General features: G+C 40.4%; 3 protein-coding genes across 4 annotated transcripts; 2 read left to right on the top strand and 1 right to left on the bottom strand.

Moving 5' to 3' along the window:
* Positions 1–14,496: 14,496 nt before the first annotated feature.
* C4H2orf78 (chromosome 4 C2orf78 homolog) lies at positions 14,497–28,370 on the bottom strand. Its single transcript, XM_053589348.1, has 4 exons — positions 28,274–28,370; positions 22,742–22,861; positions 17,878–18,636; positions 14,497–16,433 (listed from the first exon to the last, which is right to left on the bottom strand). The coding sequence occupies exons 1-4, from the start codon at positions 28,368–28,370 to the stop codon at positions 14,497–14,499; spliced, it is 2,913 nt and encodes a 970-aa protein (XP_053445323.1).
* On the top strand, positions 28,331–54,184 carry DUSP11 (dual specificity phosphatase 11). Of its 2 annotated transcripts, none has more exons than XM_053588301.1 (9): positions 28,331–28,608; positions 30,314–30,389; positions 35,390–35,521; positions 38,137–38,260; positions 43,102–43,162; positions 44,860–44,906; positions 45,175–45,250; positions 48,263–48,448; positions 51,866–54,181. In XM_053588301.1, exons 1-9 carry the CDS (start codon positions 28,508–28,510, stop codon positions 52,059–52,061), a joined length of 999 nt encoding a protein of 332 aa, XP_053444276.1. In that variant the 5' UTR covers positions 28,331–28,507; the 3' UTR covers positions 52,062–54,181. The 2 variants fall into 2 exon arrangements, with proteins under 2 accessions (XP_053444276.1, XP_053444277.1); XM_053588302.1 differs by having other exon boundaries at positions 28,375–28,608; positions 48,278–48,448; positions 51,866–54,184.
* LOC128583768 (ret finger protein-like 4A) lies at positions 32,853–33,988 on the top strand. The gene has a single exon (XM_053588303.1). The coding sequence runs from the start codon at positions 33,031–33,033 to the stop codon at positions 33,913–33,915; it is 885 nt and encodes a 294-aa protein (XP_053444278.1). The 5' UTR covers positions 32,853–33,030; the 3' UTR covers positions 33,916–33,988.
* Positions 54,185–57,071: the final 2,887 nt, after the last annotated feature.

The following is a 57,071-nucleotide window of genomic DNA, read 5'->3' as shown; positions in this document are numbered from 1 at the left end:
TCTGGCATATGGGGCCAAGCGCCCTACTCCTTTGAGCCACAGAAGCTGCCCATATATGTGCACATTCTTTCCAAAAGATCTTGTAAGCCTTCTAGTCATTCTGTCTCATTCTGTCTCAGGAGACTGTGTATCACCACTCTGAAACTTTATTTTTGGTTAAAAGTTTAACTCTCTGTGGACACTTTCCCAAAATTTATTTGGGAGCCCCCCTGTGAATTTGTTACTGTTATGACATGACCTGTACTTCAAGAGTTAGCTTAAAGCCCCAATTCAAATGTTAACGTCCTCCACCAAGCCAGTCTCCAGATTTCTAATTTACACCAAACCCCTGTTGTGTATGTTTTTCTTGGAGTTCTCAGAGGTGATTCCCTGTGGTCATCAGCTTCTCAGACTTATGCTTGAAAGCACTTACTGAATCATTCCCTCCCCTTTTTCCCAGCAACCACTAATGTGCATGCCAGTGCTAAGGTCTACTACTGAAGCTCACAGATCCACTGCACATAAACATGAGAAGACAGTTGTATAGAGCACTGTACTGTATCTTCAAAACTCTAATTCTTTACTGACTCCTGCCTCTTTCCCTTCAGAATGTAAACATAGTGGGTTGGACCTAAAGAAATTGATGCCCTGGAGATTCAGGTCATAGGGCAGGCATATAATGCAGGTGGGGTTCTGAGGGGAGCCAACATAGTGCAAAACCCAATACATTCAACCTCTCACTCAGTAAATATTTATTGAGCATGTACTGTGTGCTGGGCTCTTTTCTAGCTGTTAGGAATACAGCAGCAAACACATCCAGCACATAGATACTGATATGGTGGAAATACAGGTAGAAATAGAGTCAATGAGGTAAGGAGAAGATGATCACTGTCTCTAAAGTAGCTCTTTTTGTCATAGTTCTTTCAAGTAAACATAATTTACAAACATCCTGGATATTAAGATTATGATGAGAAGACTTTAAGAAGCTATGACTCAGGCTCGGCGCCCGTAGCACAGTAGTTACAGCACTGGCCACATGCACAGAGGCTGGTAGGTTCAAACCCCGCCTGGGCCAGCTAAATAACAATGACAACAGCAACAAAAAAAATAGCCGGGCATTGTGGTGGACACCTATGGTCCCAGCTACTTGGAAGGCTGAGGCAAGAGAATTGCTTAAGTCCAAGAGTTTGAGATTGCTGTGAGCTGTGATGCCACAGCACTCTACCAAGGGTGACATAGTGAGACCCTGTCTCAAAAAAAAAAAAAGAAAAGAAAAGAAAGAAAGAAAGAAGCTATGACTCAGACACACATATAAGAGGAGAGTGCTTATAATCATAAGCACAGCAATCTCCACACTGAGGCTACTTCTGATATGAAAATAAATATGCCCAGTTACTAGCAATTCTTTTTTTGTTTGTTTGTTTGTTTGTTTGTTTTTTGAGATAAGAGAGCCTTACTCTGTCACCCTGGATAGAGTGTTGTGGCATCATCACAGCTCACAGCAACCTCAAACTCTTGGGCTTAAGTGATCCTCTTGCCTCAGCCTCCCGAGTACCTGGGACTACAGGCACCTGTCGTGACACCTGGCTAGGTTTTCTTTTTAGTAGAGACTGGGTCTCACTCTTGCTCAGGCTGCTCTCAAACTCCTGAATGCAAGGGATTCACCCACCTGGGCCTTCCAGAGTGCTAGGATTACAGAAATTGTGAGCCATCATACCATGCCTTGCTAGCAGTTCTTAAGTTAACAGCTAAGAGGATATAGAAAGAAGGATCTAGTCCTTCTAGGGGGAGAATTTGTAAATATTGACCAGAGTTTTTGGTATCTGGGGCAAGGGTCAGAACTCTTACCTTTCCAGGAATCAACTCTTACAACAAGAAAACTCTGGTCAAGTTGAAAATTTGACATTCCTCATTTCTTGCTTAACTGGAAAAGTTGAAAACCAAACAATTTTGTAACACAACAAAAGTTTCTTAGCATAACTGAGGAGACTGTCCTACCTACCTCTGCCCCAAAGGTTGGAGACTAAGCATTGAAGGTGTTCTGTCAGCAAATGAGCTTCAGCAGCTCACCTGGTAGAAGTTGAGTCTATCCTGAACATTGCTAAAATGGGTGCTCTGAAGGCAGAAATGCAAGGTGTACTAAAGACAAATTGTTTACATTGTTAGGATTTTTGCTATGAACCAATTGAGAATATAAAATGATAAATAAAATTTGAAAAGTAAATACTTGGGAAGAAAAAGATGTGGGATCAGCTGGTTCAAATATAGGGAAATATAGCAAATGCACTGGCGTCATTTAAGTTTGTGGATTATGAATGCACACAAATTATGTTTCTTTTCAGTTGGATTTGGAATTATCTGTTGAAGCTGTCCCTTGAGAAGGCTACTGTAAACCAGCATCATTAAGATGAGCACAAATATCTTAACACAGTGATTAAGTAAATGAGGTGAAAGCTATGTTAATTAGTTGGATGTAAGCACTCTAATTTGTACAAAAAAATCAACACATTGAATCCCACAAAGGCATAAATGTATTCATGATCTATGTATATATGACTTAATAAAAGGAAAAAACAAAGATGAGTCTGTGGTTTGGAGCTCCACCTATAGTTTGAAGACTGTTAATGACTAGTTTGAAAAATGAATTCTTATGCATGCTTGGAACAATCTTCAATATGTGTCTGTTGTTAAAATGTATGCTCACATGTGCACATGAGGAATTTGTTTTATGTTAGATGTATTTTCAACTTTTGTTACCTGCTAATTAGCTTTGAGTTGTAGAATTTATTTCCTAATAATTCAAAGCCTTTATTTTAGGGAAGAGTGCCATTCTCAGGGTTACAAATTTCAATATGAATATTTAATTTCACTAAATAATATAAGAAACTTTAGGGCTATTTGAATTAGACACTTTAGGTGAGGGATTTTTATCATTTTACATCTGGAAACGTATTTCTTTTAAAAACTGAAAAGATATGTGTTGGCCAGTCACAGTGGCTCACGCCTGTAATCCTAGCACTCTGGGAGGCCAAGGCAGGTGGATTGCCTGAGCTCATAGGTTCAAAGCCAGCCTGAGCAAGAGCGAGACCCTGCTTCTACAAATAGCCGGGTGTTGTGGTGGATGCCTGTAGTCCCAGCTACTAGAGAGGCTGAGGCAAGAGAATCACTTGAGCCCAAGAGTTTGAGGTTGCTGTGAGTTATGGTGCTACGGCACTCTACTAAAGGTGACAAAGTGAGACTCTGTCTCAAAAAAAAAAAAAAAAATAAATAAATAAAAATATTGGCTTATGACTAGGCACTATAATTTTATTTATTTATTTATTGAAATAGAGTCTCACTCCTTTGCCCCAGGGTAGAGTGCTGAACATAGCTCACAGCAACCTCAAACTGCTGGGTTTAAGTGATCTTCCTGCCTCAGTCTCCAAAGTAGCTGGGACTACAGGAATTCCCAAAAACGGTTGGATAATTTTTCTATTTTTAGTGAATACATGGTCTTGCTCTTGCCCAAGCTGGTTTTGAACTCCTGAGCTCAAGTGATGATGCTGCCACCTTGGCCTCCTAAGTGCTAGGATTACAAGTGTGAGCTACTGTGTCCAAGCTGTGGCCAGTCAAGGCAGAAATGCAAGGAGCCTAGCCAAGCACTATAACTTTAAATGAGGGATAAAGAATTATATACCACACTATATTGACACTTTGAGAAACTTTCATTTAGTCTACTATTCAATAAATATTTATTGTTACCTACTATATGCCAGGCACTATTTAAGGCATTGGGAACTTAATGAACAAAGCAGACAAAAATTTTCTCAATCTTAAGGTTTTACAGTTTAGTGATAGGCAAGGGAATGATGGATTATGAGCAATTATTATGATAAAGAAGTAACATACTTAGTATATTAAAGTTTCAAAGTACTATGGGAGAAATGGCCCCTGGCAAAGGGAATCAGATTGAGGGAAGGAAGAAGCATAGTAGGTAATTAAAATTTCAAATAATGTGGTCAGGGAAACCCTCTATGAAAAAGATACGGTTTGAGGGCGGTGCCTGTAGCTCAGTGGGTAGGGTGCTGGCCACATACTCCAAGGCTGGCGAGTTCGAACCCAGCCTGGGCCAGCTGAAACAACGAGAAAAGATATGGTTTGAGAAAAAACTTGAAGGAAGCAAGAACATTCCAGGCAGGAAGTAATAAATAGTAAGTGCAAAAGATCTGAGTCAGAAGTTTGCTGTATTCAAGGAATAGGAAGAGGCCTCAGGATGATGGGAGTGGAGTGAGTAAAAGAGAGTATAGCAGTGGATCACATAGGGCAAGAGTCAGCAAACCAGGGCAGCTCTTTTTTTGTAAATAAAACTTTATTGGAACATGGCCATGCATCTGCTTTCATGCTACAACTGTGGAGTGGAGTAGGTGAGAGAGATGATGTGGCCCACAAAGACTAATATATTTGCTGTCTGGTTCTTTACAGAAAGTGTTTGCTGACCCCTGATGTAGGTTTTTTCTTTCTTTTTTTTTTGAGACAGAGTCTCACTTTGTCGCCCTTGGTAGAGTACTGTGAGCATCATAGCTCACAGCAACCTCAAACTCTTGGGCTCAAGTGATTCCCTTGTCTCAGCCTCCCATGTAGCTAGGACTACAGGCACTCACCACAACTCCCTGATATTTTTTAGAGACAGGGTCTTGCCCTTGCTCAGGCTGACCTCAAACCTGTGAGCTCAGGCAATCCACCTGCTTTGGCCTCTCAGAGTGCTAGGACTACAGGCGTAATGGCTTTGTAGGCCAACTTAAAGACATTGGCTTTGACTCTGAGAGAAATGAGAAGCCATGGGAAGGTTTGAGCAGATGTGACAGACATGATTTATATTTTTAAAGGATCATTATGGTTCATGCCTGTAATCCCAGCACTCTTGGAGGACAATGTGACAGGATCACTTGAGCTCAGTAGTTTGAGACTATCCTGAGCAAGAGCAAGATCCCTTCTCTACTAAAAATAGAAAAACTAGGTAGGCATTATGGCTAGTTTCTGTAGTCCCAGCTATTCAGGAGGCTGAGGCAAGAGGATCACATAAACTCAGGAGTTCGAGGTTGCTGTGAGCTAGGCTGATGCCATGGCACTCTAGCCTGGGCAAAAAAAAGACAAAAAAATAATAATGAGATCATTATGGCTGCCATATTGATGAATTTTAGGGGCAAGGAAAATCAGTTGGGACTGTGGTTCAAAACATGCACTAAAGTGCCCCAGGAAATAGGAGCAGATTAATCTGGTTATACCAGGATATTTTAAATTTGTGAAGAATTCATAGCAATACTTGACATTTGTCAGATTCTGTGGGAGCTTCTAGCTAGTAGTTAGTTCACAGTTTCAGCATCAGAAATATATTTCTTTCAATCATGCCATATCTTGGTTAAGCCAGGCTTTTGCAGTAGCTATTTTAAAAAGCAAGTATCCTCTGAAAATCAATGTACAACAGGAAACATCTGGCAGTGTCCAATTTGATTCCAAAGTATTTTAATTTGTATGTATTATTTTACAAATGGCTGCTTGAGAAGCATTGCATTGGTTTCCTGTCTGGTATAAAAAAATCAACCTGATGGCTTAAAAAAATAAAAGTTTAATCTCACAGTTCTTTTTTTTTTTAAACAGAGCCTCAAGCTGTCACCCTGGGTAGAGTGCCTGTGGCATCACAGCTCACAGTAACCTCCAACTCCTGGGCTCAAGCGATTCTCCTGACTCAGCCTCCCAAGTAGCTGGGACTACAGGCACCCGCCATAATGCCCAGCTATCTTTTTGGCTGCAGCCGTCATTATTGTTTGGCGGGCTGGGGCTGGATTTGAACCCGCCAGCTCAGGTGTATGTGGCTGGCGCCTTAGCCGCTTGAGCTACAGGCACCGAGTCAATCTCACAGTTCTAATGGCTAGAAATGTGAAGTCAGTATCACTGAGATAAAATTGTGTTGACAGAGCTGTACCCCTTTGGAAGCTCCTGGGGGAGATTACATACCTTGTCTTTTCCAGCTTCTAGGGCTGCCAATCTTTTATCTGCCTCTGTTTTATAAGGAAAGATGTGATTGCTTTTAGGACTCACCCTGATAATGCAGGATAATCTCCCCATCTCAAGATCTTTAGTTTAAACACATCCAAAGACCCTTTTTCCAAATAAAGTAACATTTACAGGCTCCAGGGATTAGAACTTGATTTCTTTTGTTGGCCATTATTTATGCCTGCTATAGGCATAAATACTTATTAAATTGTTGGTACCTAACTACTTAATAAATGTGACTATTAAGTATTTATTTGTACCTAGGAGTGAGACAACAAAAGCTTGGTGAATCTAGAAAGTTTTGGAATCTCTGGGTTTGAAGAATATTGCAACAATTTAGGAAGGAGAAGAAGCCTTGGACCAGAGTGAAATGGTCCAATGAGGTTAGAAGTAGATGAGTTCTAGAAGTAATTTGAAGATCCAGCAGATAGGACTTGCTGAAGTTTTGGGTATGCAGTTGGGAGGGAAAGAAAGGGGTCAAATGACTTCGAAGGTTTTTGGCCCAAACAACTGGAAAAAAAGTGATATTACCATTAATAGAGATGAAGAAAACTGTGCATGGTCCAGGTTGTGCCTGGAGAGGAGCACAGATTGTAGATACAATTTTGTGCATTTTTAGAAAAAATAAATGCAGAGAGAAGGAAAAGGCTGCGTGCAGTGGTTCATGCCTGTAATCCCAACCCTTTGGGAAGGTGAGAATGGAGGACTACTTAAGGCCAGGAGCCTGGGCAATATAGCGAGATGCCATCTCTGCAAAAAATGAAAAAAGAAAAAAATTAGCCAGGCATGGCAGTATGTTTCTGTAGTCTCGACTTCTTGGGAGGCTGAGATAGGAGGATCACTTGAGCCCAAGAGTTCAAAGCTGCAGGGAGCTATGGTTGTACTACTGTATACTCCATTGTGGACAACAGAGTAAGAGCCTGTTTCTAAAATTAAAAAGAGAGAGGGAGAGAGAGAGAGGAGAGAGAAGAGAGAAGAAAAAGAAAGGATACACAATTCGGACCAGGTCTTGTCTCCAGACTCTCCACCTGCCCAGCTTATTCATTCCACCTCTCATAGTCACCAGATGTCTCTCCATTCACTATCTTTGGGCTGTTGTGTTTTGACTTCTTATCTAAAACATGGACTGAGCAAGTACAGACATGAGGCCAGACACAGCATTATCTGACTCAGGCTTAACTAATTTGGGGCTAATGGAGCCCTGCTTCAGGGAACTGAAAACTATAGGACCCCCCCCCCAATTTAAAATAATTATGTCAAAAGATTGAGCAGGATTTCAGAAAGATGGAAGCAGCAGTGTTGTTTTTGGACCTCCCCAAATCGTCTCATGGAAATAGATCAAGTAAAACCAATAACTCAGGAGTAGCATTTTCCATAAAACTAAAGGACAAAGATTTCCCTATGAAGCCCCAAACAAGAGAGTGGGCCAAGCCACCAATAATGGGCACTAGACCTGCCTGGTATATTAGCAGCTGCACAGGAAGGAGTAGCAGACAGGAGACCTTCAAAGTGCCAGGAGGTGTTCACTGGAAATCACTCTGGGCCAGTTTGAGAACAGGGACTGAAACTGCGAGAAGTTTTGTCCAATCCCCAAATGTGCCAGGCCTGTGATAGAATCTGTAGGCTGAAAGAGTTTAGCCCCTCTACACAGTCTAGTATGTAGCAGGCAAGTCTCCCTTGCAGGAAGTGGGTGCACAAGAGGAGAAACTGCTGGGAGGAACAATAGACACAAAGAATAAAAGTCAGGTGGAGAACAGACCCAGGACATCTCAGACAGCAAGACGCATATTTTTAAATACTATATTAAAAAAAAAAATACAAGTTATATGAACTTAGAAAAGTTACCCGAAACCACAACTCCTTTTCAAAGTGCAGAAAAACTAATTTCACCTAGATAAAAACAGAAAATGATCGAGATCAAATCCCATGCAAAGGAATTATAAGAAAAAAAGAGAACAGAATAGCATCCTCTTAGACAGCAAGGGTGAGTCAGAAAAGACAAGCCCACAAAATCTATCAAAATAGTAACCTGTTATTTCAAACCTATTTACACTAGGAAAAACAAAGAAAACGATGAAAGAACATGGAGGAGGGACGAGGAGTTATTTGATGAATATTGCACAGAATTTCTGTTTGGGATGATGGAAAATTTCTGGAGATGGAAAGTGGTAATTTCTGAACAACATCATGGAGTGTACTTAATGCCACTCACTGAATTGCACACTTAGAATGGTTGCAATGGTAGATTTTATGATATGCATATTTTACCGCGATAAAAATAATATAAATCAGAATTAGGTGAGATGATAGAACGCAGAGCAGAATTAAAAATGAAAAATTTCATAAATGAAGACCAAAAAGAACACAGGAGGAGGAGCTTCAAAGTGGTTAACAAGAAGCTTTTCATGTCCACTTCCTCCACTTAGGAGAACCAAAATAGTCCATAGACAGTTGCACTTCAACAACATTATCCAAGAGTGAACACAGAATCCCACAGAGAAATGACAGGAGACACCAGCAGTGGGGAAGGAGAAGGAAGAGAGGAAGCCTGGTTGTCCAGGATCGGCCCAGAGCTGGGAGTGAATCCCCAGTACAGGGAAAGGGTGAATGAGAAACTTCCAGTGGCCTATATCACTGTGGAATCATGCAACCCCGGCCACAGGAGACCTCCACCATTCCAAGCCCTGAAACTAATATGGAAGCAGCCAAGAGACTGTGGGGTGTAACTGCTTTAGAGAGGGAGGTCACACTAGGTATCACACCCTTTTTGAGACCTAAGAAGCTACAGCAAGGCACTATTTTCTTTTCTTTTGTATTTTTTGAGACCATCTCACTCTATTGCCCAGGCTAGAGTGCCATAGCATCAGCCTAGCTTACAGTAACCTCAAACTCCTGAGTTCAAGCAATCCTCCTACCTGAGCTTCCCGAGTAGCTGGGACTACAGGTGCCCACCACATTGCCCACCACAATGCCCACCTAATTTTTCTATTTTTGATAGGGACAGGGTCTTGCTGTTGCCCAGGTTAGTTTTGGACTACTGAACTCAAGGGATCCTCTTGCCTCATTCTCCCAGAGTGGTAGGATTACAGGCATGGCCATGGCACCATTTTCAAACCTAGCTTTTGACAAGCTGCACACTGTCCTGGACCCCAGTGGGGCAGGGGACTGAAGAGTTATGGAAACTCAGGCTGTTGCTACTGGGACTGGAGCACAAGCTAGGAGTGCACCCACAGCTGGAGCTAAGTGAGTGAGGTGTGGGTTGCAGTTGCCAGTGTCAAGAAGTGAGTGCAAGTAGGGTGCAACTTGCTGGTGGGACTTGGTCATGTACCTGGAGATGGCTGAGGGTGAGCCCCACCAGGACTGGGGCGTAAGAGAAACACATTTTCCCTACCTATCAGGCCAGGCTGTGGCCACCAAGCCTGGCCCCATCCTCTCCAGTGGCAGAGCCTCAGTGTGGCTACGGCTCCTCACCCAATCAGTTTTTCAGGGGTTGAGGACTGCCCCTGTTACCATATGAAGTGAAGCTGGGTAAAGGGTACAGACATACAATAAGAAATAAATTCATTGTTTGATAGCAGAGTAGGGTGACTATACTTAACAAAAATGCACCATACTTCTGTGATGGACTTGGTCACTATGCTTTATGTACATGTAACAAAATTTCACGTGTACTCCATAAAAAAAAAAAAAAGAACACAAGAATGAATGAATAGAATGAATGGTATCTTAAAAGAAAACAAGGAAGAAATTTTTTAAAGTAAAAAAATGATAAAAAGAATCTCAAAGAAATGAAAAATATAAAAGATAGGCAAAAAAGCCAGGAGAATTCTGAAAAACGTAATGCAAATGCATATAGGAATTTAGTATACCACAAAAGGGACATTTCAACTCAGTGGGACAAATTGTTCAATACATTGTGATTCATATATGTTGGAGTATAATAAATAAATAATGTCTGTGAAAGAATCCTCAAAGTGGCAAAAATAGATGTCTCTTAAGGGTGGGTGGAGGCGGGTGGCTGAGAAACTAAAAGAAGATGGTGAATTTCCATTGAATACCCTTTTCTGTCTTTGTCTTTCTATGTTCTATCCTGTGAATCTACGTGTATTACCTCTGGAGTCTAAGTGCCTGAGTTCAAATCCCAGCTCCCCCACTTGCTCTTTATCTTCAGCAAATTCTTGACAATCTGTCTCTCATTATCTGTGAAATGGGGTTAATAATTTACTCCAGGTGCTGCCTGGCACAGAATAAACTCTCAATAGCTGGGTGCCTATAGTCCTAGCACTTTGGGAGGCTGAGGCAAAAGGATTACTTGAGATTAGAGTCTGAGACCAGTCTGAACAAGAGTGAGACCCCTTCTCCATGAAAGGAAGAAAGGAAGGAAGGAAGGAAGGAAGGAGAGGAGGGCGGAGGAGGAGGAGAAGGAAGAAAAGCTATCTCATCATACAGTAGCTTGCCTGTAGTCCCAGCTACTCAGGAGACTGAGGCAAGAGGACTGCTTGAGCCTGGGAGTTGGAGGGTTGCAGTGAGCTATGATGATGCCACTGCTTTCTAGCTCAGGAAACAGAGCAAGACCCTGACTTTTTTTTTTTTTGGTAGAGACAGAGTCTCACTTTATGGCCCTCAGTAGAGTGCAGTGGTTCACACAGCTCACAGCAACCTCCAACTTCTGGGTTTAAGCGATTCTCTTGTCTCAGCCTACCGAGTAGCTGGGACTACAGGTGCCCGCCACAATGCCCGGCTATTGTTTTGTTGCAGTTTGGCCAGGGCCGGGTTTGAACCCTCTACATCTCGGTATATGGGGCCGGCGCCCTACCCACTGAGCCACAGGCGCCGCCCAAGACACTGTCTTGAAAAAATAAATTAAGTAATATAAACCCTCAATAAAGGTAAATTTCTAGTGGAAACAACTAAAATGTCCAGCAGCTGATGAGTGGATAAACAAATGTGATCTATTCATACAACAGAATACTATGTAATAATGAAGTACTGACACACGCTACGACATAAGTGAGCCCTGAAAACATCATGCTAAGTGAAAGAAGCCAGATATCAAAGGTCACATAGGATATGATTCCCTTTCATATGAAATGTCCAGAAAGGGCAAATCTATAGAGATTGGTGGCTGCCTAGGGTCAGAGGGAGGAGAGAGTGGGGAGTGACTACTAATGGATTGAGGGGTCTCTTTTGGGGATAATAAAAATGTTATGATCAGGCTCGGTGCCTGTGGCTCAAGTGGCTAAGGCGCCAGCCACATACACCTGAGCCAGTGGGTTCGAATCCAGCCCGGGCCCACCAAAACAACAATGACTGCAACCAAAAAACAGCTAGGCGTTGTGGCAGGAGCCTGTAGTCCCAGCTACCTGGGAGGCAGAGGCATGAGAATCGCTTGAGCCTAGGAGTTTGAGGTTGCTGTGAGCTGTGATGCCACAGCACTCTACCCAGGGCGACAGCTTGAGGCTCTGTGTCAAAAAAAAAAAAAAATGTTATGATCAGATAGTTGTGATGGTTGGACCACACTGTGAGTATACTAAATGCCACTGAATTATATCTTTTCATTTTATTATTATTATTTAAAATTAGAATGGGGTCGGGTGTGATGGCTCATGCCTGTAATCCTAGCACTTTGAGAGGCTGAAGTGGGTGGATTGCTTGTGCTCAGGAGTTGGACACCAGCCTGAGCAAGACAGACCCATCTCTACTAAAAATAGAAAAAATGAGCAGGCATTGTGGCAGGCACCTGTAGTCCCAGCTACTTGAGAGGCTGAAGCAAGAGGATCACTTGAGCCCAAGCGTTTGAGGTGGCTGTGAGCTATGACACCATGGCACTCAATCCCAGGAAACAGAGTGAGACTCTGTCTCTAAATAAGTAAATAAACACAACAAAATGAGAAACAGGGTCTTGCTGTTAATAGGCATGATCCCACTACTGAATTGTATTATTATTATTATTATTTTTTGAGACATAGTCTCACTCTGTTCCCCTGGGGTTGAGTGCCATGGCCTTATCACAGCTCATAGCAACCTCAAACTCTTGGGTTGCAGTGATTCTCAACTGGGACTACAGGCACCTGCCACAACACTGATTAGTTTTTCTATTTTTGGCAGAGACAGGTCTCTTTCTTGCCAGGATGGTCTGGAACTCCTGAGCTCAAGCAATCCACCTGTCTCAGCTTCTCAGAGTGCTAGGATTATGGGTGTGCCACAATACCAGGCTTCAATTGTATTATTATTATTATTATTTTGAGACAGAGTCTCACTTTGTCCCCCCTGGTAGAGTGCTGTGGCATCACAGTTCATAGCAACCTCAAACTCTTGGGCTCAAGTGATTCTCTTGCCTCAGTCTCTCAAGCAGCTGGGACTACAAGCGCCCGCGACAACGCCCGGATTTTTTTTTTTTTTTTTTTTTTTTTTTCAAGAGATGAGGTCTCGCTTTTGCTTAGGCTGGTCTCAAACTCCTTAGCTCAAGCAATCCACCTGCGTTGGCCTCATAAGTGCTGGGATTACAGACGCAAGCCACCGTACCCAGCCCTAATTGTATTATTTTTAAACCGTGAATTTTGTCATGTGAATTATATCTAAGAAAAATCAATACAGTATCTCAATAAATATCTTTAAAATGTAAGTTACGGCCGGGCGCGGTGGCTCACACCTGTAATTCTAGCACTCTGGAAGGCTGAGGCAGGCGGATTTCTTGAGCTTAGGAGTTTGAAACCAGCCTGAGTAATAGCGAGACCTGTCTGTACTAAAAGTAGAAAAATGCCTTTAGGCCCAGCTATTGAGGATTGCTTGGCCCTAGAGTTTGAAGTTGCTGTGAGCGATGACATCACACTCTATCCGGGGTGATTGAGACTCTGTCTCAAAAAAAAAAAAAATTTAACTTTCTGATTTTTCCATAGTGACGACCCGCTGTCCCATCTCCCCCTTCCCCATTCCATTCCCTTCCCGCCCTCCTTTTACTCCTCCCCATAGTCTCGCACCCTTTCTCCCACCGTGCTTTGAGAGCTCCCCAAATTCACCCTCCTCCCCTCCCCAACCAGCGCCTCCGGACCATTGGGCGCCTGGGTCCAGCGGCTTTTGGAAGGTGACCTGGCGTGCACGCGTTCCAATCGCTGCCCTCCGGTGGGAATGGACCCAACTCCTTGATTTTTCTCGTGCGCTCCAGTTGATGGCGAAGGGCCAAGAAGATATCACGCGCCGGGGTCGGTTGAGGAGGATGGCAGGCCTCTCAGCTTAATATTTAGGCCCCTCCAGAAGTTTGATCTCGTGTGGATGCTGTGCTCTGAAAGCCAGGTTGGCTGCCTATGGGCGCTGGAAATCACTGAGGACTTCGGAGGCCCATGAGCCGCGCATGCATTGTGATCCCAGCCCCTTGCTAACCACCCTAGTAAAGTGGCACAGTGATACTGGCCTTGTGTGCCCTTGCGAAGGTTAACTAAAGTAATGCATCTCGTTGGCCCAGGGCACAGATGTTGAGTAAGTGGCGTTTATATTCCAGGCCCTGTTCTGAGTGGGCCTCACACTGGTGGAGTTCACTTGCTAGGGTTGTCAGCTGTCCTAGGATACCAGGGCCCCTTGCTACTCCCCTGGTAGATTCCCTTATGTTTCGTATTCTCCTTTATCAGCTATGGATGACATATACACAAGGTAACCCAAATCTGTTGGGAATGTGCCCTGATCTTATTTTCTAAAATACTTAATTTGGTAGATCATGAGATAGAGGGCCATCCTCCATGAAAGATTTGTTTACATTTCTGTGGTTAACCCAGACTCATCTTCTGCCATCTCCAACTTAATCTGAATTTTATTCTTTTCAGCCCTAACCTTAGACTCTGTGTGTTACTTCCGCAATTTGCCGCATTACTGATTATAAACTCACAAAATTTGTCCCTTTTTGGCTTTCCTGGAACAGATTCTCTCCTCTTTCCTCAATTCTTAATTCTTTCCCCCATTCTCCCACCCGATTTTCAGTCCCTTCTTTCTTTTTCTTTTTTTTTTTTTTTTTTGTAGAGACAGAGTCTCACTGTACCGCCCTTGGTAGAGTGCCGTGGCGTCACACGGCTCACAGCAACCTCTAAGTCTTGGGCTTACGCGATTCTCTTGCCTCAGCTTCCCAAGCAGCTGGGACTACAGGCGCCCGCCACAACGCCCGGCTATTTTTTTGTTGTAGTTTGGCCGGGGCTGGGTTTGAACCCGCCACCCTCGGTATATGGGGCCGGCGCCCTACTCACTGAGCCACAGGCGCCGCCCTCAGTCCCTTCTTTCTAATGCAGCCTTTGATCCCCACATCCACCAAAGAAAAACCACAATTAACAGCATATCACAACTTAAAAGCTTCTTTATTACTCATCTATTAATTCTATTACATTTCTTTGTTCAGTTTTATTAAGTTTTAAAATATGTTAGAATAGAGAAATTTGTACCTATCTATCTATGTGGAAAACCACCTGGTACTCAAAATGGTACCAATAAGCTTAGCATTTCTTACATTACATAGCCATAGTACTGTGAAATTTCCATCTCTTTTTCTCTCTCAATGAAATACTGCAGTTTCCCCAGAGAGGTGTATTTGGCAGCATTCTCACGCTCTTCTTGAGCCTGCCTTTTCATGGCTTCACGCTCTGCCCTCTGCTCTTTTGTGATAGGCCTTGATATAACTGGCCCAGAAATATCAGGTTTCCTCCATGGAATTGGTTGGGCGCTGAAGTCTTGGAGAATATACTGGTTTCGAGGCTTGGCTGGTGAATGGGGCTTGGTCACAGCGTTAGAAATAGGCTCCTGTCGGAAAGAAGTGCAAGATGATGTTTTGTAAAGTGCAGGCTTAGAAGCAATAGACTGAGGCACATTAAGCTGGGTAGGGTTGGTTGAACCAGGTCTGGCTGAATTGGTCAAAATTGGCCGAGCTGGTCTGGCAGGACCTATTAAAGATGCATTGGCAGGAGCTGGTCTGTATGAATTAACTGCAGAAGACTGAGCTGAGTTAGTAGAACCGGGCCGGACAGGGTAAGCTGCAGCAGGTCTATGTGAGGCCACAGACTGTGGCCGTCGAGGGACAGGTCGAGCTTGAGGTTTTTCCATGGTTGGAAAGGGCAAAGGTACCAACTTGACCTTCCCTGGTGGTGGTAGCTCATAATCTGATGGAGATGAGCATTCTTTTTCAGCACTGCTGTCTGTTTTCTGGGCTTTGACTTGAGTTTTTTCAGAACCTTTACCCTCACGTCGGGTATCCAGCCATGATTTGAAAGCTGGGGAGGGCTTGGGGTCTTTGGTGTTGTTTGAATTCCCCAGGTTCCAGGAGGAAGTGAGTCCAGTTTTTTTATCATTCTTCTTCCCCAGGGCATGGAAAACCTGCACAGACTCCAGCATGTGCATGCCGAGGCAGCTTCGAGGCTTTTTAAAATTCTCTTGGCTAAGCTCAAGTTGATTTCTCTTCCGCTTCATCTTGGGAATGGTTGGCTTTTCTTCTGCCTTGACTTTGTTCCCTGACCGCTTACTTTCCTCAACTTTCTTGGCATTGTTTTCTCTAGCCTTTTTGGTCTTTTCCTGCCTATGACCCTTAGCTTTGCTGCTCTTGCTAGATGCAGCTTTCTGAGGTTTGCTGTTAGAATACTTAGCTGTGTTCACAGGAGCCCTGTCACTGGCACTGACAATAATCACTTCTTCCCCAAACAGGCTCTCTGGACTCTTTGTTTGGATTTTGGCCTTGGGAGCATCACTCAGAGGCTCAGAAGCTTTAAGCTTGTTCTTCTTGACTTGATCAGAGGGATCTTTAATGACACTTGACTTTTCCTGTACCTGATTCACCTTGATGGCTTCCGTATCTTTGGCTTTGAACCCTGTGAGATCTTTGGATTGGTCAAGATCTTTTAAGGAATCAAAGAGCTGGGGAAGGTGAATATCCTTCACTAGTGTAGTGATGTCTGAAAAACTACTGCTAGACTCCATCTCATTTTCAAGTGTCCTGTGGTCCTCAAGACTCAGGCTGTTCTTTCCTAGACTGGCAATGTTGGCTTCAGGCTGCACCTCATGGCCAAGAGGATCAATGCAGGCCAGAAGCTGGTGAATATCAGGGATTTCTAAAGGAAGTAGTGGAGGATCATGGTTTTCTATTGGGATCGGATAGGCATCCAGAGGCTTTGGAAGCTTCATTTTAATCTCATCTAAATCCTTATTCTCTGTTTTTTCCTGGCTGGAAACTGGACTTAGTGCCAAGAAATCAGAAGGACTCTGGACTGGAGCTATTATAGAAATATCCCCGAAGTCAGGAGGTGGGTTACTCTCAATTATCTGGATATTTCTGCTACTGCAGGACTTGGGGAATTCTGGAGTTTGTGGCAGAGAAAGTGTCTGGCTTGGAGGTTGCAATCCCAGGGAAGTATCCATCCCTAGGGAAGTGTCCATCCCCAGGGAAGTTTCCATCACTACAAAGGAATGAAGGAAGAAATCAGTCCCTGGTAAGTGAGATGCTCTCCCTAAACAGAAATGTAGCAGTCAGGCACCTTCTAACAGGGAGCAAGGCATTTCTACTAGCTCTTCCTGAGTACCATGGACAAGGTTCCTCATTAGGAGATAGGCAGTGACTGTCCTAGTTGTGACTGGTTAACATTAGATGTCACTGTTTCTTTTATCTATCTATCTATATCTAGATATATATTTCATAGGGTTGTATATATATTTCATAGTCAAGTAAAAAGTAAAGCGATTTTTGGGGCCAGGCGTGGTAGCTCACATCTGTAACCCTTGCACTCTGAAAGGCTGAGATGGGTGGACTGCCTGAGCTCAGGAATTGGATACCAGCCTGAACCAGAGTGAGACCCCATTTCTAAAAATATAGCTGAACGTTGTGGTGGGTGCTTGTAGTCCCAGTTACTTGGGAGGCTGAGGCAAGAGAAATCACTTGAGCCAAGGAGTGTGAGGTTACTGTGAGCTATAACGCCACAGCACTCTACTGAGGTGGCAAAGTGAGACTCTGTCTCCAAAAAAAAAAAAAAAAAGTAAAGTGATATTTATTTATTTAGACAAAGTCTCACTTTGTCACCCTTGGTAGAGTGTCATGCATCATAGCTCACAGCAACCTGAAACTCTTGGGCTCAAGCAATCCTCTTGTTCAGCCTCCCAAGTAGCTGGGACTACAGGCACCCACCACAATGCCTGGCTATTTTTAGAAATGAGGTCCCACTCTTGCTCAGGGTGGTCTCCTACTCCTGAGCTCAGGCAATCTACCTGCCTTGGCCTTCCAGAGTGGTAGAATTACAGGTATGAGCCACTGCACCCAGCTTTTAAAGTATGAAATGTCTGTGCAGCCTAGCATTCTGATGTAAGTTTCTTTCAATTATCTCCACTCTCCTGAGAGAATACAAACCTTCACTACATGGATTAGGAGAATGATTGGAGCTCTTCCTCATGAAATATATAAACAAGGACGGAATCTGACTTTGCTTGCTTTAGGCAATATCTCTGAATACAAGGTCTTAAATCCTGGTGTAAACTAAGGAACATTAAAATCTCACCACCACCTTAAGAGTTCTGAATTGCCCTCTATTGAGGGAGGGAGTTAATTAACGTGTGATGGTGCAGAGGAACCAACCGATCAGCACACTAGGGCAGCAAAAGTGTGGTAGCCCTCAGTATATTCTTAGAGTTCTCATGGGTATCACAGGTGGCTCTATTATAGTTCTCTACCTTCCCACCTACATTAGGTGTTCTTATTATAGACACGTAATGAAAATGGGGAGTCTTAGGCAAAGGTAATGGTTGAAGTCTCAGGATGTAAATTCTGCCTATCTGTGGACTCCTCCACTGCAGATTTGAACCTCTTTTTGAATGCTGAATTTATTCCTATCCCTTTTTGCTGTTTGTACTTACCTTGAAAACTTGTGTCCGTAATGGGTTGAGCAGACATAGAATAGTAGATTCTAGGCGTGGAGGCAGTTGGTAGGACATTTGTAGGTTGAATCTCCTTTAGCACCATCACCACTTCTGGTTGAGAGGCAGAGGCCATGCTCCCTGTGTATGACATAGAGCCGTAGGATTGCAGGCATGGGCTAAGTTCTCCAGACAGTAGAGGTCCTAGTGTGCTTTGATTATAGTAATAGACCTGGCTTCCTTCCTGGTAGGGAAGTGACAGGCTATGTCCTTGATTTGGAATGTGAGATGGTGTCCCCTGAACAAGGCTGGCAGAGAGTGATGGGTACAGAGGGACCAAGGTATTGGCATCTGAAGTTTTATCATATTGGTTTGTCATAGACATGGAAGAAAGAGTTGTGTCCGGGTCAATAACAGTCACAGTGAGGTCCCCAAGTGAAGATGACTTTTCAGTGCTTCCTGTGATATCCCACTCAAAAATACCTGGATAGGAGGCATTTGAAGTGGAGATCTGGTTTTGGCCAGTAACCCCAGGCAACATGGTTGTGCTAGAATGTTGGTAAAGGTAGGCACTACCCATGAGTGACTGGAAAGAGGTGCCAGAGGGTGATGGGAGTAGCCATGCTGAGCTAACGGCTGGAGCAGAAACTCTGGAGAAGTTGCAGACACTTCCTGTTAGAGGAGCTTCATTGCTTACCACAGGAAGAGAGAGCTGCAGAGAATTTGCAGTTCCTAGTAAAGATGAATTTTGGAAATTTTCTGTAGGAAACAAGAGGTGATGAAAAAACTGATAAAATGAATAAATGTTCACTATATTTGAGGAATAGCATTGTTTTAAGATTGCTTCAAATGGAAAGCCTCTAATACCAATACTCACTGAGATACCCAAAACAAAACAGTTTATGGTGGCTGTTAAGTGCTGGAGTAATTTGGTGTTCTTCTGATGAATTACCCTTTGCATCCAACTTGGGCACAGATGTGCAGAAGGCCCAAGTGGTCTGGTTCATACTTTGTTCCCTAGGCTAGAAGCAATCTTCTTCCTCCCCTGTATTTCCCCTGAGCAGCACTGGTATTGACTCCTAACAACGTCCTAGAATCAGAGCATTTTAGAATAAGGAGGGCCTTAGAGAACTTCTGATCTAACATTTTCATTTCCCAGTGAGGAAACTGAGGCTCAAAGAAGTCAAATTGACCTGTTGAAGTTCTCTCATTATGTTAGTATCATTATCAGGTTTCACAAGCTGACTTATTTGCCAGGACTCTTTGCTCTGAACAAAGTCCAGAAATTAGGAGAAATAGAACATTTAATATAAGCACTTTTTTTGTTCATTAGATAACAGTACAACTATTACCACTATAATCTTTAGTGTCTCACTTTGCTTGTGCAGATCACATGCCATTTCCTAGAGTTCAAATACAGCTCAAGCTCAGGCCAGTTGGTTAATCTAAAGCAGCGGTTCTCAACCTGTGGTTTGCAACCCCTTTGTAATGATGCAAATACATCCTGCATATCAGATATTTACATTATGATTCCTAACAGTAACAAAATTACAGTTATGAAGTAGCAGTTATGATTGGTGGTCGCCACAACATGAGGAATTGTATTAAAGGGTTGTGGCATTAGGAGGCATTCGGAAGGTTGAGAACCACTGATATAAAGGGTCATTCTTTACCCTTGTCAAGCTGGCTTCTGGTCCTAAGTTAAAACTTAAAACTACTACCTGAGAGTGAGTTTCTCAAGAATTTTTTTTTTTTTTTTTTGAGACAGAGTCTCATTCTGTTGCCCTGGGTAGAGTCCCATGGCATCATAGCTCACAGCAACCTCAAACTCTTGGGCTCAAGGATCCTCTTGCCTCAGCCTCCTGAGGAGCTGGGACTGTAGGCGCCCACTGCAACACCTGATTAGTTTTTCTATTTTTTAGTGGAGACGGGGTCTTGCTCTTGCTCAGGCTACTTTCAAACTCCTGAGCTCAGGCCATCCACCCACCTCAGGCTCCCAGAGTGCTAGGATTACAGGCATGGGCTATCACTCCTGGCAAGAAATGCTTTTGAAAGAAAAAAGTTGTTTAAACCCTCTGAGCTTCAGATTACTCATCTGTAAAGTAGTTATAAATAGGAATAATAACAGTGATACTTCATGCATGAATAAAAGTGATATACTATGTATGGTTTATGTAGAGGAAGACATAGTAAGTTTTGGAAAGACGGGAAAAAAAAACTTATAACATCACAGAACTAAAAAGAATATACAGCTTTTTTTTGAGACAGAGTCTCAAGCTGTTGCCCTGGGTAGAGTATCCTGGCATCACAGCTCACAGCAACCTCCAACTCTTGGGCTCAAGTGATCCTCTTGCCTCAGTTTTTCTATTTTTAGTAGAGACAGGATCTTGCTTTTGCTTAGGCTGGTCTCAAACTCGAGAGCTCAAGCAATCCACCCACCTTGGCCTTCCAGAGTGTTAGGATTACAGGTGTGAGCCAGCGTGCCTGGCTGAAAGCATAGTCAACTTACTAATAAATGAAGTCCTGTTATCATACATGTTACATTGTGAAAAATGAATATTATCTACCCTATTTTAGTGAATGCTATTAACCAAAAAACAGACTGCAATAGAAGGTACTTTGAATGAGTTTGTAACTAGTACATAATGACAGAGAAACTATATCAGTAAAGCATGTGTAAAAAGCAGCAAAATGGAGTAAATAAGCATGTACATGTAGACATGTAGCCATGAAACATGTGTATGTGTACAGTTTTCAATAAAACGGGCACAAAACCAAAAATTACAAGATAATAAAAAAGAAAAAGAAAAAAGGTATAAAGCAGAGAGTAAAACAGTAAGTGTAAGGGAGTTCAATTATTGCGCTCAGTCATAATTCTCTATGACCTGGAAAATTACAGATATCAATCCCAGTAAAAGTAGATATTTATTATATAGCTATATAACAATGAGAAAAGAACACTTAAAAAGTATCATGAAGGTTTTCATATTATCCTCAAAACCTAGATTATAGTTATCTTCAATATCCAGGAAAATGTCATTCATTCCCAAAGCCTAAGAAAACCATCACTGCTGAAATCTAATTTAAAAATTTAATGTAGGAATTCCCAAAGGAGCCTGGAAAATTGTTTTAGATAAATGTGGAATTAGAGATGTAGGGATTTTTCTTTTTGTTCTTAGGTAGGTCTTTCTTTTTCTTGTTAGGTTTAAAAATAGTTCATGACTGTTAATCAGTATATACTCTGTTTCAGGATGAAAAAACAAATATGAAAAGCAAACTTTACTTGAATACTACTTATACAAACGAGTCTGTCCTTCTGGTGCAAGGTAGGATACATCATTTTAAAAAACTTAGTATTATTTTTAATAGGAGAAACATCCATATAGTTTATAATGAAACACTGCAAATTCTATTTCTTCTGGTCCCCCTAGGGAACCCCTTTCATTAGTTTCTTGTTTATAGGAAGCATATAAACATACTTTTTAAATGTTTATATTCAGGCTAAGGGGTAGGAGAAGTTAAGAAGAATAAAAGTTTAAATTAAAACAATGTTTATATTCAAAACTGTCAACTGTCACCTGTGTTCGAGGAGGCAATAGAAAAAAGCCAAACTATTGTGACTTTTCAGATAAACTGATTTTTTCCAGTGACATTCTAGTCTTAGTTCCTTTCTAATCCATTAATTTGCTAAAACCAACTCATTTTGCCCTGCTATGTAGATTTCATTCTATGCTCTTCTTGCTTTAAAATCTTTGATTCACTTCAACATTTCATCTCAAACTACAAACTCCTCCGTGGTCTCCATAGATTCATTCTTATATTTTCTCCTCTCTCATATTTTTCTCTCCACGTTCTTTCCTGTTGACCTGTGTTTAACGAAAACAGTCCCAAACTTCCTTAATCTAGAATATCTGCCTCCTTACCGCCCAGTGCTCTCCATTGTCTCCCGATTTTTTCTTTTCACAATGTTTAGATAGAAAATCCAAACTTGTGATTATTAGTTTTATACAAAGTCTCCTGTATGGCCCTGGGTAAAGCGCCATGGCATCCTAGCTGACGGCAACCTCAAACTCCTGGGTTCAAACATTCCTCCTCACAACTCCCAGATAATTGAATATTACTTTTTGATCAGCACTAAATTTAAAATACTAAATTTGAAGTAATAGTGACTGGAGACAATTACAGATGAAACATCTTGCTATATAATGCTTGTTTCCTACACTGCTGAGATTTTTACCATCAGTTTCTGATGAAACAATCCTCAAAAAGTATCTGATTTCTCTGGGTATTTTAGGCTGAAGAGAAAAAAAAGTATCTGATTTCATTTTCAGTATGCATGCCCTTTAAGATTTAATATTAGGGTGGCGCCTGTAGCTCAGAGCTGGTGGGTTTGAACAACAATGCCAACTACAACAAAAAAATTGCCAGGCATTGTGGCTGGTGCCTGTAGTCCCAGCTCCTTGAGAGGCTGAAACAGGAGAATCACTTAAGCCCAAGAGTTTGAGGTTTCTGTGAGCTGTGACACCACAGCACTCTACTGAGGGTGACACATAGTGAGACTTAAAAAAAGTCTTAAAAAAAAAAAAAAAAGTCTTAAAAAAAAAAAAAGACTCAATATTAGAAGGGGACCAGAAAGGATAATCAGTCTATTATCTTAATGTAACAGAATAAGGAAACAGATTTTGAGAGATAAATGATTCATCCAAAGTCACACAGCTAATAAATGTCAAAGCCAAAAATGAAATTAGGCTTCTAGGTTTCTTGTTCAATACTGTCCCCCATTATTCCAAGCTGTTTTGACTCTGCTACTAAATGTAGAGGGCTATAAATCTGATCGAAAACTTTTAAATGTTTCTTTCCTTACCCGACATGGTCAGAGAAGAGGAAACATTAACTGAAGACAAAAGGGATGAAGAGACAATACTAGAAGATGTCTGAGTGGCTGAAGCCAGAGAGCACAGGTGTCCAGTATGGAGGTCACTGGCTACTGGTCACTGACTACTGGTCATTGGCTACTGGTTACTGGTCATTGGTCAGTTGCAATGATCCAAATTTATTTACAAATAGCTCCATGGAAACCCCAAGATGCTACCAGGTGGTGGTAGGTTTGGTGGGAGAATGATGTCACAAAGCAGGCAGTGTAAAGGTATGAGGTAGCCAATCGGGAGGTCAGATTCTCAATAAGAAGAAGGAATTGGGTGGAGGGAGTGGTAGGAGAGCGATCACAGCTGAGCTGTGGGAAGGTGAAAGACAGACATGATAGTCCCACTTTCCCCCAAGCTCTTATGCTAAGGAAGTCATCTCAAAGTTTCTTACAGATGTTCATTAATATAATTAACTAATAGTTATTTATATTTAGTATGCTATGGTCATAATGTTATAATTTTATACATTTATAATTATACACTGTGTCCATATAGTTCGTATGCGATTTAAAATAGACAACTATTTAGACAACTAAATATTAGTTGTAATATCATTGGGTAGGAAGGAAAGGGACAAGTAGGTTGAGCAATTACAGTTGTTGATTTGTTTAGTGAACTTACTACAGTTTTGAAAGACCAAACGGAGGGATTAAAGAGCTCTTTTTATAACTTGGTTGATGAGTAGGGTGAAGTTCATTGAGTGCACCTTGTGGAAAATGATGTGGTCCAAGGCTCTTCTTTTTAGTTTCTTCTTGAGTGCTATTTTCCTTGGGTTGGGCTGAGCTGGGCTGGGCCAAGTTGGACTTGCATCTTTCTTCTGGTCTCCCCCCTTGATTTTACAAATTGTTTCTGGGACAAGCCTTGATCTCGCTTTCTTATATTCGTGATGCTACTTCCTGTCAACTTCCAGAGTGGGGGGTCTTCTTTTCTGTGCCATGATGTTCAAAAAATGGACTCTGTCCATTAGAGGCAAACTCCAGGGAGGTAGAAGACAAAGCTGACTGCAGACTGTCCCTCTTTCAGTCTCAGGTTTCAATTCTTTTGCCCATAATTTACTACCTCTGGCTCCTTGACCTCTGCAGACATTCTGTCATCCTTCTCTTTTAAATGTGAGAGGCATTCAGAATATTCTCTTTTCTCACGTGTGAGACTCCATTGTGGCAGTTACTGTAGCCTCCTCCCCCTTGCAGCTACTTAGAATCCTGGGCCTCTAGGATTCTCTGTCTGCCATGCTCAGGCACAAGGCCAAGGCAAAATGAAGAGGTGAATAGTTAAGAGAAAGAAGACATTAGTGGAGAGTAGGGTACAGGCAAGGTGACGGTATTTTTTAGTTTCTGTGAGAAACAAGATGACACACTTTGATCTCATTTTCAATTAACAGAACACATAAACCAATATTTTTAAATGTAGCTACACAGTCCAGAAACTACTATGAATTCTGTACACTAAAGAGAATAATCTTAAATGTATTTTTTCATTGTGTTTTATGTCATATTACCTCATCCATGTCATTCATTAGTATATTTGTAGACTACAGATTGCTTTTAAATGTCTGCTTTTTTTTTTTTTAGTAGAGACAGAGTCTCACTTTATGGCCCTCGGTAGAGTGCCATGGCCTCACACAGCTCACAGCAACCTCCAACTCCTGGGCTTAAGCGATTCTCTTGCCTCAGCCTCCCGAGTAGCTGGGACTACAGGCGCCCGCCACAACGCCTGGCTATTTTTTGGTTGCAGTTTGGCCAGGGCTGGGCTTGAACCCACCACCCTTGGTATATGGGGCCGGCGCCCCACGGACTGAGCCACAGGCGCCGCCCTAAATGTCTGCTTTTCTACAGTTTTTTCCTTGTCATATTTTTAAGGAATCTAACATTGTAAAGCATGTTTTATGTTTTTCTCTTTTTGATTGTTTATTTTGAAGCAACATGACCTAATTTTGACCTGATGGGTTTTGTGGAGGAAATGAAATAGGAGTTTGGGAAAAGGTGTTGTGAGTTGCACGTGCCCAGGTATAAGGAACAGATGTCTGCAGTCAGCCCAATTTGGCCTGGATTGCCTTCATTTTTGTTCTCTTAGTTAATGCTTTTCTCACTAACTTCTCCTGTAACCCTGATAAAGTGAGTTAGGTCCAAGTTACTAATGATGTATATGCAGACTAAGCTGGTCTGGGGGAGAAAATCTATGGATATAATCTTTTTTTTTTTTTTTTTGGTGGTAGTAAGCTTTTAGTGATGTCCATCTCAATCTGTCTAGGGACTTTTCTAGTGCAAGTGAATTTGCGTGAATAATACAGGTGCTAAGAGCCCAAGAGAATATAAGCTCAAGATTAGACCTCTAAAGGTAAATATTGCATTTATAGATCTATTTTCCCATCTCTTCCAACAATGCTTCATATTATCAGATAGGAATTTTCAGTGATTGTGTGTGGAAAGGGTAATGCTTCTCTGAGAAGAAATTATGAAAGGTGTGGCAATGTAGAGATGGGCTTAAGCTATGTAAAGTTTTTCAAAGTTTTTTCCCCTTTGCTCTTAGCTTCATTCCTCAGAGAGCCTACTTCTGTGATGCTAGCATATAACGTGAAACTAACAACATTTACTAAGTATCTGCAAACCAGACCAGTCTCTGTTTTCTCAATGTTTTCACAGAAATCCAGGGAACTAACTACTATAGTTTAGAGTGGGTGGTATAAGATGGGGAGGAGTGTGGTAGGATTATTTCTGATAGCAATAAAATGTTTACATATTATAATATTCATTTCTAACATTCAATTCTATTTATGCAAATACTAGAGTTTTTGGTTTTACCCAGCCTCTAGAACTCTTTTCTCTTCATAGAGAAATGTGTCCAGTATGGAGGTCACTGGTCAATGGCTACTGGTCACTGACTACTGGTAACTGACTACTGGTCATTGGCTTAGCTACTTAACTTTAGCTTGCACTCTTTTAGCTTGTGTCATCTTAATCTCTAGAATAAATCTTTAAATGTACGGGGAAGAACCTAAAGAGCTTTAGTTCAAGCCAGGAACTGTGGTGCACAGCTGTAATACCAACACCTTGGGAGGTGAGGTAGGAGGATTGCTTGAATCCAGGAGTTTAAAACCAGCCCAGACAAGGTAACAAGACCCTGTCTCTATAAAAAAACTAAACATAAAAGAAAAATAAAGAGCTTTAGTCCAACACTCTGGAACTTAGCATCAAGTCCTACCATGACCTAAAGCCTCGGTTTTTATAGTGTTGTCTTGTCTCAGAGACTCATTCCCTGAATTTTGTATCTAATTAGACTTAATTTGGATAACTTAAGACTTATCTTGGTGTAGCTTACTCAGTCCTTCTACCCCTGAAGCTACCTTTTTACTCTCTCCATAGTTTCTTTTTTGTTTTATTAAGACTAGAATCCCTCAAACCCATACATGGTACCTAGGGCCCTACCAGATTATGGTAGATTTATTAGTATCAATTACTTAGCTGTTTGGTGCTCCTAATATCCCTTGCTCCTATATTTTCCATTCCAGTATACCACACACATGTGAAGACCTTCTTCTACTTCATGTATCCACTCCCAACCAAAAGCCTATGTTTTTCTAGTTCCCATACTTTCCAGAAACCCTACTCTTCCTAGGTCTGGAGTGTTTGTGTCTTTTAGCAAATTGGAAGTATAGTATCAATGTAGCTTTTCTGGCTTCTGATAGATTTATGTCACTTTTTGTATCTTGTCACGTCTATAGACAGTTGTACCATTTGCACTTTTTGGCCACTATATATCTGTTGGATTTTTCATAAATTCCTAAAGAGTATTTTATAAATTAATGGTGAATTTGAATATGCCTAATGATAGGTTTGCAAATTATCTTATACTAACTTCTCTTTTTTTTGAGACAGAGTCTCATTATGTTGCCCTCGGTAGAGTGCTGTTGTGTCATAGCTCACAGCAACCTCAAACTCTTGGGCTTAAGTGATTCTCTTGCTTCAGCCTCAGCTGGGACTACAGGCGCCTGCCACAATGCCTGGCTATTTTTTTGTTGTAGTTGTCATTGTATGTGTATGTGGTGTATATGTATATGCCTCGGTGTATGTGGCCGGTGCCAAGCCTCACTTGTCTTTTTCCAATTAACAACTCACTAATACTGAAATAATTTTAATTATGTGGAAATTTTCAGAATTGGAAATGCTTATGGATTTAAGGTTGGAATGTGACCATCTGAAAACATTAATAAAGCTTGTAGATTTTTTTTTTTTTTTTTGTAGAGACAGAGTCTCACTTTATGGCCCTCGGTAGAGTGCCATGGCTTCACACAGCTCACAGCAACCTCCAACTCCTGGGCTTAAGTGATTCTCTTGCCTCAGCCTCCCAAGTAGCTGGGACTACAGGCACCCGCCACAACGCCTGGCTATTTTTTGGTTGCAGTTTGGCCGGGGCCGGGTTTGAACCCGCCACCCTTGGCATATGGGGCCGGCGCCCTACCGACTGAGCCACAGGCACCGCCCTAAAGCTTGTAGATTTTTTACCTCTTCATTCATTTCTTCATTTATTCAATAACTGTGATTTCTGATCATCAGTTTACCAAGCTCTAAAATGGTTGTGAAAATTCCTAAAAATGTATATAAGGTACTTTTATCAATTAAAAACTAAAAAGTGAAATTTATTTTAATAATCTTCTATCATAATTACAGTTTAATCTAGAATTTAGTACTCTCTTCTGTCTTTAGACCTACTATAGGTCATGCTTTGCTATTCTATTTGTAGCAGAATTCCAAGTTTTTCTAATAGGTACAGATTTTCATAGCTGATTCTGTGTAGAAACCTTGAACTTGAGCTCCATCCTCTGTTGTTGTTTGGTATTTTCTGAAACATAAATGTATGCTGTCCACCTGTAGCATGATACCAGCAATGTAATAGGAACCCAACAAAAATATGGCCATGAATAGGTGTGTATGTTCATACAATATTTTTGGAGAGTAATTAGGCAGTCTCTTTAAAAATATGTATGTATCTTTAATTCCAGAAATTCTACTTTTAGGAATTTAGATATAGTTGTATATCTGTGTAAGGATGTTTACATTGCTGCATTGTCTGTAACAGAAGACTTAAAAAAAACCCTAAAATAATTAAAGGTCCATCAATATTGGACTGGTTAAATAAATTATGGTGCTTTTGTTTATGTTACTTATAATCAATGAAATGCTCTTCAGTCATTAAAAAATTGAATGGAGGTACATATAAATTGGGAAATCGGTATTCTAGAAATACTGTAAAGTATGTTCAGGGTGCTCCTTTTGTATAAAAATACACTATACAAAATTGTGTATTTTGGTACAATTTTGTATTTTTGTATTGTGTATATTGTGTACATATATACAAAATGTCAATGTAAGCACTTGGAAATATCTGGAAGAACACACAAGGAATGGGAGGCAGTGGGACCCCCGATTGAATTCCGAAGGGATTCGACCTCATCTATCTGTGCTACGGGCCACCAGCCAAGGAGGGCGCTGTAGCTATTAAAGTCTTGTTTACAAATCGAACGTCTCTGTAAACCGGCGTGGTGACGCTATCACGTGGGCGGTGGCGCATGCGCAATAGGAGGTGCGGGGCGCTGTGTGGGTTTCCGGCGAGGCTCTTCCCGTGGAGGGTCTTTTTCAGGCACCAAGGGCGCCGGACTGGCGCTTTTGGCCGGCTTGACTTTGAGTAGGCGGCTTCTTGGGGCCCATATGAGCCAGCTGCATCATGCCCGCAGTGGCTGGGGCCGGGGAGGCGACTTTTCTGGACGCTCCTCAGCCAAGAGGAAGGGCGGAAATCACATCCCGGAAAGGTAAAGTATACCTTGATTCCTAGGCACGGTCCCCACAGCTCGTAACTTCTGGGCCTGATCTCCATCTGTTGTGATCTCTGCCTCTCACTGTCACTGCCACGCGCTTGGCTTGTCCACCCCATTGCTTGTAGGCATTGACTTTTTGTGCGCCACCCGGAGTTGCTGATAGGGACAATGTCTGTTATGTCCTGTGATTTCTCTGTCTTCTTTTAAAAGCGAGTTCTGGCCATCGTTCTGAGCTAAAATCTGGAAGGACTACTTTAATGCGGGACTCTTACTGTTGGGGACCCTCCTTAATAACCAAAATTGAACCCCTCTTCCTTAAGTAATGCTATGTTGACAGAAAATGTGAGTAATAGTTTGAGTGAATGAACCCAGCAGTGCCGCCCTGAGATCTTACATGGAAAGTTGGTTTATGTCTACAGAAATCACAATGATCATGCTGTGTTCCTTCTGAAAAGGTCTTTGAGAGATCTTCCTTTTTACGTTGGAATGATTGATTTTTGACACTTTCCTCTTAAGCGAACTGTTTTATTCCTTGAGACTTTCTGTCCCCTAATTTTTTTTTTTGAGACAGAGTCTCAGTATATTGCCTTCGGTGTCACAGCTAACAGCATCTTCCAGCTCCTGGGCTCAAGTGATCCTCTTGTCTCAGCCTCCCGAGTATATGGGACTACAGGCCTGCCCACTATGCCTACCTATTCTATTTTTCCTAGAGACAGGGTCTCACTCTTGCTCAGACTGGTCTCAAATTCCTGATTCCTGACCTCCAGCAATCCACCCATCTGGGCCTCCCAGAGTGCTAGGATTACATACATGAACCACCACCCACTCACTCTTGCTCAGACTGGTCTCAAATTCCTGATTCTTGACCTCCAGCAATCCACCCATCTGGGCCTCCCAGAGTGCTAGGATTACATACATGAACCACCTCCCTTGGCCTTCTGTCCCCTATTTTTTACTTCATTAAGTCCCTTTCATTTTATTTCTCCAGTTATCTTTTGAATGTGTCAACTTCGTTCCAGGAGCACCTTATTATGGGTCTTGCCTGACCTATTATTGGTACCTATTGTCTATATCTTGTAGCCTTGTATATGTATGTTTTATATATGTAGCCTTAGTATTTGGAACTGGGCTAAGTTTTATCAGAGATACAGAAGTTCCAGTCATTTCTGGTTTTAGGTGTGTCTTATTTGTGGAGAACTTTGCATTATCTTGTAGCCTTGTATATTTTCAAAATGAGGAAATGGGGCTGGGTGTGGTGGCTCAGGCTAGTCTCAAACTAGGCGTTTGAAAGTGAATTTGAGACTAGTCTGGGCGAGACCCTGTCTCTATTAAATAATAGAAAAATTAACAGGGTGTGGTGGAACATGCCTCTAGTCCCAGCTACTCAGAGGGCTTAGGCAGGAGGATCACTGGAGTGAGTGCAGGAGTTTGAGATTGCAGTGAGCTACAACGATGATATTGCATTCTACCCAGGACAGTAGAGCAATATGTTACCACAAAAAAAAAAAAAAAAAAAAAAGGATGTGAAAATAGGAAAGATAGTATAAATCAAGGTTGAATGCATGGAGTGGTAAAATGTAAAGCAGAGAGAAGAGGAAACGTACTGTGTGGGCTGTGATTTCCATTTTCAGGTAGTCTCATTCTCTGCAGGGTAACAAGGTTAACATACAATTTGGCTAACAAAATATATACTCAATAGGTGGAAAGACTATCTTCCAGTTGGACAGCGGATGCCTGGGACTCGTTTCATTGCTTTCAAAGTTCCTTTGCAAAAGGTAAGCAGAAGTTAATTCAGTAATCTAAATTGATTATGTAGAACACTGCTTCTCAACCCTATCACACTCCATTTTCCCATTTAATAGCGAATACTTTGTAGCATCACCTGAAATGAAACTTGTAGGTACATATAACCTACTTCTATGAATAATTTTAAAGGGAACACCCTAAATGCAATAAATGCAATGAAATTAACTTATGATTAAGTAATATGTATTTCAAATAGTATGTAACTGGACATGACTGCACCAGAAGACAGAGAAATAGTCACTGGCATCATAAGTGCAAGAACTACAAATAATGGGTTTTATTCCCTTTGTAGTAGGAGTTTCTATCATAGTGAACAGTTCTTAGTAGATTTCCAAGCAAAGTGAAATATAGTCTTTACCTGGTTGATAAAGTGATTACTATCCGGCAGCGCCTATGGCTTAGTGAATAGCGCACCCACCCCATATACCGAGGATGGCAGATTTGAATCTAGCCTTGGCCAAATTGCAACAAAAAATAGCTGGGCATTGTGGTAGACGCCTATAGTCCCAGCTACTTGGGAGGCTGAGGCAAGGGAATCGTCTAAACCCAAGAGCTGGAGGTTGTTGTGAGCTGTGACACCGTGGCACTCTACGGAGGGTAACAAAATGAGACCCTGTCTCTAAAAAAGAAAAAGTGATTACTATCCTGGAAAATTCAATGTATGTTAAAATTGTACAAAAAAATACTTCATGAATTAGAGCTAGGTTGTTAAGACTAACATAAATTTTAACAGTATTTATCTACATTAATGTTGACTGGGATATTCAAAAGTCATTCAGGTTATGGGACACATTTATACGACTATTTTGATATTGGTAAGCTATCTAGTATCCATGACTCTCACCCACTAAATGCCAGTGGGACCCATTCCCTCCATTGTCACACCAAAAAAGGAATGCCTTGGATCATCATGGTCAGGAATTTAGCATGGAAACTCTGAAGATTGTGTTTTTGTTTGAACTAGGAATGGAATAAGCAGTGACAGGCAAAAAGGAATAAGCATTTGACAGACAAAAAAGATGAGAAGAAAAAGTGAAGAGCAAATATTGTCTTCTAGATTCATGTTTCATTAAACTTACCCAGTGTAGCATTGATCAGTATTAGAAAAAGCCCACTTTGAACATATTGGTAATTTATTTAATTGGTGACTTCATGGGTCAGGATTCCTTTTTCACCTGCCTATTTCAGCTTTTCTGTACCTCTGGACTTAAAAACTAGTTAGTTAGAAAGATAAAGACATGGTTTCTATTCACATCCACATCCACCAACACCAAGCACAGCGTTTGACATAAAAAGTACTTACAAATTTTTCTTGAATGAATGAATGGCTTCCCCACCCACATATTCTCCCATACACTTCCTCCTCTATGTTACTGTCCTAACTCCTCAAGTCTCTACTTCATGGCCTCTAAAAGTGGCTTCCTGAGCTTTCAGAGGGTCCTTGCTCTGCCCCTTGCCTAAAAGTACATCAGCAAGAGAAGAGAAACCAAAAAAACTCTTTAATTTCCTTTCTTCTACACAGCTACAAATCTTTCTTGTATGACATCATCATTAAAGGCCTCTTTTAGCTTTGCATACTTAAGTTATTTTATTCAGTGTTGGAATTGTTTAACACATTGCCTCTCATACTAGAAAAAAATTGTTTTTCCTTAGGGCCACGGTGTTTTATTAGGTCACGGTAGGTCAAGAGACGTATGAGTTATATATGTTTCATGAGGCCTCAGGCTCAAAACTAGCATAAGTTAAATACAACTCACATGGCATTTAAAGTGTCACAGTACAGACGAAGATGTCTAACTGCTCCTAGTATATATAGTCTCTGTACGTGCAGAATTAGGGAGATGAACTATCTTTGTGTGGTGGTGAAAAATGGCATTGGCTTCCTGTGTCTCTTACGGAAGTTATCCAAGGAAAAGCAGCCTCAATACTTGATGGTGACCTCTGAAGCACCTTAGAATATGAAGTGGGATATGGTAAGTGACACATGCTGTGGTAAGAAATGCTTAGGAATTCAAAGGAGGGAGAAATTACTCCAGACAATTAACCTACGGAGGTGATGGCATAAATTATTCAAGGTTATCGTGTGGCTAGATGGAGATGATAATTGATCCATCAGCTCCAAGTCTTTGCAAGAAACTAACTGGAGGCCGGGCAAGGTGGCTCATGCCTGTAATGGTAGCACTCTGGGAGGCTGAGGTGAGTGGATTGCTTGAGCTCCGGAGTTCAAGACCAGCCTGAGCAAGAGTGAGAGCCCCCATCTCTGCTAAAAATGAAAAAATTGAGGCAAGAGATCACTTGAGCCCAAGAGTTTGAGGTTGCTGTGAGCTAGGACGCCATGGCACTCTACCAAGGGTGACAAAGTGAGACTCTGTCTCAAAAAAAAAATAATAATAATAAAAAAAGGAACTCACTGCAGAGAGTTGTAATTAATTTACTCTTCAAAACTGTTACAGTGTTGTGTGGAAGGCTCAACATTGTAAATCTGTCCAGTTTTCTTAATTTATACATTTAGCATCATCATAATAGAAATTTTGAGTTACCCCAGATCTCAGCTATCCCTGGGAGCAGCTAGAAGCCAGGAGAGAACATAGTGCAAGAGAGACAGTGGCCATGGCTGAGAAGTTTAAAGACACAAGTGAATGCTCTACCTGCCTAACTTATCTCAAAAAACCCATGTACCTGAAATGTGGATTCCTCTGCTGCCTGCAGTGCATTGACTCACTGGAGAAGGAGCCCCATGGGGAGGGTTTGCTGTGCCCCATCTGCCCTGTGGTATCTCAAAAGGGTGACATCAAGCCCAATCTGCAGCTGGGGGAGCTGGTGTCCAAGGTCAATGAATTGGAGCCCCAGCTGAGAGCTATCCTACAGATGAACCCCAGGATAAGGAAGTTCCAAGTGGATATGACCTTTGATGTAGACACAGCCAACGATAGTCTCATCATTTCTGATGACCTAAGGAAGGTTCACTGTGGGTGCTTCAACCAGAATAGGAGCTGGCAAGCCGAGAGATTCAGTGCCTTGTGTGTCCTGGGGTCTCCTCGTTTCACTTCTGGCCGTCACTACTGGGAAGTGGACGTGGGGAGGAGCCAAGAATGGGATGTGGGGATCTGCAAGGAATCAGTTACCAGGCAAGGGGAGATCCCACTGTCTACAGAATGGGGCTTCTGGACTGTGGGTGTGAGAAAATCGCTGATTTTCACTGCCTGCACCTTGCCCTTGACAACTGTGTTGGTGAATCCCTGGCTTCACCGGGTGGGGATTTTCCTGGATATGGACGTGGGTACCGTCTCCTTCTACCATGTCGGCGATGGGTCTCATATCTTCACATTCAGTAACATTCCTGCTGTGGAACCACTGCGGCCATTTTTTGCTCCTTCAAATGAAACTGATGATGATCAAAGCTACCTGGGAGTCAGTCCTTCAGTGAATCCAGGTATTGAACCATCCCTCATTATGGGCAGGGCAAATGAAACCATGAACACAAAATGTCTGTAGAAATTACTGAGTGTCCAGAACCAGAGCTAGAAATGTTTCTGTTTAGTGTGACAACATAGCAAGAAAAAGTGGTGGGTCGTGTTATTACTCATGAATACAATTTCACTATATAAATTAGGAAACATTTATATTTTGGATATAGAATAATATTGTCATGTTATTTTGGGGGAGACTCTTGTTATATTTCTGTTCCAGTATGTATTTTGATCTTTTACACAGTTTGGAGTATATTCATTTTTATTTTCTGTAAGATCAACTTGGTATGTTGTGGAGCTTAAATAATAAACAATAATTTGAATATGAAAAAAAAAAGAAATTTTGAGTTAGGCTGATTCTAAAATTCATAGAAAAATAGACATAAGTATCCAGGAAAATTCAGAAAAAGAATAATAGAAGGAGAGGGGTCAGTCTGACCCTACCAGAGACTAAAGCCATGTTAAAAGTGTGTTCTTGAAGCACAGGAGATACTGTAAGGGTGGATATTTGTTGTTATATATTGATCAAAACCCATAGAAGGGTTTTACATATACATTAAATTAGTTAATCCTTACAAAATTCATGTGCTGACAAAGTAGCAGTAGTACTAATATCTCCGGTTAAGTGCTTATCTGTAATAACCTCAAAGCATAGATGATTACAATTAATAATTTTATAGATGATGAGACAGAGTCAGAAAAGAGTGAGTTAATATTTGAACTCATTTCTTTTGTGTGTGTGATAAAATATAGGTAACATATGTACATGGAATGTACAACACAAAGAAAGAAACATGCATAATGTAAAGTATGAATTTTGGTTGATGATTATGTGTCAAAGTTGGTTCATCAAATGTAACAAATGGACCACACTGATAATGGAATGTTTATGGTGGGGAGGGCTGTGTGAGGTGAGAGAGAGAAAGAACTTGTAGGAACTGCCTGTCCTTTTGGCTCAGTTTTTCATTGTGAACCTGAAAGTGTATGAAAGAACTAAAGTGTATGAAAAAACTGCTCTAACAACTGAAGTCTGTGAATAGCCAGGCAGATCAGTACAACAGAGTACAAAGTCCAGAAATAAGCCATGTACATAAAAGAAGCAATGAAAACCATCCTTTATATATATAATCCACATATATATATCCAAATATATATCTATTTGAGAAATATTTATAAGCACCTAAATAGGTACTTAGTTGGAGCTGGATAAACAATAAATAGTGGTAGACAAAATAAATGTGATCCCTGCTTTCTGGGAGTTTATAGTCTGATTAGGAGACCAACATAAAACATAAATAAATATATGGAAATGAGTTTATTTTCTTCCCTCGATCACTCTGGAAAAAAGGATTGTAATATACCTTCTATGTTCCAGTAGACTAGAAACTTTCCTTTGAATCTTATTGTAAGCATCACAGGGCTTGAATATATAATATATATTGAATATATAATATAGAATTTTAAGTACACACTTGCTCTTATTTCACTTACTCTGACAGAGTTTTGAAAAGAATCTTACTCCAGAAGAACGCTTTTCTCCTTTGGATCTTTTAAACAAAATCCAAGAACAAAATGAAGAACTTGGACTGATAATTGATTTAACATACACTCAACGCTATTATAAACCACAGGTAAATGGAACCTTTAATTGAAAAGAACTTTCTTTATTCTGATACTAAAATAATTTATAGTAATTTAGTAAAAATTCAGCAATTATGATCTGTGCTAATGTGAATGCTGGCCTTCTTTCATGGGTAATAAGTTTAAAAGGGAACCAAATAGTTTCCTTTTAATTGCTGTTTCAAAATGAGGTTGAAGGCTTGGTTGGTGCCTGTGGCTCAGTGGCTCACCAGCCACATACACCAGAGCTGGCGGGTTCAAACCCAGGCCAGGTCTGCCAAACATTGACGCCTACAACAAAAAAATAGCCGGGTGTTGTGTCAGGCCCCTGTAGTCCGAGCTATTCGGGAGGCTGAGGCAAGAGAATCACTTAAGCCCAAAAGTTTGAGGTTGCTGTGAGTTGTGATGCCATAGCACTCTACCAAGGGTGACATAGTAAGACTCTGTCTCAAAAAAAAAAACAATAAAGAACCAAAATGAGGTCGAAGATGTGAATTGAACAGTAGAGCCTCCATAGCTAACCACCTCCTTAAGTTGACCTGATTTTCATAGACCAGACATGCACCACATGTACATATCTGCACAGCAAGTCTAGTTCCTTATGTTGGTATAATCAAAATATGTAACTTTTATTCCTTAATGCCTTTTAATATCAAATAATCTGGTCAGTGTTCAAATTTGTAGTTATCTCCTAAATGTCCTATAAAATTGTCACTTTGCAATTGGTTGTTAGGTCTGTTAAGTCCTGTTGTATCTATAGGTTCCCCTCTGTTTCCCTTTTTTCCCCTTTGAATTTTATGTTTTGAAGAAGCTGGAAAAGGCTGGGCATGGTGGATTGCCTGAGCTCATGGGCTCGAGACCAGTCTGAGCCAGAGCAAGACATCATCTCTAAAAATAGTCGGGTGTTGTGGCGAGCGCCTGTAGTCCCAGCTACTCAGGAGGCTGAGGCAAGAGAATTGCTTGAGCCCAGGAGTTTGAGGTTGCTGTGAGCTACAATGCTACAGCACTCTACCAAGGGTGACAAAGTAGGGCTCTGTCTCAAAAAGAAAAAAAAGACTGGATGCAGTGGCTCATGCCTGTAATCCTAGCACTCTGGGAGGCCAAGGTCAGTGGATTGCTTGAGTTCACAAGTTCGAGACCCTGTCTCTACTAAAAATAGAAAAACTGAGGCAGGAGGATTGCTTAAGCCCGAGTTGGAGATTGCTGTGAGCTATGATACCATGGCACTATACCCAGGGCAACAGCTAGATATATTTCTACAAAATTTTCCCTTATTAACTATTTGGCTGACCAGTTATGCAGGCATGATTCTTTTCTTTTCTTTTCTCTTTTTTTTATTGTTGGGGGTTCATTGGGGGTACAATAAGCCAGGTTACACTGATTGCATTTGTTAGGTAAAGTCCCTCTTCTTTTACTTTACATTTTTCAAAATGATTTGGTTGAGGCCAGGCACAGTGGCTCATGCCTGTAATCCTAGCACTCTGGGAGGTCTAGCTGGGTGGATTACCTGAGCTCATGGGTTCAGGACCTGCCTAAACAAGAGTGAGACCTCGTTTCTAAAAAATAGCGGGCATTGTGGCAAGTGCCTGTAGTCCCAGCTACTTGGGAGGCTGAGGCAAGAGAATCGCTTGAGCCCTAGAGTTTGAGGTTGCTGTGAGCTATGATGCTATGGCACTGTACCAAGGGTGATGAAGTGAGACTCTGTCTCAAAGAAAAAAAATGATTTGGTTCACTATATCCTCCAGTTAAATTAGATTTAATTTAACGTTTCTTTTTTGTACATTATGAACTCATTACAGTTGTTATTCTCGTTGAGGCACAAATTGAGGTCTTATCTTCCGACAATTGGAGATTCTTTATTGTCTTGTGAATCCTTTTGACAACAACCCTAGTAATCCTTGATCACTTTTTGGCTATTTATATGGAAACAAGTTCCAGGGTTATCTTGTCCATTTCCTGTCTCACCTTGAGATCAGCCATTCTTCCAAGGAGCTTTGGTTCCTTTTAGTGATAATGGTATTTAGAGGTTGTAATCTGAGTGCTAGAGGTTTTCATTGCTACTAGACTGATGTTTCTAGGCTGTTTGTGGTGGACAAAGCTAGGGAATATCACTGTAGTGTAAAATACATTATGGGTTCATACCGATACTTGCTTTTTAAACTCAGATTTTAAGGATTTTAACCAACCTCCTCTGTATCTACTTTCCTTTCTCCCCAAGAACACCAGTCCTCAACAGTGCCTAGAATTCCTTTGGTCTCACAAATCAAACCAAGTTCTGCTGACTCTCTTCTATACTTCTACTTAAAACATAGCTGCTTTATGAAGACACTGATCCTTGAAATGTAAAATATTGCTAGAACTATTTATATAATTTTTATTTATACATGCATTTGTTCACATGGAATTTGCCTTCAGTTTAGTATCACTATTGACTATCTGTTCTGTAGTTTTATTAAAAATCAAGTGATACTTCCTGGTTGAAGCAGCTTTGGAAATTGCTGACATACTAGATTTATTAGAATTGCTGACATACTAAATTTATTATAATCTCTAGCTCCTCCAATTAATCTTTAATTCTTTCTCTACAAATGAAATAATATACATTTTTCATGGTTTTGCTTTATAGGATTTGCCAGAAACTATTCCTTACTTAAAAATTTTTACAGTTGGGCATCAGGTGCCTGATGATGACACTATTTTTAAATTCAAATGTGCTGTAAATGGGTTTTTGAAGGAAAATAAAGATAATGGTGAGTTTTTGGTTTTTTTTCTTATCTGAACTTTGGTGTATATTTTAAATGGGATTGGTGACATTGATATTTTTAACTGTTCTGACCTTAGCCCTATTGTATTTGATGTTAAGGTGAAAATGTCACAGGGTGCTAACAGGGTATGGTTTTCCTTTTGTTGGTCACAAATCATTTAATTTACTTTGGAAAGTAATTTTAGTGAGAAATATGAACTGAACTAGCTCACACATCTCTTTTTAAAAAATTTGAATGGAGTCTTGGTACATTGCCTCACCAAGCACTCTGTAATCCTAACACTCTGGGGAATGCCAAGATGGGTGGATCCCTAGAGCTCAGGAGTTCAAGACCAGCCTGAGCAAGAGTGAAACACCATCTCTACTAAAAATAGAAGAATTAGCTAGGTTTCCTAGTGGGTAACTGAATCCTAGCTACTTGGGAGCTGAAGCAGGAAGATCACTCCAACCCAGGAGTTTGAGGTTGCTGTGAACTAGGCTGATGCCACCACACTCTAGGCTGGGCAACAGAGTAAGACTGTCTCAAAAAAAAAAAAAAAGAGAGAGAGAGAGATACATTTGAATGGAAAATATAAAATAAAATTAAAATATTCTTTTTGCTTTATGTATTGGTTAAGAGATAGGAAGTAGAAGAAAAGGTTAAAATCTCAACATCTTAGAGTTATGAAAAAGACACAACAAAAGGCAAAGGTTGGGGTTAGACCTCTAGAAGCAAAAGAAAAACGTAAACCATGGGAATTGACTCTTTTTGATAGGTATTTAAGATATTTCTACTGTTTTTCTACTTTGAGTACAGGCAAGGTAGGAAACTACCACTTGTTACTCTTCAGACAAGAAAAACTTAAGTCAAAGACTGGTGCTTTCTTGTTCCTGCTTTTAGATCTATCTTACTCTGTTGAAAATAGATCTGTCTTTTTCTGGCATCTGCCTATCAGAAAGAACATGATATTTGCTATATTTTAAGACTGAAGAAGCTTTTCTCTTTGAAAAGCCACTGACACCCATAGGACAGAGCTTTCATTTTGCCTGCTTTCTAAATTTAGCTTGAGGAGTGCATACTTTATTTCTTAACTCTGACAGATAGTGAATATTTCCCTTTTTAAAAATATAACAGGGAGTAGTGGAGAAAGAACAGAGATAGGGGTGAGAAGATAGGGGATGAAGATGAGAGGGAGAAACTACATCGGTGGGTTTGAAGATAAATTTTAAAACTGTAACTTGTTCAGTCACTTAATGTAGTCATTTGCTTTTAATTATGTTAATCCTTATTCACAGATCTGCCCCTATACTTTAAACTTGAGAAGTTTGGTTTTGCCTGTGATAACCACAACATCTGCAGAGGAAGGAAATCATATTTGCATAAGCTATAGTCACAGAAATACTATCACTTTTTTTTTTTTTTGCATTTTTTTTTGTCCGGGGCTGGATTTGAACCCGCCACCTTTGGTAGATGGGGCCAGCACCCTACTCCTTTGAGCCTCAGGCACTGCCCAGAAATATTATTTCTTAAGGTGTGAGGGTACAGCTGCTGGTTTACTTGGCCTACTTGCGGGCTTCCTCAGCTGCTTCCAGGCTCTCTTGTATGAAATGGTTATATAGCGTTTCATCTATAATGTAAGGGCTAGGAGGTCCTTAAGAGTATGTGAGAAAAAATTTTAAAATCTTAGCTGTTTATATGTTACACCAAGTGTAGTCAGTTGGAGCACATGTGAGTCCTGTGCTGACTATGTCTTGTGTTTGCTATGATAGCAGTCTTGGAACCTTGTTCAGGATCAGTTTTGGCTACCTCTGCTATTAGCCCTTCTCACAGATACCAGGCTCACTGATAAAAGAGAAGGACTCTATATTCTCCAATCCCTAGAACTGGTAGAGACTCAGAAAATACATTGATTCAGTAAACACTGAGATCCTTTTAGCTTTACTGTTAGGGCATAGGAAGGAATGCAGAGGTGAATAACCCTCTTTGTTCTTCAGAAACTCATGGTTATCTAGGAAAATAAACATGTAGTACATGTGGCTTAGGATATGAGTTAATTATAGACAAAAAAGACCGTGTGTTAATTATAGTAAAGGAATAAGTACAGTGAGAATATCAGAAGAGGCTCAGCACCCGTAGCACAGTGGTTACGGCGCCAGCCACATACACTGAGGCTGGGTTCAAACCTGGTCGTGGCCAGCTAAAACAATGACAACTGCAACAAAAAAAATAGCCCGGCATTGTGGCGGGCACCTGTAGTCCCAGCTACTTGGGAGGCTGAGGCAAGAGAATCACTTAAGCCCAAGAGTTTGCAGTTGCTGTGAGCTGTGATGCCACGGCACTCTACCGAGGGTGACATAGTGAGACTGTCTCAAAGAAAAAGAATATTAGAAGAGAGGTTGAGGAAAGCCTGATGAGGAGACAGCATTTGAGCTGGGCTAGGGAGAAGAGGATTTTACCAGAAGGAGGGAAAGACAGTCTAATTTGGGGGACCAAGTACAAAAGGTACAGGACTTGAAGCCATGGAAAGGCACCCTCTTATGTGAGTAGAAGGTAGGGTGAAAGGAATGGAGAACATAGGTTCTTTTCAACAAATATATAACCTACTGTGTTGAAGGCACTGTTATAGAAAGTGATGATATAACAGTCTTTGCCTTTATAGACTTTATATTCTGGTGGGGGAAAGATACATAAGCAAATAAAGGTACTGAATGTAGATGCTAATAAGTGCTTTGGAGAGAAACAGAAACAGGAAGAAGGGGTGAGGGAAGAGGTGGGTGATCAGGGAAGGCCTTGCTAATAAGATGTCATTTGAGGCTAGGCATGGTAATTCATACCTGTAATCTTAGCACTTTGGGAGGCTGTGGTGGGAGGGTTGGTTGAGGCCAGGAGTTTGAGACCAGCCTGAGCCAGAGTGAACCCATCTCTACAAAAAATAGGAAAATTAGCCAGATGAGTTGGTGCATGCTTGTAGTCCCAGCTACACAGGAGGCTGAGGCAGGAGGATCACTTGAGCCCAGGAGTTTGAGGTTTAGTGAGCTGTGGTGGTGCACTCTAGCCCAGTAGCAGAGTGAAACTCTGTCTCAAGCACCCCCCACCCCTCCAAACAGATGTCATTTGAGCAGACCTTAAAGGAAGTGAGGAAACAAGCTGTTGTGTATCTGGGAGAGGAGTATTTTAAGGCAGAGGAAACAGGAGGTTGCGGAGTCCCTGAAGCATAATTGTGCTTGCCACTTTGGAGGGGAGTGGTAAGAAGGCCAGTGTGGGTGGAGTGGACTGAGTGAGGGTCACAGCAGTAGAAAATGGGATTAGGGAGGTTGGAGGTGGGCAGGAGGGAAACAGTTGCTATCGTTCTTATAAATCATAGTTAGGATCATTGTAGACTTACACTGTAGTTGAAAAGACAGATTGATACCCATTTATAAAGGGTTCTATATGCCATGCTAAGAAGCTTGAAGATTTTTTAAATTTCAGGTTAACCTGAGGGTACAACAATTAGGTTACAGTGTTTGTGCTTGATAGGTAAGGTCCCTGTTGTAGTCATGAAGTTTGAATATTTTTAAGGAAAAGAGCAACCAAGCCAAACTTAGGTTTTAGAAAGATAACATCTTCGACAACAGAGCTAGACCCTGTCTAAAATTTACAAAAGTAAAAATTACAAGGCTAGGCAAGATTGGCTCATACCTGTAATCCAGCACTCTGGGAGGCCAAGTGCTCAAGGAAGGACCCCTTGAGTTCAGAGTTCTAGACCAACCTGAGCAAGGGCAAGACGCTGTCTCTCCTAAAAATAGAAAAATTAACCAAGCGTTGTGGCAGGCACCAGTTGTCCCAGCTTCTTGGGAGGCTGAGGCAGGAGGATTGCTTGAACCCAGGAGTTTGAGGTTGCTGTGAGCTAGGCTGAGGCCATGATACTCTAGCATAGTACAAGCCAGTGACTGTCTCCAAAAAAAAAAAAAAAACAAAACGGAAGGAAGGAGGGAGGGAATATGTTCATATGGAGGAGCAACTGAGATAATAGAGATTGAATCAGGGAGGTGACTTTGTTGTGTGATTGATGCAGTCAACACCTAGTCACAGACACAGATTTTGCAAAGAAAAACTGCACATTGTTTTTTATTCCTCATATATATTTTTTTAAATGATGGACTAAGAAATGTGATAGCATAATGGGAGGAATCTTAGACTTGATTCTAGTCTTTGTTCTGTTGGCCTGCTGTGTTACTTTGATTTACATCTTCAAGTCTTGCCTTTCCGTTTTAAAACATGAATAGTGCTGTTTACCTGAGTACTTCACAAGGGCACCTAGACCTGTGGCAGGTGAGGAGCGCCAGGGTAGAGAAGGAATGGAAGGAAGCACTTTGGAACTCACAAGTACTACAGAGAGTGTTCTTTTTAGTGTTCAGTATCAAAAGTGAAGGCATTCCATTTGTTGTTTCATTAAGAAACAAATTTCATTCTTCTCATAGCCTGTTGTCATTTTCACTCATTTTTCTATAATTAAATCAATTAATGATGGGTAGTGTATGTTAAGACAAATGGGTTTGTCACAATGCAGTTTTAGCTCTTAGTACCTCATTAGGACTTCTGCAGTTCACATCATTCAGTCAGAACTGGGACAGTGTAAAGTTTACCAGAGACACTGAGTTTTGGCTTTCTGTTGGATGATTTTTTTAATAGCATATTCCAAAAAAAAAAAAAAAAAACCACACTTCTCTTTGGAGTTATTCCTTTTGGGGGAGTATGTGTAGTAATGTTGTGGTAACTTTTTAGTGTTACTCTTCAGAAAAATACATAACTTATTTTTAGTATATATACATCAGTTATTTAACTCTGTATTTCCTGTTTTATAGACAAGCTTATTGGTGTCCACTGTACTCATGGTTTAAACAGGACTGGCTACCTAATCTGTAGGTAAGTTGCCAACCTCAGAGGCAGACCATTTTTAGCCTGTTTTTGTCTATTTGTAGTGGTGATGTAAGCTTGTTGCCAAAAATATAGTCGGTATAGGAATGTATGAAATAGAAAGCTGCCATGCCTTCAAACCAGAGATGACCACCATTAATAATTTAGTACATGTTTTTTCAAACTTTACAAATACAGATAGAAGCATGTATTTGTAATTTAATGGTTAACGTGTGATGGACATCTTTCTGTGAAAGTACTTGGAAACTTCATTCTTTCTAAAGGTTGCATAGTTTCTTTACATATTGATGAACATTAAAGTCAGAAGTTTTTGATGTTATGAAACATTGAAATAGTGAACATTTCTTCATGAACACCTTTGAATACATATGTGATTGTCCTGGAGATAATTTCACTCAAAGTGGAATTTCTGAATCCAAATAGTATGCTCCTTATTCCTTTTATGGATGTTGCCACACTGTACCAATTTATGTTTGTTCATTCAGAAAATATTTATTGAGCATTTGTATGTGTAGGCCCTGTGCTGTGTGCTAGCAAAGAGACTTCACCCACCCCTTGTGAATCCTAACAACAGTGTAGGGAGGGAATAGATATTAAAGCATCACACATATGTATGTAGCATTACAAATCTGACAAGTGCTAAGGAAGAGAGGGACATGGTTTAATGAACATATATAATTTGACATCATCAAGAATGTAACAGGTTTCTGTAGGGAGATTTGAGCAAATATCTGAAATACGAGTAAGGATTAACCATTGTGGAGAGAATTCTGAACACAAGGAACAGCAGCAACCCTGTAACAGGAAAACATGGACTGTGTAGAGGAACTGGCCAGCGATGCTGGCCCTGGGGGAGATATGGCATTAAAATGGAGCTAGAAGTAGGAGCAGGAGCTAAGATCATGCAGAACTGTGTTTAAGGTTTTAGTCTTAAGAGCACTAGAAAAATGAATGAACTTTTTTTATCGGGGGTCAGCATAGGAAACATAATCAAATTTGCATTTTTAGCCTATCATTTTCCTACTGAGTGGAAAATACACTGCAGAGGGGAAAGAGGTAGAAGCAAGGTAACAAGTCAGAAGATGTTTGTAGGAATTGAGGCATAATGGTGGATTGGACCAGGATGTGGTTATTTTGATAGAATGATATGGACATATTCTGGAGACATTTAGGTAATATCATTATCAAGAGTTGGTGGTGGGTTGAAGGTGAGAGTAAGGAAGAAGTGGCTGATGGTAATGGTGACTGACCCACAGTTACGCAGTATTTTTTAGATGTAATTTTAATATTGTTCCCAATTTTCTTCTGGTTGTTGGTTTCTGATAAATACTTTGTCATATTAAGGACATCTCCTTCTGTTTTTATTTATGAAGCATTTTGGTTAAAAATGACTTGAATTTAACATCCAGCAGTTTGGTCCTGTACTTCCTTTCCTTTTCTTTAAGTTATATTAATGTAAATAATTATATTAATAGATTTTCTAAAGTTGGGTCATCCTTCTATTCTTGAAATAAAGTCTTTTTGTGATCATAGTATATCATTCTTTAATAATTGTTTGGATTAGATGTGATATTTTCGTAGGATTTTTGTATCTACATTTGTAAGTGAAATTGGACCTTTTTGGAAAAAACTTGATTTTTTTCTTTTTGAATATATAAATGACCCAAATTATGTTGTTTTGTTAGATATTTGATTGATGTAGAAGGCATGAGGCCAGATGATGCAATTGAATGTAAGTATGAGGGTTGTCACTATTTTTTACTTTTTACAAAAGTTAAAGGTGGAAATGTAGATGAATTTCTCAAATTTTTGAAAAAAAAGTTTATAAGTTGTTTTCATATACAATAGTCTTACCAAAAGATTGTAAAGAGATATATATGGAAGTAGTCAGATGTAACAGCCTGACTAATTTAGTCAGTGAATTTCAGCTTTGATTTTCTTTCTCTGGGAAAGATGTGCTTTTTTGTATAGTTATTTCTAATAGTTTATCTACTCCTCAGTATTCAATAGGTGCCGGGGACACTGCCTAGAAAGACAGAACTACATTGAAGACCTTCAGAATGGTCCTATAAGAAAGTAAGTCTTGCATTTTATATGTGAGATTGTGGTTTGGAGATCTCTCTTGTTAAATTTCTTTCTTTTTTTTTTTTTTTAGACAGAGTCTCACTTTGTTGCTCTTGGTAGAATGCTGTGGCATCATAGCTCACAGCAGCCTCAAACTCTTGGGCTCAAGCAATCCTCTTGCTCAGCCTCCTGTGTAGTTGGGCCTAGGTGCCTGCTACAATGCCTGGGTATTTTTTAGAGATGGGGTCTCGCTCTGGTTCAGGTTGGTCTCAAACTCCTGAGCTCAAGCAGTCCACCCGCCTCGGCCTCCCAGAATGCTAGGATTATAGGCGTGAGCCACCATGCCCGGCCTCTTTTAAAAAGGTTTTAATTTATCATTTTTATGGTTATGTAATAGTGGTATATGTTTATAGGGTACCTGTGATGTTTTGATACAAACCTACAGTGTATATTAATCAAATAAAGGTAATTGGGATATCTGTCACCTCCAGCATTTATCATCTGTCACCTCCAGCATTTATCATTTCTTTGTTTTAGGACACTCCATTCCACCTTTTAGTTATTTTAAAGTATACCATAACTTACTATAAACTGTAGGCACTTTGTTGTGCTGTCAAATATTATTCATTCCACCTATCTAACTCTATTTTTGTATGCATTAACCATCTCCACTTCATCCCTACTACCCTTCCCAACCTCTGGTAACATTAGTCTCTGTCTCCACGAGATCAATTATTTTAATGTATAGCTCTCATATGAGTGAGAATATCTCAGATTTGTCTTTTTGTGTGTTGCCTTATTTCACTTAACATAATATTCTCCAGTTCCATCCATGTTGTTGCAAATGATAGGATTTCATTCTGTTTTTATGGTTGAATAATATTCTATTGTATGTATGGACCACATTTTCTTTATCCAGTCATTCAACCAATCAACCTAAGGACACTTAGGTTGATTCCAAATCTTGGCTATTATCAATATCGCTGCAATAAACATGGGAGTACAGTTAATATTTTTGTCATACTGATTTCCTTTTTTTTTGTTTGTTGAGAGAGAATCTCATTCTCTTGCCCTGGGTAGAGTGCTATGGTGTCATAGCTCACAGCAACCTCATACTCTGGGGCTCAAGAGAACCTCTTGCCTCAGCCTCCCGAGTAGCTGGGACTATAGGTGCCCACTACAACACCTGGCTAGTTTTTCTATTTTTTTTTCTTTGAGACAGAGTCTCACTATGTTGTCCTCGGTAGAGTGCTGTGGCGTCACAGCTCATAGCAACCTCAAACTCTTGGGCTTAAGCAATTCTCTTGCCTCAACCTCCCAAGTAGCTGAGACTACAGGCAGCCGCCACAAGGCCCAACTATTTTTGGTTCCATTTGTCATCGTTTAGCAGGCCCAGGCCAGGATTGAACCTGCCATCTTTGGTGTATGTGGCTGGCGCCCTACTCACTGAGCTATAGGCACTGAGCCAGTTTTTCTATTTTTGGTAGAAACAGAGTCTCACTCTTGTTCAGGCTGGTCTCAAACTCACGTCAGCCTCCCAGAGTGCTAGGATTATAGGCGTGAGCTAGCGCACCCAGCCTCTTTCTTTTGGATACATACCTAGCAGTGAGACTGCTGGGTCATATGGTAGTTCTGTTTTTGAGGAGTTCCATACTTTTCTCCATAGTGGTTGCCCACATTTACATTCCCATCAATAGTATATGAGGGTTCCCCTTTCTCTACACCCTTGCTAATATTCATTATTCTTCATTATTGCCTGTCTTTTTGATAAAAGCCATTTTAGGGCGGCGCCTGTGGCTTAGTGAGTAGGGCGCCAACCCCATACACCGAGGGTGATGTGTTCAAACCTGGCCCCGGCCAAACTGCAACAAAGAAATAGCCGGGCATTGTGGCAGGTGCCTGTAGTCCCAGCTACTTGGGAGGCTGAGGCAAGAGAATCACGTAAGCCCAGCAGCTGGAGGTTGCTGTGAGGGTTGTCTACCTAGGGCAACAAAGTGAGACTCTGTCTCTAAGAAAAAAAAAAAAAAAAGCCATTTTAACTGGGGTGAGATATCTCATTGTAATTTTGATTTGTATTGCTCTGGTGACTAATGGTGCTGAGCATTTTTTAATACACCTTTGGCTAGTTGTATGTCTTCTTTAATTATATTTTTATTGCGTGTGTATTTCTTTTGAGAAATGTCTATTCAGATCTTTTGCCCATTTGTAGTCAGATTAGATGATTTTTTTCCTATTGAGTTGTTTGAGCTTCTTATTTATCCAAATTATTAATCCCTTATCAGATGGGTATTTTCTCACATTCTGTGGGTTCTCTCTTAATTATGATTTTTCCTTTGCTTTGCAGAGTTTTTGTGATCATAGGAAGATCTCTTTTTATATAAACTTTTTTTATTTTTTGTTTTTCAAAAAGCTAAATTTATTCAATTTAAATGGCAGTCCTTTATTCTGAGATTATGTTCTTCCTGCTTTTTGAGGTGCTAAAATATATTTTCTCTTACATAATAATGCTGATAGCATATGGTAGTTTGGTTTTTTTTTTTTTCTGTTTTTGTTTTAATGTTGTTAGCTGGCAAAAATAAAAGCCACAAACACTTAAATGCCCCAATTAAAAACAACTTTTTTAACAAATTTAATGGTACTTGAAAGCAGAGCCTAGGAATCATAACTTAGGTAAAAGCTGACCTTCTGTGTTACATATGTCACAGTACTGAATTCTTTAATGGTGATTTCCCTATACAAATTATATAGCAGGATAAAAATCTTTATTTACATTAAACCAGTATAAATAGGTCCTTAATTTCAAGCAGCAAAGAAATACATTTTCATTCAATGCCATGGCTATATTCTTTTTATACAATTTACGTTGCATTTATTCATTCTTCTGGTAGTCTGCGCATTTGCTAGGAAAAGCTAAACCAATAGTAATGGGAGAAGGAAGAGATTTTTACTTTCATATACCAAAATATGTCAGTAAATTACTAAATTTTGAAACTGGTAATATTGTATGGAAATATTCTCTTTGAGGAATTGGAATTCCAGTGGGTACAGGTCAAGTGGATTTCAAGACTCAGCACATCTCATGGAACCAGTCCACACAATGAATAAACCTGTTAGACAAGGCCCTAGGTATAACCTGCATCGGACCCAAGGTTACCCAACTCCTTCTCAGCATTTCCACACCCGGTCCCAAAATTTTCAACAGTCATTCAGGTACCTCTCTCTGCTTTCTTATCTAGAATCGAAATGGAAATTAATATTCTAAATGAGTAAGAATACATTATGATAATAGTGAGGAATTGATGTTTGTTGCTGATCATTTTCAACCAGGAGATATTATAGTCTGCATTTTGTATTTGGGACTAGAAAATTTAGTACAGGATGGGGAGTATGTGACTTTTTAGAAGCATTGGGAAAAGACTTAGAAATTTTCACTGATTTTTAAAGTTAGTGGAAGCCAAGGATTTGATGTGGCTACCAAAAAGGACCTTGCATTCTTAGGCTACATTGATTGTGGTATAGTTTTCAGAATAAAGAAAATAACTGTTTAAAGAGTAAATATAACTTATAAGAAAAATAATAAAATTCTAGTAGAAATAGGGAGCAGTGGCTCACATCTGTAATCTTAGCATTTTGGCAGGCTGAGACAGGAGATTGCTTGAAACCAGAAGTTTGAGACCAGTCTAAGCAAGAGTGAGACCCTGTTTCTATAGGAAATAGAAAAATTAGCTGGGCATCGTGGTGTACTACTGTAGTCCCAGCTACTTGCAAGGCTAAGGTAGGAGGAGGCTTGAGCCCAGGAGTTTGAGGTTGCAGTGAGCTATGATCTCACCACTGCACTTCAGCCTGGGTAGCAGAGTGAGATTCTAGCTCACTAAACAAAAAAGAAGAAAAAAAACTTAAGAGAAATATGTAAAGGAGTTGAGCATATAAATCACAAAAGTGATTTCACTTAGAAAATGGGAAAAACCTTACTATAGTTAAACTAGTGTGTTAGTCACTGGGTTCTCCAAAATGACAAAACCAATAGGATGGATGAGAGGGGCTTTTTTATTAGAGTAATTAGTTCATGCATTTATGGAGGTTGAGAAGTTTCTTGATAGGCCGTTTGTAAGTTAGAGAATCATTTATACCAGTAGTGTGGCTCAGTCCAAGTCAGAAAGGCTCAAAATCAAATAAGCCAGTGGTGTAACTCTCAACCCAAGGCTTTAGAATCTGGAAAGGGTGAGAGACCACTGATGCAAGTCTTGTCTTACAAAGCCAGAGTGCCTGGAGTTCTGATGTTCAAGGGTAGGAGAGCAAGGGGGTTTCAGCTCCAGGAGAGAAAGCAATTTGTCTTTCCTCTGCCATTTTGTTTTCTTGAGGCGTCCAGCCAATTGGATGGTGCCTGCCCACATTGAGGGTAGATTTTTCCCACTCAGTCAACCCACTCACAGAGCAATCTTCTCTAAAAACACCCTCACAGACACACCCAGAAATAATGCTTTACCAGCTATGTCAGTATCCCTCAATCTAGTCAAGTTGACACTGAAAATTAACTATCCCAAATAACCAGACATTATTTTTTGTCTATTAATTTAGCATTAGTTTTCTTTTATTGGAGACAGAATCTTACTCTGTCATCATGGTTAGAGTGCTGTGGTGTCATAGCTCACAGCAACCTCAAACTCCCAGGGTTTGAATGATCCTCATGCCTCAGCCCCCCCATGACACCTGGCTAATTTTTCTATTTTTAGTAGAGATGGGATCTCGCTGTTGTTTAGGCTGGTCTCAAACTCCTGAGCTCAAGGGATTCTTCTGTCTGGGCCTCTCAGAGTGCTAGAATTATAGGCGTGAGCCACTGTGCCTGGCCACAACAGTTTTTTTGTTTGTTTTTTATTTTTTGGAGACAGCATCTCACTCTCTCACCTAGGCTAGAGAGTGGTGGCATCATCATAGCTCAATGAAACCTCAAACTCCTGGCCTCAAGTGATCTTGCTTCAGCCTACCCAAATAGCTGGGACTATAGGTACGCACCACTATGCCTGACTAATTTTTCTATTTTAAGTAGAGACAGGCTCTCTCTTGCTCAAGCTGGTTTCAAACTCCTGCCCTCAAGCAGTCCTCCCACCTTGGCATCCCAAAGTGCTAGGATTACAGGCATGAGCCACTGTACTCCGCATTTAGCAACAGCTTTTGATAAGTGGTTGCCAGGCTGGACCTTTATTTGCATCTTGGTGCTATGTTCACCCACAGTGTGATCTTGGGTAAGATACTTAGCTTCTCTAAATTTCCTCTTTCTCATCAGTCAAATGGGGATTTTAATAATACATACCATATAAAGGTTGTTGACTATGACCATGAGTTAAGCATTTTAGCACATTGTAGATAACTTTCAAAAAGATGCTTGCTATTTTTAAAAGATATGAACATTTCAAAAGGATGTTGCTAGTGGCACCTGAAATGAAAATCAGTATAACCCTTTTGAAAAATAATTTTATTAAAAAAAAAAAAAAAAAGAAAAATAATTTTATTAGCCATGAAAATGCTGATACCTGGTAATCCTGTGTTGAGACTAAGGATTATTTCAAAATATGGAAAAAGCTATATTCTTTCAGTCATTCAGCCCATTTTTCAAACTCCCTACTGTGTGTCAGGCACTGGGGTAGGTGCTCAGGATTCAGTAGTGTTTGTTCTGAGATGTTAATCACAGAATTGTAATAGTGGAAAAAATAGTAGCTGCTTGTATTTATAATAATGGGGAATATAGCTAAGTAATTGTTGTATCTGTACTTTACTATTTTATAAAGCCATTGAAAGTGTGCTCATTTCTGACAACTGAAAATTATAGGCTGATTCAACAGTCAAAAAATGATGCTGGGGGCAGTGGGAGAAGACCAAAAGGAAATACTAACCAGTTAAATTAGATTAAGTGGGCTTTAGAGCTTTGGGGAAGGGGATATATTTTCTTTTCTCAGATTTCCAAATTTTCTTTTGTATAATTATGTTACATTTGCTGAGCTTGCTTTTGAACAAAGAAATTTTAAATCCTCATTTTCCAATTTTGCTCTGTTTAGCATGGTTAAAGTTTTTCTACACTTATAATTAATTTATTCATAAAGTAGAAGTAAATTTCTTTTGATACTAAATAGCCTATTCTGTTTTAAGTCAATCCTGCCAGACTTGGCGAGTGAAAACATTTGTTCAGAAATACTGTGGCATCCATTTTTCTCTATAGGAAAAGGTGGAAAGGCTTCTGGGAACCTACTGTGTGCTGGAGTATTGCACAGGGTGTCCCAAAAGTTGCCATATACAGACAATAGGAAATTATAGCTAAATGTATCTTTGTTTACAAAATATTCATTACAAAACCTTACAAAATATACTTCTATGTATAGCAGCTTTTTGTATGCCCTATATATAACTGAAATGTATTGGCTTGATTTACCTTCATAACAGCCCATGAAGATGATAGGTATTGTTAGCTCCATTTTATAAAGAACTAAGAGATATAAAGATTAAGTAATTTATCTGCGAAGATCACACAGGTAGGAAATAATAGAACCAGAATATCTATGTATTATTTTATAAAGCTTATATATGTTTTTATTAATCCTAGTGATGTTTTATTACTTCTTGTTTTGCTTTCAGGAAATTTCCACAGAATCAGAATGTTTACCAGAGAAGCCATATCCCTCCTCCTGGTCCCCCAGGAGAGGACTATTCACAAAGGAGATACTCTTGGCATGCGAAGCCATATGCCCATCAAGCATCTCAGAATAAAAGGTGGTATTCTGACAGCTATAACAGACCATCCAACCCAACCTATTGGGGATGGACCAAGTGATACAAACCTGTCCCAGAAATGTACCTGGAGACAAGAGCTGGACTGAAGACACCTAGAGTGACTTTTAATTAAATCAGGTCAAATGACATTTTTTTTATTGTTCCTTTTGTGTTCAAGTTTAAGGAAAAACAATATTGATATTTACTTCTGTGTTAATAAGTTTGTAGTAATTACAGCAAAGGAAAATACTGTCTTTCCAATCTTAAAACTTTTCTAAAGGAAAATATTTTAGAACTGATAAAGCATTAAGAACTTCCCTTGCAAATTATTTTTGAAAAATACTGTCTGGTTTTTCTATGTATTTCCTTTTGATAAGATCTATGATATATGTGTGTGTGTATTCAGAAATGTTTATAATGTTTTTGTCATGTTCTATTATTTACTTGGTCATTAAGGGTTTCTTTATTTTTCCTAACTGTTCACAATTTCTAATAAAATTTACATAGGAGATAAAACCTAGTCACTATCTATAATTTTAATTGTGATTAGATATTTCTTTCTTTGATAGTCAGTTGGGGATTTGACCAACGTCCTTTCACTTGGTGATTGGATTGCCAGGTAAACCATCTCACACAAGAATGGACAAACATATTAATTATACTGATGGATAATTGTCATTGGCTGGGTAGAACTATTCAGAAAACTTAAACTTTTATAGATCATAAGGATTGCTTGATGAGCAGAGTAAGATATGACCATTTAAAGCCTGGGGTATCTGGGTAGACTGGTTGTATCATTGCTCCCCTGTTGACTGTAATTTCCTGGGATCTTTCTCCAGTTCCTTCTCACAGTGGATTGGTAGCTTACCTTGATTGACTTTTTCCAAGTTGTTTTCTTCTGTTGCTATATTGCTGGAACACACAGACGAATCTCTAGGGAGGGTGTTATTTTTAGTTGCACAGGAAGCCAGAAACTGTTGGTTGCTTGATGAAGTGTGTACTTATCTTGACACAGAGTAAGCTTCAGTAAAATATTTGATAAATACTTGGGCAAGTTCTTTTCTTTCTTTTTTTTTTTTTTGAGACAAGAGTCTCACTGTGTCGCCCTTGGTAGAGTGCTATGGCGTCACAGCTCACAGCAATCTCAAACTCTTGGACTTAAGCTATTCTCTTGCCTCAGCCTCCAAAGTCGCTGGGACTACAGGTGCTCACCACAATGCCCAGTTATATTCTTTTAATAGTTGTCATTGTTGTTTAGCTGGCCCAGGCCAGGTTCGAACCCACCAGCCCTGGTGTATGTGGCTGACACCTAACCAGCAAGCTACAGGTGCTGAGCCAAGTTATTTTTTTGTCTTATTTTTTTTCCTTTTTTGAGATATGGTCTGTTACCTGGGCTACAATGTAATGGCATCATAATAGCTCAGCGAAACCTCCAACTCCTGAACTTAAACAATCTTCCTGCCTCAGCCTCCCAAATAGCTTAGACTACAGGTGTGTGCCACTACACTTGGCTAATTTCTTTTATTTTTTGTAGAGATAGGGTCTTGCCCAGGTTGGTTTTGAACTCCTGACCTCAAATGATCCTTCAGCCTGGGCCTCCCAGAGTACTAGGATTACAGGACTGAGCCCCTACACTTGGCCCAGCTTTTTTTTTTAAAGTATCTGATTTTGAGGATTTGTGTCATTGAGTGTCTGATATTGCAAGGATAGTTATTTTCTTTCTTATGTATGAATAACATCTGGACCTTGACTGGCCCCTGGTTAAAAAATTTTGCAGTTGGGAAAAAAAAAAAAAATTTGCAGTTGGGCGGCGCTGGCCCCATATACTGAGGGTGGCGAGTTCAAACCCGGCCCCGGCCAAACTGCAACCAGAAAATAGCCGGGTGTTGTGGCGGGTGCCTGTAGTCCCAGCTGCTCGGGAGGCTGAGGCAAGAGAATCGCTTGGGCCCAGGAGTTGGAGGTTGCTGTGAGCTGTGTGAGGCCATGGCACTCTACCGAGGGCCATAAAGTGAGACTCTGTCTCTACAAAAAAAAAAAAAATTTTGCAGTTGGCTCGGCGCCCATAGCACAGTAGTTATAGCACCAAGGTTGGTGGGTTCCAACCCGGCCCGGGCCAGCTAAACAACGACAACTGCAACAAAAAATAGCCAGGCACTGTGGCAGGCACCTGTAGTCCCAGCTACTTGGTGGGACTGTGAGCTGTGACACCATAGCACTCTATTGAGGGTGACGTAGTGAGACTCTGGTTTCAAAAAAAAAAAAAAAATCTTGCAGTTAGTGGCTCACACCTGAAATCCTAGCCCTCTGTGAGGCCAAAGTGGGAGGATTCCTTGCGCTCAGGAGTTCGAGATCAGCCTGAGCAAGAGCAAGACCCTGGGGCGGCGCCTGTGGCTCAGCGAGCAGGGTGCTGGCCCCATATACCGAGGGTGGCGGGTTCAAACACGGCCCCGGCCAAACTGCAACAAAAAAATAGCCGGGCGTTGTGGCAGGTGCCTGTAGTCCCAGCTACTCGAGAGGCTGAGGCAGGAGAATCGCCTAAGCCCAGGAGTTGGAGGTTACTGTGAGCTGTGTGACGCCACGGCACTCTACCGAGGGCGATAAAGTGAAACTGTCTCTACAAAAAAAAAAAAAAGAGCAAGACCCTGTGTCTATTAAAAATAGAAAAATTAGCTGGGGCTCTGTGGTAGGTCCCTGTAGTCCCAGCTACTTTTGAGGCTGAAGCTGGAGGAGCTCTTGAACCCGGGAGTTTGAAGTTGCTTGAGCTATGATGCCATGATACTCTACCCAGGGCAGCAGAGTGAGACTATCTGGGGGGGTGGGGGGGGGAAGAATATGCATAAACCACAGGAATGTTAGTTACATCTAAGGTAACAATTTTACCAAGAATTATAGGGTTTCATTTGGGGGGTTATTTTCACCTAATATGAGAATAGTTTTCAGAGTTTTGGTATCTTGCATAGCCATGTTTTTTCAGATAACACTTCAAGGTTAGATTCATTTAAATACTCTGATAACAGTCATGTGTATTCATCCAAGTCTACATATTGCAGAGCAGAGCAAAGCTGATATTCTTACGAAAGTTCTCATTTAACACCTTACCAAATCAGCTTTTTTGATCCAATTTTCTGATGCATAATGATACCTCTCCCCCTGCAGCTATAGGTAATGAGATCATTTTTACATCTGAGATGATTTTTTTAAAATAATAAAATGCACCCCTTTTAGTTGTACAGTTCTGTGACTTTTGACAAATGCATAATTTTGTAACCACCATCACAATAAAAATATAGGCCAGTTCCACCGTTCCTTAAGTCCCTCAAGGTATTTTGCAGCCATCCATCCCCACCAACTCATGACTCTGGCAACTGCTAATCTGTTTGTTCCCTATAGTTTTGCCTTTTCTAGAATGTTATATAAGTAGAATCAAGAATATGTAGGCTTTGAACATGGCTTTTTCATTAACATAATGCTTTTGCAATTCATCTGTATCAGTGGGAGGATCCACAGTTCATTCTCTTGTTGCAGAGTTAGTATTCCATGGAAATGCTACAATTTGTTTATCCACCTACCAGTTGAAGGGTATTATGGTTGTTTATAGTTGTTGAGTTTTTTAAAAAGCTGCCATAAACATTTGCATAGGGATGCTTGTGTGAAGTGTTTTCATTACCTTTCAAGGATTGCTGCTAATAGTAAGTGTATGTTTAATTTTGTAAGGAACTGCCAAACTTTTCCAAAATCTCTATGCTCTTTTGCATCTCCATGAACAAGGCACAAGTTCCAATTGTTCATATATTCACCTGCACTCAGTGTCAGTTGTATTAATTTACCTATTCCAATTAAAAGATGTAGTGTTCTTTTTTTTTTCTTCAGTTTCTGGCCGGGGCTGGGTTTGAACCCGCCACCTCTGGCATATGGGGCTGGTGCCCTACTCTTTTGAGCCACAGGCACCGCCCAATGTATTCTTTTAAAAAAAAAATCTTTGTACTTCAGTATATGCAAAATGTCTCATTTTTAAAAGTGTTTGAGATATAATTAACATATGCTGTACATTTTTTTAAGTACATACTTTGATATGTGTACATCTATGAAGCCCTTCTCACAATCAAGGTAGAACATATCTTACCCAGACTTCCCTGATGTTCCTTTGTAAATCCCTCCTTTCTACCCCATGCCCCCTACCCAAGCAAGTTCTGCTCTATAAAAACTATATAGGTTGGTTTTATATAAATGGAATCGTACTATGGCTTCTTTTATTTGGCATAATTGAGATTCATCCATGCTACTGTATATACCTGTAGTTGATTTTTTTATTCTTTTTTATTGTTGAATTATATTCCATTGTATGAATCTGTAACAGTGTTTATTCTTTTCTTTCTTATTTTTTTTGAGATAGGGTCTTGAGTCACCCACCCTGAAGTGTAATGGTGTAGTCATAGTCACTGTCGCCTAGAACTCCTGGGTTTACTCACCCTCAGGCTTCTGGGTAGCTAGGATTCCAGACACATACGGCCATGCTCAGCTGATTTTTTTAAAAAATATTTTTTAGCAGAAATGAAGGTCTTGCCATGTTGCCCAGGCTGGTCTCAAGTCTCCTGACCTGAGTAATCCATCTCAGCTTCCCAAAGTGCTGGGATTACAGGCACAATAATTTGTTTATCCATTCACTGAATAAATGTTTGGGTTGTCAGGTTTTGGTGGTTTAAACAAATAAGCGGCCATGAAGTGAAACATTTTTTTACTTCTATTTTAAAATCAATTTTATTGAGGTATAACTTAGCCTATAAAATGCACTCTTCTGAAGTGCATATTTTGATGAATTGTGACAAATTTGTATACCCTTGTAACTAACAACCACATCAAGATACAGAACACATTGGCTTTGCCCCCAAAAGTTCCCTTGGTGTCCTTTCCAGTGTCTCTCACTTCCCTAGCCCAAGCCACCAGATTTGCTTTCAGTTACTGCAGAATGAATTTGTGATTTTTTTTTTTTTTTTTTGTGACATTCTCACTATGTTGCTCTCGGGAGAGTGCCATAGCATCACAGCTCACAGCAACCTCAAACTCTTGGGCT

Source organism: Nycticebus coucang, chromosome 4 (assembly GCF_027406575.1).
Source record: "Nycticebus coucang isolate mNycCou1 chromosome 4, mNycCou1.pri, whole genome shotgun sequence".
Classification (NCBI taxonomy): Eukaryota; Metazoa; Chordata; class Mammalia; order Primates; family Lorisidae; genus Nycticebus; species Nycticebus coucang.
This window is presented reverse-complemented; position numbering and strand designations above follow the sequence as displayed.

What these genes read in the sequence shown, in the direction of transcription:
- LOC128583768 (XM_053588303.1), top strand. Translation starts at nt 33,031, where the DNA reads ATGGCTGAGAAGTTTAAAGACACAAGTGAATGCTCTACCTGCCTAACT.
- DUSP11 (XM_053588301.1), top strand. Translation starts at nt 28,508, where the DNA reads ATGAGCCAGCTGCATCATGCCCGCAGTGGCTGGGGCCGGGGAGGCGAC. An exon ending in GAAGGAAAATAAAGATAATG is followed by an intron (nt 38,261 to 43,101) that starts GTGAGTTTTTGG and finishes CCTGTTTTATAG; the next exon opens with ACAAGCTTATTGGTGTCCAC. An exon ending in GCCAGATGATGCAATTGAAT is followed by an intron (nt 44,907 to 45,174) that starts GTAAGTATGAGG and finishes TCTACTCCTCAG; the next exon opens with TATTCAATAGGTGCCGGGGA.
- C4H2orf78 (XM_053589348.1), bottom strand. Translation starts at nt 28,370, where the DNA reads ATGCGCCACCGCCCACGTGATAGCGTCACCACGCCGGTTTACAGAGAC. An exon ending in TACAGCGCCCTCCTTGGCTG is followed by an intron (nt 22,862 to 28,273) that starts GTGGCCCGTAGC and finishes AGTGACCAGTAG; the next exon opens with CCAGTGACCTCCATACTGGA. An exon ending in CTCTTCTCTGACCATGTCGG is followed by an intron (nt 18,637 to 22,741) that starts GTAAGGAAAGAA and finishes TGTTTCCTACAG; the next exon opens with AAAATTTCCAAAATTCATCT.